The sequence below is a fragment of the Cryptomeria japonica genome, chromosome 5, assembly GCF_030272615.1.
Source record: "Cryptomeria japonica chromosome 5, Sugi_1.0, whole genome shotgun sequence".
Lineage (NCBI taxonomy): Eukaryota > Viridiplantae > Streptophyta > Pinopsida > Cupressales > Cupressaceae > Cryptomeria > Cryptomeria japonica.
In genome coordinates this window covers 173,557,749-173,629,837 of record NC_081409.1, presented here as the reverse complement: position 1 = coordinate 173,629,837, position 72,089 = coordinate 173,557,749, and positions in this window count along the sequence as shown.

The following is a 72,089-nucleotide window of genomic DNA, read 5'->3' as shown; positions in this document are numbered from 1 at the left end:
CAGAAGAATTTATCCCTTCACCTAGTGTGGAGAATCCCGCATAGGTGAATTAAACTTTTCAAATAGGCCTAAGGGGAGCATAGTGGTAAATCTACTTCCAGACCGCTTGAAGAATGTGTGGTAAGAGAGTTTTGCATTTTGAGTTGTTTTGTGAGAATTCTTGATATCATTATCTATCAGTTTTTCAAAAGATTGTCAATCGGTTATATACCTATCAATATTGGGAAGTTTTGTTAAGTGGTATATTAGGGTTTGTTACCCTATCACTTGAGTAATTTAATGCAGTGGGTAAGTTTATAAAAGCAAGTTTCACTATGTTATTTTTACCCTAATTGCATTCGAAGGAGAGTTTTGAGCACCTACAAACTAGAAAAGAGAATTGCTAGCTGATTGTAGAAAGATTTGTGTTGCGGATCAAAATATTGAATCAAATTTGAAGATTAGTAAAGGTGAAACGGGTGTACATTTGAGAGATCAACTGGAAACCTTGCCAGCATGAAGGAATTAAGGTATTCTTTTGTTAATCTCTCTCAAATCAAGTTTTTCCAGAATGGCATCGTCGTCTAAGAAAGCAGAGAGACTTATGATTACTACTGAACCTATGGAGTCTATGGAATTAGACAAAATAATATCATATAATGCATTGTCTCAAATACCTGATGGTGTTATGATCAAAGGTGATTTATCTAGTTATATTGACTGTAAAATTGAGGATTTAGGATCACTATCAATTTATTCTCAACTCAAATCTTTATGTGATAAAAGTGGGAAAATCAAACTCGACTTCATTAGGGTTTATGAAAAGGTTTTTCACAATATGACATATTTTATTGAAGATTTTGAAGAGCATGTTAGGATAATTCTTAGTCATGTGCATGGAGAAAATATGTATCTTGACAAGTCTCACACAATCAAGAAGGAAGCAATTCATGCAGTAATTGGTTTTTGGCAAACCGGTGAAGTTCCAAAGTTGAGGAAAATTTCAAAAGAGACTGTGATTGCACTAACTCAGACCACCTCTGACGGTCATACATTTTTAGTCAACAACATTAAAGACCCAACAGTTAGACTTGCAACTATGGTAATTGGTTATAAGATATTTTATTCCAACAAGATGAACAGTGTGCCATCTGCTGTTGTGCTTGCAACTTACAGGTTGATTTCTGAGAATGTAGATTATGACTTATGCGAGGCAATAAGGAGTCTATTGATGTTAAACCTGCAATCAATTAAGAAAGAAAGTAGTCAAAGGTTCAAATATGGTCAACTATTGATTGGTCTATTCTTCTATTTTCAGAATTTCCTACCGGGAATTGGTGACATTCAATGGTCAAAGGACATACCGGTACCAACTCAAATCAAGAACAACATTAAGGCTATAAAGAACACATTTTTTGTTGCTATGAACAAATATTTTAATGAGTTCCAAAATAAGATGAGCATGAGATTAAGGCTACCTAAAGATGTGGTGAAACACTTTGCAAAAGACATTCGTTTCACAGTTACCACAGACTTTTGTTTTATGGAGGCTATTGAACCCAGGGAAGATGAGATGGAAGAAATGAGTTATGAAGTCAACTATGACTTATTAATCGGATATGCCAACAACCTTTTGGCATCTCCCAAGGATAAGAAGAAGAAAAGACTAGGAACTTACCAGGAAAGAAATGCACCTGTTGTACCCAGTAGTGCTAAAGAGAAGAAGAAGAAAGTTGAGCAAGTACCTTTAGTGACCACCGGTACAAGGGTGACAAGAAGTGTTCAAGTAAAAAAGGAACCGATACCCAAAGTATATGCTAAGAAGAAAACTGCAACGAATAAGAGAGGTAGGTAACTCATTCTTCAAGCAGAATCTGAGGATACCGACACTGAAGAGGAATCAAAGAAGATGAAAGCAACTGGTAAGAAAGCCAAACCAGTAGGAGACACTTGAAAGAAAAGTATTCCTATTAATGATTTATCTTACAAACGTATGACTGATTTTGAGAGAACTTTAAAAACATTAGGGAGGAATAGGTTTGATAATGTGAAAGAATGTTTTGATTCATTTGATATGATCAGAAGCAACAAATTGTTCAAGAGGTAGTCAACCACTTGTGTCAATACAATCGATTACCTCAAGATATTGAAAAGGATATTTCTGATTCTTTGTATTCTATTCTTGTAAATAAGTGGAATATGGTTGTTGAACAAGATTAAGAAATTATTGATAGAATTTTTATTCAATATTTTCCTGAATTACCTAGAGATGAATTATTAACATTGCTTGATAATTTCAAAGGACAGTTTCATTATAAGGAAAGAAGATTGAAGTTATTGAGTGGAAAGGTTCAATCTATTGAAGTTGAAACTCATCAAATAGCTAGAAATATTCAAAGGATGCATGAGTAAATGAAGTCTCATAAAACTGATCAAACAAATACTGGAGCTCAACCGAAGTTAGATGAAGAATAAATTATTGCACTAGATATTATCTATCCTATCAAGCATAAGGATGACACTACTTCTCTACCGGTTATCTTTGTAGATGATATTGATGAAATCCAGTACACTATTGATACAACTGTTAATATCTTTGAACTAGTTATGGAAACTTTACAGCAACCGGTCATTACTGTTACATAGGAAGCAGCTGAAGCACCAGTCATTGAACCTAGTGTGGATATTCAACTACCACCAGAAAAAGAACACCAAGTGGAAAATCAACTGCCACCGATTACAATAGATACATGGGAGAAATAGACAAAGGCAAAAATAGAGAAAGCGAAACCTGAGAAAGAGGTTGAAGTGAAGGAAACTGAATAGAAAAGGAGGAAGTGAAAGAGAAAACATAGGAGAAGATATCAGATGAAAAGGAAAAAGAAAAGGTAAAGAAACAAATTGATGATGAGGATGAGTCAATAGGCATCAAAGGGCCTATAGATGTAGATAATATGAGTGCATCTAAACTCATGGAAAGTGCTATAGTGATGCAATCTAGAGCTCAAAAGAAAAGATTGAAAGAGCAATGAAAGGAATCAGAAGCAATTCAAACTATCGTTGAGATTCTGTCAAGTCTCCTACCAGAGACTGACACTGGGAATTTGTCAACTCCTATCGGTAAGCTTGGCCAGTTGGTTGTTGATGCTTCTGACCAACTAAAGTCCCTTGAAGAAGTTGCTCAGACTTTAGCTGAGAAGAATTATAGAAAGAAGAGAGGAGAGCGAATAATGAAAGATATTGATATAGGGAAGATTGCCTTATCCCTGAATAAAGATACTTTGAAGACTTCTTTTGAAACTGGAGGAAGAATACTAGCCCATACATATAACATTTCATTTTTCTATCCTAATTTGAAGAAAAGGCGAGAAGAAACAAAACAAGAACTGGAAAGGATATGTACTGCCTACATACCTTTATAGGATTTAGCCTTAGCATTTGGCAAATCAGTTGATGATTTGGAACATCGGTTAGATATATATGATTGTGAATAGGATAAGAGACTCCAATCCTTGAAAGAGCTCAAGAACTAGTTGAGACCTAAAGTGGACATCTTACAACGGGCATACAGGGATGTAGAAGCAGTTTTGGCAACTCTAGAGATGAGCACAGTGGATGCATAGAATAATTCGCTACATAAGTTATGACAACGATTTAGATCATTGAAACATTATTGGAAACATGCGATAATGATTTTACTTAGATGAAGATTACTTTCAATGACATTTTCTTGAAAATTGTAGTGAACACTCCTTGATAAAAACTCCTATAGTTTTGTATATGTAGTTTTTGACGTAAATTTTGATATAATATATATTTATTTTACTTTTCAATTTGGCATTATTGTCAAAGGCGGAGTAGAAATATGTATGTGTTGTGAAAATTTTGTATTTATTGTTAAGGGGGAGTAGAAATATGTTTGTACCATTTTTGTAAGCACACTTAGTTGTAAAGTTGTAAAATTTTCTAAGTGTTGCCATCAATGCCAAAGGGGGAGATTGTTGGCTTGATGATTATTTTTGTAATGAATGACTTCATGTGTTGTCATTGATGGCACATGTATACACACATATATGTTCACATTATCATAGTCATCTTAGTTATGACAAACCGGTATTACTCCTAAGCCTTTGTCTTGCAAACCGATATTATATGTATAGTGAAGTTCAATCAGTTTTGAGGGTGTCTAACCGGTATATGCAGACAACCGGTATATGTAGGAATGGCATGACACCGGCTTGGAGATATAGCTAAGATCAACAACAAAGGAAATGGAGGATAATTGATCTATGAGTTGGAAGAGGTTAACTCTTAACTGGTATTGGTGTTCCAACCGGTTTCACTAATTGTGTGATGAGTTATCACTAGTCGTGATGAGTTATCCCTAAACGATAGATTTGGCAGCAATCTGTGATGTGTTATGTTACATTATCTAGATACACCACACCTAGGAAATTTTGAAGTTCCTAACCCGACATGAAATCTAATGTCTATATAATGACATTATGATGAACTATTTTCATGATGCGAGATAGAAGTGTTAAGTTGTTGCAATTTACTGAAGGTGTTGCAGAGTATGTCGATGATGCAATTTTGAGTGAGCAGAAGAAGATCTATTCAAGAAAGATGTGCTACTTCTATATTACACCACCTATTGTTTTCTAATCACTACAACAGTCAAATCCCCTAACCGGGTAAGCTCTAATATGCTTCATTGTACAAATCCTCTAACTAGGTGATCCATTAAGTTGGGTTTGAAATCCTCTACCGAGGTTACTCTTAACAAGGTACTACCTTTAACAAGGTATAGCTCCTAACATGGCTTTGGAATCTTTAACAAGATTCACTCTTAGGAGAGAACTTTTTTAGACCTTAACTGGTCAGTTACCTATTACTACAGATAGTTAACTTGTGAGTCCCATCTCACCGTGGTTTTTCCCAATTGGGTTTTCCATGTATAAATACTTGTGTTATGGTGGATGTTTTACTTATTGTGGATGCTTTAATATCATTTTGGATTGCATGCATAGTATTAAGTAAGATGGTTAACTGTCTTTACCGGTTAGTATTTGGAGTGGTATTGTTTTTGTTGTCACTGATTCATCCCCCCTCTCAATGCTTTATAAGCCTATCAAATACCTTTACCTTTCCCTTCAATCGGGATGTTTGTAGTATCTGTCTTTGGTTCCGGTGAAGTATTAAAAACCACGGTTTGCTTCAAATAACTTAACCCATACCTTGTGGGTCTCCTTGACTATCTCATTGACTCTACCTAACATAAGACTGATTATTCTATGCTTTTTGTGAAAGATATTTCTATCTGCAACCTCAAGTGTCATGTCCATCTCCTCTGGAGTAATAGAAACACAAAAAAATAACAACTCTTGAATCTTTATATGTCTGTCCTCTTCCATTTTTGATAATCTTCTAGCATCTAATATGTCATATAACTGTGTCGGTATTTGGTTTTCAATTTCTAACAAGGCTTTCTTATATATATCCAAATACAACAAAACTAATTCCTCTACTTCTCTTTGTTCAACACTATCCAAATGCTCATAATAAAACTGAACATTCTTCAACATACCATCTTTAGTTATTTCATCAACTAATTCTTTACAAGTCTTGGGTGGAATGATAGTTACATTACCAGATACAAGTGCAAGATCAGTGTCATCCTTCTTCTTCCTTCTTCTAGTACTAGATGGGGCTGAAGGTGTTTCTTTTGGTACTCGTTTCTATGTCAGTACCTCGATAGTAACTTTCCTAACCGGTTGATTCCTTGCTTCTACCTTAGTCTCTTTAGTTTGCTTCCTCAATACCCTTTTGAATGCTAAGGGTGTGTCATCATGTCCATATTTTGCTACAATTGGTTCAATGAATATTTCTAGCTCTTTCCTCTTCCTCCCTTTCCCCGGAACAACATCAATCCATGCCTTGATATCATGTGAAACCTTTTCAACAAACTTTCTTTCCTTGCCATCCAACTTCTCCCTCTTCTTCCGGTTGAACTCAGTTTCAACCTCTTGCTTTTTCTGCTTAGCAGTACCAAAGGTTTTTATAGTTTCATCAATAGTTGCATCAATTAGAATCTATGCATCAACGTTATAACCCATTTCCTCAATCCAAATCTTTTGGGGCCTTACCAATTCCATCAAAGTTTTATCTTTCTTTACCATGAAGCATATCTCGGTTGAGTACTTCTCAACAATGTGCTTTGGAACCCTCTCCCTAAAATTCATAGCCTTTTGAAATGATAAAGTAACCCCACAGTTTGTCATCTCTCTGACTACCCAATGTAGCAATTGATTTTCTTATTTGCCTCCCTACCAGGATATCGAATGCCCATTGTCTCTTCCCAAAATCGAGAGTCTCATTAATGAAAAACAACATTAAATAGGCAATTAGGTTTCCATATCAGAATGTTCCTTTCTTCTCTCCTTAGATCTTTCCTAGGTTAATCAACAATTCATCCAACATCCAACCACATAGATCTAACTTCTCATTTTCCCTCATCATTTTATGAGTTGCATGAATGCAGGAGCTAGAAATAGAATTGAGTCTATTTGATTGAGTTACCTAGTAACCAATGACCATGCTTCTGAATCTGATATCTCTGTCGATGATAGTGCTAATTCTCATTGATTGCTTGTCTGATGTTGCGTTGGTGATCTTGTTGACCTGATCATTAGAAACCTTCTTCTCAAAACACTGTACAACTTGTGGTAAACCGGTGATTTACCTGATGGCCTCCTTTGAAATCTTATACGGTCTATCCAACCATATAAATTTTTCATGCACTCTACTCAAAAAATATCTAACAATCTCATCTTCAAATTCCAGAATATCTAGAATCTCAGTAAACCCTAGATCCTCAATATGTTGGTACTAAGGCTTAATCTTTCCAAAATCTCCCATTAACTCACTCATGTACAAGCTCTTAATATCACTCATTCCCAAATCCTCAATATGACAGTGAATGTAAGCTTTGACATCTTTGACATACACGATTCCTTTCGGGACATGGGAAAATGCAGCAACTGAATCGTCCAGGGTAGCAATATGCGGATATCGCTTGAAAATAGGCCTGGGATGGTCCTTGACCTCAACTATAGTAGGATTTGCAATAAACATAGGTACAGATGATGATCCTGCTTCCATGATGAAAGATAAATACCTGTGAATAGATGCCAGTGAAAAACCTTGAATAACTCATTCGATCGCTAGTGAAATCGCTCAAGATGATATCGATCGTGACTTCCTCTGAATCGCTCTAAATTGTTTTGAATGCAAAGTGATCAGAAATGAAGTGAATTCATCCTTTTAACCTCCAAGAAACCCTAATCTGTCATTGATATGAATGACTTTTGGTGGAAGATACCAGATCTCGATCAAACATCTCCATGTCGGATAAGCATCTCCAATGTCTGGAACATCTTCCAAAACCTCTTCCCGGGGCATATGCACTATCTTCATGAATTTTTCCTACCCCTAAGGCATCTGCCTTAGTTACTAGATGAGCTTCCTATCGGTGCAGGAGCAACCTCCTCTGTTGGTTGAGTAACCAGAGCATTTCCATCTACTGATTGTTCTTCTGACTTCCTGACCCATCTCTGGGTATGATCTTGTTGGATTTCATTTACCTTCTCTTTCCCTTTCTCATTTGATCCATCATTACCAACCGATAGATTTCTACTTCTATAGAACTTAGCAATATGTTCAACCTCATTACATGCATAATATGTAACATTGTTATTTTGAATTGCTTTACTAAAACAGATGTAATTTCTTGACCTGCACTAATTAGCCATATCTCCAAATTTTCCACATGCATAACATTTAACATTCATTCTGCAATCTTTTGTCTTATGACCATACTTATTGCATTTAGAACATTGACTGGGAGTAGATCCAGGGTTCTGATTTTCTCTATTTCTACATTGCCTAGCCATGTGACCAAATTTATTACAAACAAAGCATCTACAATTAAATTTGTAAGCATTAAGCTTCCTTATGGTTTTGATCTTCACTTTCAGTACTAGAACTCTGACCTTGTTCAAATCCAAGTCTACTAGAATCTCCATTCTGCCTTTGTCTTTTCAATAACTCATCTAGCTGTGTTGAACTAATCTTGATTTTTTCTTACACTCACTTGCAATAGCTAGATCATCTCTTAGAATTATCATTTGTCTTTCAAGTTCTTGTTCATTGCTCTAGGATTGTACCAAATTAGTTCTCAACATATCATTTTCATGAACCAACCTTCCACATTCTTCAAATTTGTTTTTTAGAGATACAACAATATTTTCTTCCTTTTTCTTTCGGTCCTCAATCTATTTAGACATCCTCATAGTTATAGCTTGCATTTCGTTCCTCATAACCATATTCTCCTGACTCAGCTTCCGACATCTCTCATTAAGGACATCTTTCTCTTTATTATCCTTATTTTGCAAAATTTCCTTCCTCCTAGCTTGAATAGATGACAGCCTCTCCTGTAGGACAAGAATAAATTCCTGAGCATAATTCAATTCATCTTGTAACTTCAAGTTCTTCATCCTTTTAGCATCATAATATTCAAGTGCTACCTCAAGTTTCTTCTCCAAACTTATATCCATGGATTCTGGATTCTAGATCTTCCTCAGACTGTTAAAGTTCCTTTGAGGCACAAGGCTCTGATACCAATTATTGGAATCCAATAAAAATGAGAGGTGGGGCGGGGGGGTGAATCAGTGTTCTACCGGAACTATCAATTTCAACCTTATTAAAACATGCATTCACCAACCGGTATACTAATACATATAGAATTGAAAGAAGTAAAGCAAACAGTAAGCCAATCACACAAATGAATACCATAACACACAAAATTATACATGGAAAACCTCAAAGAGAAAAAACCACGGTGGGATTTGTGACCCATAATATCAATCCACTGGCCATATGAAGAGATTTTACAAAATATAGGGGTTTGCACTTGTAGGAAGGCTTACAGCCTAGAGCACACTGCTCAATCACAAAAGGAGCCTCACTGACTACATACAAATCTAGACTACAATCCGGAGAAATGATTGAACTGCAATGATAGCATCTTCTATGTTTGAATATAGTTCTGGTTAAGCTCTATCTGTTCCAGTCTGAAACCCTTACCAGAATACCCTCTTACATAAATATCCTCACATACATGATCATTACATTCCATAACCTTACATATCCATATCCTTGCCTATACATACATATTGCAAAATGATCTAATCAATTGACCTATATACCCCTTTACAATCTATCATGCCTTATGCCAACTTACAAAGATAATTACAATATGAATATACATGTCAGCTCAATAACATAAATACATGAATATAAAAAACAATTGCCGATGTCGACTCCAATACTTATAACCTAATGAAGTCATGTCGACCTGCAATGTCGGTAACCAAAAAATTCCTTCCAACCTGTCAATGTCGGTGCCGGTGAAGTGTCTGTCGGTACACAACTAAACCAAAATATGGAGCCGGAACATTTTACCATGTTGCCATCAATAGCAACATATTGAAACCAACCAATTGACTGCCAATTGCCAACAAAGTATTATTACATTAGATTGTCCACGACATATTGTAATGCACTTTTCAATAATTGAAGTTATTTTTATCTATCATAAAGCATGGAGATAAATGTTAGATGTACTCTTCTTACTGCATTTAAATTTGAAGTTTAGAATAACTATCAAAAATTTCTCTTATATAGTATATGTAGTGCCCCTACCCTAGTCGACTTTGTAAAATCGGTTTGACCTTGGTTGACTTTTTCTATGTGGCATTCTTCGATGGTTGATTTACTATTATGTAATGTTGTAGATTAGATAATATGAATATTGTGCGTATCTGTTATTGTGCTTTCGCATCGATTCTTGTGTAAGTTTAATTATTTCCTTAATTCTTGTTATAAATCTCGAGCTAATGCCTTCATTGAATATATATATATATATATATATATATATATATATATATATATATATGCTTGTGTGACTCATGGTTACAGGAGATTGCAGGTACAGTACTGCCTAGGTGCGAGGTTTGTTTCCATCAGGATTCACAGGGTTGGGTATACCTCTTTCATACTTAGAATTTGGATTAAGTGATCATAAAACCCTCATCTTACCTTAGCCATGATCAAGTGAGCGTCTTGTGTGGTCCGTCGGTTTCCCTTTTCGTTTGGGTTTGTGTGTTGTGTATTTGGTTGGTTTTCTTGGTTTGCATGCCTTGCGTGTGGTAAAATGGAGTATTTTATCCTAAGTATTTAGTTCAAATTAATGTGTTCATTTATGCATTAGTAATTGAGGGATTTAAAATATATAGGTTTCTTTTATGTGATTAATCATTAATTAAAAAGATCGCTTTATTTATGTTTGTAGCGAGTTTAATTTAATGGTTAATTTTAAAATAACAAATTTAATTAGTTTATGCATTTTTAAAAAAAGAAAGATTTAAAGTTATTTGAAATAGAAATAATTTAATCTCGTTTGCATTTTGGAAAAGAAAGGTTAATTTTACTTATTTAAGAAAATCAATTTTTATTAAAAAAACAAGTTTAATTTATATGTATATTTGATGTAGTGTGAAAGATTGATTTTGGGAGTTAATTTAATTAAAATATTTTATCCTTGTCAATATTATGAAATATAAATGTGAGCTTAGTTAATATTGAGAAAATTAAAATTAAATAAGAGAGAAGCATTTTAACTTTTATTAGAAAAGCAAGTTAGATTATTTGAATAATTTAAAAAGAATGATTATTTTGATTTTGATTTCTTTTTATTTAAAAAGTGTTTAAATTCAAAATTAGAAAATTAGGTCAAAATTTCATTCTTTTAACTTAGGTTGGAAAAACATTTTGGGGGTTGTTGATTTTCTTTTGGAAAAAAAGAAAAAAAAAAAAAAAAGATATTTTTTTTTGGATGGAGAAAATTTGGGGATTTTGGGAAAGGAAGAATTTCCACAGCTGAAGGTTGGGCTCTCCGTCGGATCTTGCCATGAATGCAAAGAGAGGTAGGATTCTTTATTTTGTTTCCTTTGTTGAAAGAAAAATAAATAAATAAATAAATAAAAGAATGAAATAAAATTTCTGGTTACTTTCCTTTGAAGAAATTTCTGAATTGAAATGGGGTTTGGGTTTTGAATCTATGTATTTTAGTTTCAAGTGTGGGAATTGGGTGGATTCATTGTTTGGGGAATGATCTTCATTATGCTCAAGATTTGCTTGTTGGGTTTAGTTTTTTTTCAGCAAGTATGTGTTTTAGAAAAACAATAATATTCTAGAAAAATCTTCAAAATAGTGTTTATTTTTTAAATTCTAGAAAATATTACAGAGTCTGTGAACGAAAGATTTTTTTTTTTTTTTAAAAAAGTAGTATGTTTATGCTGGTCTTTTGCTATTCTGGAAAATATCCCCATTTTTTCTCAAAAAATTTCAGAGTATTGAAAAAAAAAGAGAAGAAATATATATAAATAAAAAAATATATATACATTACTACTGGTTTGTGTACCCACCAGCTAGGGTTTTAGTTTTATTTGTTTTTGAAATGTTATTAAAACTATATATATATATATATATATAAAACCCCAGCTACTGGGTACACAGACTAGCAGTAATGCAGTAATTAATATATATATATATATATATATATTACTGCATGACTGCTTTTGAAATGTTATTAAAACTCAAAAAAAAATATATATATGTATATATATAAATATATACATTATTGTTGGTCTGTGTACCCAGTAGCTGGGGTTTTAGTTTTATTTGTTTTTGAAATATTATTAAAACTCTCTCTCTCTCTCTCTCTCTCTCTCTCTCTCTCTCTCTCTATATATATATATATATATATATATATTACTGTTGGTCTGTGTACCCAGTAGCTGGGGTTTTAGTTTATTTAATTATTAATTATTATTAATATATATTTATTAATGAAGATTAATATATATATTAATTAATAATTAATTTGAAATTCGAGCATTATTAAATTATTATTAATATATATTTTATTAATCATGGGTTAATAAATATATATTAATTAATATTTAATTTTGGTATTAGTATTAATGGCAAAGTATCCTTTTGGGAAAAAGATAGAATATTATTTTGATCGGAAAATTGTTGAAGTAAAATATAATTTTTAAATAATATTTTATCCAAGAACATATTATAGAGAAATTGAAAAGTAAAAATAAAATGAATGAGATATTTATAACTGGATATTTTGAAAACATAGCTCATTTAGAAAACTTGATCGACATTTAAATGTTTAAATCAACATGAGAAAAGATTGTATTTTCCGGTTATTGCTTGTGCAAGGTTTAATTTTTGCTTTCGCTTTTGTTTAAAGTAATGGCAAGTTCCTTGATATGTTTGTTTGGACCCTGTCATCTGGTTGTTTTGTGTTTGGCCATAATTGGTCAAGTCCCCAGGTTAGAGTACTACCAGACAAGAGACCTTTGTGGTTCTTTTAATATGCTGAGTTGGATCCATTTCTATGTAGGGATCTTTTAGGATCTATTGACTGAAGTGGTTGTTTGTATATTGTTGTGCTCGCCTAAAAGGGCAGGAATGTAAATGATGCGAACCCTATGTAACTATAACTTAAATAATTACCAGAGGGGTCTTGCAGTTGAGCAGATCTAGAGATGTAGCCCTCTAGGGGTGAACTCCAAGATCATTTCTGTGTTATGTGATGTTTTTGTCTCTCATGTTTCATGGATAGTGCTAGCATGTATGGATGATAATTGGATAGAATATATAAGTGGGTTAGATGAGAATTATCGTAATGCATGTATGTAGTCATATTTTAAATGCAATAAATGGATCATGAAGGAATGTAATCAATTTCAGTTAATGATGATACAATTAAGTATGCATGAAAGAACTCATTAGTTATGATGAAATTATAGTACATTTTGGAACAAGATGCATGGCATGTGTTAATGTTAATTTGAACACAACAAATGGTTTAAAAGTTATTGGATGAACTCGTCATATCACCTAAATTGTAATTCTAATGGATGAACTTCATGTTGTTATCTACATTTTAATCTTAATAAATGAACTTCATCATAATAGCTATAATTGAACTAAAATGGGTGAACTCATTTAGTTATTTACATTTTAATCTTAATAAATAATCTTCATCATATTTAACTTATTTTAACTATAATGGGTGAACTCATTTAGCTATCTATATTTTACCCTAATGGATGAACTTCGTTATGTTATTTACATTTTATCCTTAATAAATGATCTTTATCTTATTAACTATATTTTAACTATAATGGATGAACTCATTTGGTTATTTACATTTTAACTTTAATAAATGAACTTCATCTTATTAGTTATATTTTAACTAAATTGGACGAACTCATCAAGATAACTATATTTTAACCTTAATGGATGAATTCATATGTTATCTATGCTTTAACTTCAAAGGGGTAGATATCCTCATGTTAGCCTCATCTTCAACCATAATAGATGAACGCTTCCTAATTTCTATAATGTTGATTCACTGAACAAATTATACCCAAGTTTCAAGTAATAACATGTAATTAAGATATCCTGCTTAATTGGATCAAATGTCGCGAGTTGAGTTAGGTGTTAAGTTACATAATCACATTGGGAAACTCCTTAGGTTCGTTTAGTCTTCCGCTATGTTAGCTAAGCGTTAGATAGCTCCAATGTATCTTAATGTTGTGTCTTATTATATATATATATATATATATATATATATATATATATATATATATATATATATATATATATATATATATATATATATATATATATATATATATATTGGAGTGTTTTAGCTTTATCCCTTCGAGGTTTCTTGGCAGGGCATTACACTTGGTATCAGAGCCAAGTTGCAACACTGGGCTCTCTGGTTTCATTTGTGCCCTTAGTTGGTGTGTGGTGTATCGACCTTAAGTGCATGCTTGTCCTCCTCTTTGTATGTGTGTGATTGAGTAGACCTTGACTTGTGTGTAACGTGTGTGTTCACACCTTGTTTTCACCTTCTTGATGTGGGTGATTTGGAGTGATTGTATGTGCTTTGTTTACTTATTAATGTCTTGGTCTACGATTACTCATATCCTAGAAGAGAGTCATACGTACCTTCATTCTTGATTTGTTTTACTCTTTTGACTAGCCCCTCTGGGTTGGTTGGTGTTGTCTTGAATCTAAGAGTATGAAATGTGCTTGTTATGGTGATGATATATCTCAGTGTTGTCCACTTGAAGGACTAGTATGGAAAATATTAAATGCTTATTATGTAGTAAATTGAATGATTATGACCCTTACTCCTCTCTCTCTCTAAAGATTAGAATGTTTTGATATGGGTAATTATCTCTTATTTGAGTTCTCTTATTGCAAGAGAAAGGTTGCGATTTATTGAGCCCTCGTGTGAGCCTTATAACGCTTACGTGTTTTTAGATTATAAAAGGGCTTTGGTTTGAAGGTTAATATTGGTTACTGAGAAAAATTGTATTTTTACATTAAAGAATTCTCTATATGTCTCGTAGGAGTAACATAATTAAATTCTATCTTAAGTAATGTACGTTAATATGTAAATTGTTGCTATGTGGAATTATCTTGTTTGTAAGATGAGTATCAAAATGGAACATGTTACAGTAGCTTCGAGAGTGTGTTAATGTGTTCCACAAAAGATTGTTTTATGTGCTTCTTCAAACCAATTTGATTTAGGACCTATTTTACCAATGCTCCATTTAACTTGCCTTTGGATATAGATAATTGTCTTATTGTGCTGAGAAAGAGCGAATGAAAGACTTGTTGATGTGTATGCATTAATGTGTATTTTTTAGTTGATAGCTCCTCATTTACTACCTTGTCGTATTTCAATTTTCAATGTTAGGTTGCAGATTTTGATGTATTGTTGTATTGAAATAAGAATAGTGAGTGTTCTCAAGGTCTTGTATTACCAAAAGATTGTCTATCTTAGTTTCTTGTTCGGAGAACTAGAACATTCTATTGCAACCATAATAATTGGAAATGTCATGTTAAGTTGCTTTGGCATCCTCCTAAAAAGATAGCGTAATGGAAACCGTACAATTAAAATGATAGACATAGTGATAATTTTTAAGTATATCGTGTGATCTTGTTAATCTTGTGCCTTCGTAGGAAATAGTTTGATTATCAAACTCCCTTTCCCTTTTCTTGCCTCAATCATAAGATTTTAGAAAAGCTACTAAGGATGCATTGATTTAAAAGAATTTTTTTTTTATAACGCATATGAAATTGTATGTTTTCTTTTGGCTTCTAATTGAAAGAGGAAAGTTTTTCGCTTTGGAAGAGAAAATTGCATGGTTAGTAATGTGAATGAAAATACTTAGTGGAATTTGAGAAAGATATCGGAATGATGTTATTTCCTTGTGTAATTTTGAATTGTTAAGAATTTCAGTACGTGTATCTAGAGTAAACTTTATTTAGTGATTCATGTGGGAAGCATAGGTAAAACCCTTCTTGAGTAGATGATAGAGTATTCAATATTACCCCCGTAAATGTGACTAAATCAGTAATGGTGCTATTCCTTGTGTGTTGTAAGAAACTCGTACTTGCTATGTGTGCCCATGGGATGGTGAAGTAATCAACCGTGGGGGATATGTTTGCTTATGAGTATGGGAAACCATACTATTTATGTGATGTTGCATATTTGTTCCCTTACTGAGTGCCAACCGACGGGTTGTTGATAAGTCAGTATGTGAAGGGGTAGTATTAGAAGTCACCATTCCTTGAATAGTATGGAACAACATACGAGTAATGTCGACGCGAAGCGACTTTAGCTTCCCTATTTCGAGGAAAATTATAGTTATATAATGAAACTTTATTATAGGTGTACTCAATACTTTCCCTTGTGATGAACTGATTTATGAAGTTCATGTGTGCCAGCCTAATTCCTATCCTTTATTTTGAGCATATAGATGACAGTTCAAGAGCATAACCATGGATTTTATTGGAGCACCTTTTTCCTTGTCTTCATGAGAGACATGTTATTTTTCACATGAGCTACCAATTGACTAGTGTTGGTAGACTTGTGGGTAAACCTTAGCCATGTATACCTCTGGCTTATGGTGAGTATCCTGAGAGGTACGTCGCTATGCGCGGTGTGACCTGCGCGTGCCCTTTTCCGCGAGGTACATTGCCATGCAGGATATGTCCATTGTGTGCCCTTTCCACTTGGAGTATTGCCATGCCGTGCTGAGACACGATGTGGGATGTAGTAGACATTGTCATGCGGCCTACTGACAGGTTTAGGGTAGAGCCATGCCGCATGATGACGTGATGCGGGGTGATGTCGAGGTGCACACCGCTATGCCATGCGGATGTGTGACTAGGCCACACCACATGATGAGCTATTGCGATAGCTAGACGATTGTTCCTTCCTTCCTCATTGGTGGCTAGCTGCTAGTCACATAGTGATGTAATGTGCACTTATGATTTTTCTTTTATTATTTATTTATTTATTTGTTTCCTTGTGGGCCAGCAATTTATTTTACTTTGACCTTGAAGGTTTAGCCATGATCTTGCGATCTTTTTCTTTCTTGATTTGATGTTGCAATTCCAAAATTATTTTCTTGTCTTATTGTTGGATTTGACGATTATTATCTTTATTCTTTTGTACTTTGGTGGCTAAAATGGTTTATCCTTGTTGTTTTCGTATGTTGGTCTTGTGTTGGAATGTGAATTCCTCTCCAAGAATGTAGGAGATGGTCTTGATTGAGTGTATACGAGGAAGTAGACGTAGGGAACCTTGAGAATGGGGGTATGTGAGGCTGTGAGACAGCTAGGACCCACTACCTACCTATGAGTGGTGACTATCTCTTGGAGGCTAAACACCTTATGCAACAAGGGATGTTCATGAGGGTCTTGTATGGAAGGTAGCACCGCTATGGTGTGCCCTAGCACCATCAAGCTCTAGAGTGAGATGTTGGACACTTATGATCATGTTATTTGTTCTGAGATCATGCATAGAGATGTTGATCGTGCATGTTATCCTTGACCGAGCATTAGACATGCTCACATGTGGCCTTTTGTGTTGTGCAATCCAGTTATGTGGATGGTTATTATGTGTAATCATGGATTAAATGGTGCTAACTTGTCACTATGTTATGGGACATAGTCATTGAAAAAGTTATTATATACCTAGAAAGTGTAAACAATTGAGTTATTTACGTTGCTCTTATTTATTGAAAGTTAACTTGGTTGTAGAAATTGGTATTTGAAGCTAGTTCTATGCGATAAAGCTTTGTGAAAAGATGAATTGGTAAAAGAAATTGATCATGAGGGCATGTTGGCTTTAGTTGTATCTTGCCAATGGATAATGACATTCGTAAAGGTTTTAGCAATAATGTTTCATTTTTATTATGGAAGGATTCATACGTGCAAATTTATATTTGTTAAATGAGTTTCAGGGCTAATACGTGTTGTATGATTTCCGCTTAGCTTTACAACTTCCGGGAGTAAGTCGGAGCCTAGGGGGAATAATGTAGTGCCCCTACCCTAGTCGGCTTTGTAAAACCAGTTTGACCTTGGTTGACTTTTTCTATCTGGCATTCTTGGATGGTTGATTTACCATTATGTAATGTTGTAGATTAGATAATATGAATATTGTGTGTACCTGTTATTGTGCTTTCGCATCGATTCTTGTGTAAGTTTAATTGTTTCCCTAATTCTTATTATAAATCTCGAACTAACACCTTCATTGAACATATATATATATATATATATATATATATATATATATATATATATATATGCTTGTGTGACTCATGGTTGCAGGAGATTGCAGGTACAGTACTGCCTAGGTGCGAGGTTCGTTTCCATCAAGATTCGCAGGGTTGGGTATACCTCTTTCATCCTTAGAATTTGGATTAAGTGGTCGTAAAACCCTCGTCTTGCCTTAGCCATGATCAAGTGAGCGTCTTGTGTGGTCCGTCGATTTCCCTTTTCGTTTGGGTTTGTGTGTCATGTATCTGGTTGGTTTTTTTGGTTTGCGTGCCTTGCGTGTGGTAAAATGGAGTATTTTATCCTAAGTATTTAGTTCAAATTAATGTGTTCATTTACGCATTAGTAATTGAGGGATTTAAAATATATAGGTTTCTTTTATGTGATTAATCATTAATTAAAAAGATCGCTTTATTTATGTTTGTAGCGAGTTTAATTTAATGGTTAATTTTAAAATAACGAATTTAATTAGTTTATGAGTTTTTAAAAAGGGAAAGATTTAAAGTTATTTGAAATAGAAATAATTTAATCTCGTTTGCATTTTGGAAAAGAAACGTTAATTTTACTTATTTAAGAAAATCAATTTTTATTAGAAAAACAAGTTTAATTTATATGTATATTTAATATAGTGTGAAAGATTGATTTTGGGAGTTAATTTAATTAATATATTTTATCCTCATCAATATTGTGAAATATAAATGTGAGCTTAGTTAATATTGAGAAAATTAAAATTAAATAAGAGAGAAGCATTTTAACTTTTATTAGAAAAACAAGTTAGATTATTTGAATAGTTTAAAAAGAATGATTATTTTTATTTTTATTTATTTTTATTTAAAAAGTGTTTAAATTCGAAATTAGAAAATTAGGTCAAAATTTCATTCTTTTAACCTAGGTTGGAAAAACATTTTGGGGGTTGTTGATTTTCTTTTGGAAAAAAAAGAAGGGTATTTTTTTTTTTATGGAGAAAATTTGGGGATTTTGGGAAAGGAAGAATTTCTACAGCTGCAGGTTGGGCTCTCCGTTGGATCTTGCCAGGAATGCGAAGAGAGGTAAGATTCTTTATTTTGTTTCCTTTGTTGAAAGAAAAATAAATAAATAAAAAAAGAATGAAATAAAATTTCTGGTTGCTTTCCTTTGAAGAAATTTCTGGATTGAAATGGGGTTTGGGTTTTGAATCTATGTATTTTAGTTCCAAGTGTGGGAATTGGGTGGATTCATTGTTTGGGGAATGATCTCCATTATGGTCAAGATTTTCTTGTTGGGTTTAGTTTTTTTCAGCAAGTATGTGTTTTGGAAAAACAATAATATTCTCGAAAAATCTTCAAAATGGTGTTTATTTTTGAAATTCTAGAAAATATTACAAAGTTTGTGAATGAAAGAATTTGGGGGTTTTAGTTTATTATTGTTTTAGTTTGCTTTTATTTTATTTGGGGCTTACTGGTGTTTTCTGGTTTTTTTTTTTTTTAAAACAGTATGTTTATGCTAGTCTTTTGCTATTCTGGAAAATATCCCCATTTTGTTCTTAGAAAATTTTTGAGTATTGAAAAAAAAAAGAAATATATATAAATAAAAAAATATATATACATTACTGCTGGTTTGTGTACCCCCATGGGGTTTTAGTTTTATTTGTTTTTGAAATGTTATTAAAACTCATATATATATATATATATATTACTGCTGGTCCGTGTACCGAGGAGCTGAGGTTTTAGTTTTATTTGTTTTTTGAAATGTTATTAAAACTCAAAAAAAGGGATATATATATATATATTACTGCTAGTCTGTGTACCCAACAGCTGGGGTTTTAGTTTTATTTATTTTTGAAATGTTATTGAAACTCATATATATATATTACTGTTGGTCTGTGTACCCAATAGCTGGGGTTTTAGTTTAATTAATTATTAATTATTAATAATATATATTTATTAATGAAGATTAATACATATATATATATATTAATTAATAATTAATTTGAAATTCGAGCATTATTAAATTATTATTAATATATATTTTATTAATGAAGATTAAAATATATAATAATTAATATTTGATTGGATTATTGTGTATTATTAATTATTAATTGTGTATATTTTATTAATCATGAGTTAATAAATATATATTAATTAATATTTAATTTTGGTATCAGTATTAATGGGAAAGTATCTTTTTGGGAAAAAGATAGAATATTATTTTGATCGGAAAATTGTTAAAGTAAAATATATTTATTAATTGATAATTTTTAAATAATATTTTATCCTGGAACATATTATAGAGAAATTGAAAAGTAAAAATAAAATGAATGAGATATTTTTCATTGGATATTTTGAAAACGTAGCTCATTTAGAAAACTTGATCGACATTTAAATGTTTAAATCAACATGAGAAAAGATTGTATTTTCTGGTTATTGCTTGTGCAAGGTTTAATTTTTGCTTTCGCTTTTGTTTAAAGTAATGTTTGTTTGGACCCTGTCGTCTGGTTGTTTTGTGTTTGGCCATAATTGGTCAAGTCCCCAGGTTAGAGTACTGCCAGACAAGAGACCTTTGTAGTTCTTTTAATATGCTGAGTTGGATCTGTTTCTATGTAGGGATCTTTTAGGATCTATTGACCGAAGTGGTCGTTTGTATATTGTTGTGCTCGCCTAAAAGGGCAGGAATGTAAATGACGTGAACCCTATGTAACTATAACTTAATTAATTACCAGAGGGGTCTTGCAGTTGAGCAGACCTATAGATGTAGCCCTCTAGGGGTGAACTCCAAGATCATTTCTATGTTATGTGATGTTTTTGTCTCTCATGTTTCATGGATAGTGCTAGCATGTATGGATGATAATTGGATAGAATATATAAGTGGGTTAGATGAGAATTATCGTAATGCATGTATGTAGTCGTATTTTAAATGCAATAAATGGATCATGAAGGAATGTAATCAATTTCAGTTAATGATGATACAATTAAGTATGCATGAAAGAACTCATTAGTTATGATGAAATTATAGTACATTTTGGAACAAGATGCATGGCATGTGTTAATGTAAACTTGAACGCAACGAATGGTTTAAAAGTTATTGGATGAACTCATCATATCACCTAAATTGTAATTCTAATGGATGAACTTCATGTTGTTATCTACTTTTTAATCTTAATAAATGAACTTCATCATAATAGCTATAATTGAACTAAAATGGGTGAATTCATTTAGTTATTTATATTTTAATCTTAATAAATAATCTTCATCATATTTAACTTATTTTAACTATAATGGATGAACTCATTTAGCTATCTATATTTTAACCCTAATGGATGAACTTCGTTATGTTATTTACATTTTATCCTTAAAAAATGATCTTCATCTTATTAACTATATTTTAACTATAATGGATGAACTCATTTGGTTATTTACATTTTAACCTTAATAAATGAACTTCATCTTATTAGCTATATTTTAACTAAATTGGATGAACTCATCAAGATAACTATATTTTAACCTTAATGGATGAATTCATATGTTATCTATGCTTTAACTTCAAAGGGGTAGATATACTCATGTTAGCCTCATCTTCAACCATAATAGATGAACGCTTCCTAATTTCTATAATGTTGATTCACTAAACAAATTATACCCACGTTTCAAGTAATAACATATAATTAAGATATCCTGCTTAATTGGATGAAATATTGCGAGTTTAGTTAGGTGTTAAGTTACGTAATCACGTTGGGAAACTCCTTAGGTTCATTTAGTCTTCCGCTGTGTTATCTTAGCATTAGATAACTCCAATGTATCTTAATGTTGTGTCTTATATATATATATATATACTCCATCGGTGTGTTTTAGCTTTATCCCTTCAGGGTTTCCTGGCGGGGCATTACAGTATATAGTTTTTATCTATAATATTTCTTTTATAATATCAGTATACGTCTTTGTCTTTGAAATAACATATGTGAGACATATTTACATGTCAAAATTACCTTGATAAATCACTCACACTCATATATTAAGATACTCCATGTTCATAAGCCACCTTTTATAATAATATATTAAATTTAAGAATTTAATAAAATGATATATGTGAGAATAAGCTTTACATAGCTTTTGTAATTGAGTATAGATATAAATTTTCTACATTGACATGAATTTTAAAGTTCTATAATAATTATAGTGCAATTAAAGTTATATTATAATTATAGTTCAAGAATTACATCATAAGATATTTAATTTTATAATTATGAAGTTACAATAATTCATTAATGGGTATGTACTAAATATTTAGTGATCAATGTTTAGAAATGGTATTTATTTTCTATAATTAGATTTATTAATGTATAATAGAGACACTAAATTTCTTAACAATTTTAAGTAATATTTATAATTTAATTATGCGTATAACATTCTAACTCTTAAATTTTCTTAACAACATAACTAAAATTTTAGGTAACTCCTATCATAAAATCATAGCCTTATTCACTACCCTCCTCATACCCAATCAATGTTTTAACACCTGCAACGTAAAAGAACCAAATGATAATAGCTAAATTATATCATGGACAAATGAGGAATATCAATAAATATAGAACAAAAGAATATTTACTTTTAAATAAGTAAAACAAATACAGTGTACTAAAAGCCCATGCAACTGAAACACAATGAATGAAATTAATGATAAAAACTAATAAATCACCACATATTTAACAAACAACAATTATGGTATACCACCTTAATGATGCTCAACAATTCCCTGATAAATTGAAATCTAACATGACACGTAACTAGAAACAATTGACAATTAGACTAAATACTTTGAAAATGCATACAACACTTAATGAGATTTACAACTCTAGTGATACTTTTTCAAAGTGTTGATAAATCAAGTATTCATTATTCTAATTCTCCTCTCTAAAGGATAACTAAATTTTATTGGACAACTAGTATAACTCTACTATTACAAACTTTATGCATATCCTAAAATATATCTAGCATTAAGAATCCACTAAACTATAATGTGAATGCTCCGATACCTTTTTCAAATCCTAAGTGTCTATCCTCATCCAACACCACAAAAGAATGCATATGAAGAAACCGATATTTCCTCTAAGAAGATTTTTGTATGTTCTTTACTCATTTCAACATATTTATCATATTAGCAAATGCTGTGTCACTCAACAAATAACTCATTATATCATATTAAAATTTATTCCATTTAGATTATAATAAGCTACCACCATGGCCTCAATAGAATCACCACCACAATGCCATTAATTTCTATATTTATATTCCACTTATCCATAAAATTGTCTGTTTTTTTCTTCTCCTTTCCATTATTTCTTTATTTTATTCATGCTATTGTGGATCAACTTTGCAAAAGGTAGAGGGATGGCTATAATAGAATTTTACCATGACCATGATTTTTCTCGATGCTTTCCTCTTCTTCATTCCACTTTTCTTCTATTCTAGACCAAGATTCTTATCTGTTGTAGGTATTACTAAGTTGTGACTATGGTGGCGATGACACTTGCTAGGTGACCAAGACCTTGATTTTGAATGTTTTGAGCATTTTTTCCACCTTTCAATTTTGACCTTGACAAATGCTTCAACCTCTTCTTCATGGACCTCAAACTTAATAATTTTCTCTTTTGTTTAATAAAATCTATATCCTAATTGTCTTCGTTCTCCTTATTTTTATGTATGTTCATTTTCAAATTAAGTTTATTCCATGGAAGCTTACCCTATGTGATGCTCAATCTAGTTTTCCTTAAACCACACATACACTACTCTCCCTACAAAAAGCTCTATTTCATATCCTATGAGAATCACCTATCAAGACATGTCATCATCTTCTTAAACACACCCTCACCATGGAGTCACACCAAATTTATCTTTTGCACCATAATAAATCCTATGAAATCATTGTGTACTTAACATATTATACTTGAATGAAACTACATAACTACCAACAAATGTGAAATCTACTACGACACCTAATTAAAATTGGTTAACAACAAACTATAGATACTTAACACATGCATTAGTAATTATTTCTTTATGTGCCCTACATTTCAAATATAACATTTAAATTATTTTGAATATTCTTGTACAATTGTCTAACCATATGAGATGTTTCATCTACAACTCTCTTTAATTTAAACTATCATAAAACATAATAAAATAATACTACATGCATTAAGATGAATCTAACCAAAAGTGTATTTTCTAGAAAATTAGATAATGAATGTGTAGTTTGTTGGTTCATTGATGGACACACACTTATTTGATGTATGAGTAATTCTCAACCGGTAGTTGTTCCAACTAGTATTGTATGTCATTAAATGTATAGTCTTTGTTTGTTGAAGACTATTGGTGTTTTGCAGAAGATGCTTACCAATCAAAGCATGACCGAAGACCCCAAGCAATATGAAGACCTCAAGCGGAATGAGGACCCCGAGCGGCAGTTAATCTTTTGATCGGAACACTATGTTCTAGTTTTCCAGTCTTCATTTGTTAACCGGTAATCGGTATACTTTTTAAACCGGTATAATTGTAATGTGTGATGAGTTATTATCCACTGACACTTTGGCGATGTTTTTGTGTCGTGTTACCAAATGTGTCTAGATGCACTATACTTAGGAAATTGTAGTCTAATCTTATTGGACCGACATGAAATCAAGTTCCTATATGAGGACATCATGTCTAGGGTTTTAAAGGTGTTGATGTGTGCGAGTGTTAGAGAGAAGATTAGGTCTGTGCAAGAAAAGGTATCTCACGATAGAGATTGAGAGTGCAAAATATAGAAGACTGAAGTAATGCTTGAATTCATTAACAAGGAGTTGTCAAGGATATAATAAAGCATTTTGTGCTACTGTCTAGATCATTCACTTGTTGATTACTAATATCTTTGACAAGTCTCAAACCCTTTATCGAGTAGGCCCAGCCAAGCCTATTGTAAATCCTCTAATAAGGTGGTTCACAGTTGTGGATCTGAAATCCTCTAACAGGGTAGTCTTTAATAGGACTTATCTCCTAAGAAAGGATAGAGTCATGGGGAAAGAAGGACCGCATAATCATGATAGTTGAAATGAGTAATTTAGGCATTTATAGAAAGGTGATAATTACATGGCAAAGTGGCAGAATTGCAATCAAAGATATTAACACTCCGCACACTTTGTGGGTTATCATTTTCAAAATTTTGAGAGACAATGGGAAGAAAGCTTTGAGCTCACAGAAGAACAGAGGTGACATTATGAAACTGAATATGGGAGGGGATCTCAGAAGGGAGGAACCAGACAACATTTCTAGATGGAAGGAAATGCCAAAAGTTTGGACGAAGCTGGAAAAAGGGTCCCTGATGAACTTTATGGAGAAGCTGGTTGATTATGATAAAGGTAGGGTTAATCTTGCAGTTTCCAAAATAACTGCAAATTGGAGTAACGAGTCTTTTAAAATCAATGGCATGATGTTCAATTTGGACGCGGGCCTCATTGCGACTGTAATAGGTATGCCCCACTCAAGGCTCAATTTCTTTAGAGATCTTAAAGTTTCCAATAATGCGGTTAAACTTTTTTTGCGAAAGGAAAAGGAGAGGGCTAAAATTGGTAAAGCCACAGGGGGTTACTATGATGCCTCTAACATCAAGAAAATTTGGGGATGGGTGTTGAATGTAATCATGGAATACATAACTATTGAGGGTCATTTTACTAGGGCCCATACATACCACTTTGTGTTATTAAACCACTTCAAGCATGAAAAAAGGGTTTCCCTACCCTACTATCTTTTCAGGTCTTTGTTGAGGTCCCTCAACAAACACAGCAAGAACCCCTCAAAACCGGTGCTTCATTGTGGCCTCATTCTGCTCATTTATGAGCACTAAAAAATCCTCGCCATTCAGGAAAACAAGATCTTTTCGGCTTCTCCAGGGAAAGGCAAGAGAAAACTGGAGGAAGGCGGTCTTAGCCAGGAAGAATCAATTCAAAGAAAAAAAAGCAAGAGCACCACTGGGATGAAAACCCAAGATGACAAGAATGATACAAAGGAAACTGGAAAAGATGGTAGTGAAATGGAAATGGATGAGTTGGGAGGTGAGGAAAGTTGGAAAGATGAGGATGTGGGTGCAGAGGAAGATGAAGCTGAGGACATGTCCGACCAAGACAGTCCAATTCACAGTGCTAGCTTAGGCAATGACAAAAGCCAACTTATGGTGGAGAAGGATGATAAGGTTAATGAGGAAAAATAAATTGATTCTGAGAGGGAGAAGAATAAGGAACCTGAGAAGGAAACAACTAAGGATAATCTGGGTAAGGATAAGGAGCATGTTGGAGAAGGGTTATTCCTAGATAACCTCAAAAACCTTACCGAGGCTAGATTGGGGTTTGATAGATGGACTTATGAAGTTGTGAAGAATTTGGAAAAAAATGGGAAGTAGATGGATGAGAAAAGGAAGGAAGACGAAAAGAACTAGAAGCAATGGAAGCAAGACATGGAGGAAACATCCAAAAAGATGGCAGCTCAAATTGACTATCTGGAAGAAGGTAAAGTGGCAATGAAAAACCTGTTGGGAATGATTCTAGATATCTTGTCGGCTGTTACAAAGAACCTAGAGGATATTTCTAAGATCCTTGAAAGTTACAGCTCTCCCAAACCAGTGGTGGACCTCAATATTGATGATGCTATCGAGACTTGGAGTGGGGAGGCAATGCCTGGTGGAACAACTAAGAGAACTAGGGCGAGTGTGAAGAAAGAAGTTGTGGCATCTGCTAAAGATATCCCTAATCTTAGGGATAATATCACAGATCTGTATGGGATTAGCAGCAACTTGGCTAATGCCCTGAAAAACATAAACTAGTTCCTTTCTTGTGCTTTGTCTGGTCTGGCTAGTTTTTGCTAGTTTTCTGGGACTTTTTAGCTGGTCTTTTCTAGTTGTTTTGCTGGTTTTTCTCATGTTAGTTCCTTTTGTCTTCTTAAATGCTTTTATCTCATAAGAATCTATTGTAAAGGATTTCGGGGCCCCTTCGAAACCTGTTTTTACCTTAATAAAAAATATGACTTATCTCCTAATAGAGATCTATATTCCTAACAGGATCTGTTCTAGTGAAGAACGTTGTAAGGCCTTAACTGATCTGACCTTAACCAGTCTAGTTACTATTCTGTAGATAGTTAACTTGTGAGTTTTACTCACTATGGTTTTTCCCATTTGGGTTTCCACGTCAAAACTTCTTGTGTTATGGTGATTGTGCTTCCATGGGTAAATGCTTTATTTGCTACTTGGCTTGTTTGTGTTTTAACCAGTTTATTGTTTAATCTGCTACATCGGTTTGCAGTAAAATTGCTTAAGAGGTTGTTTAAGTTTTTGGGTATACTAATTCACCCCCCTCTTAGTATTCATCAATCGGTATTAGAGCCTACCTTTCTATAAGTCTAACCACTTGGAAGGATATATGGGGGAATATAGCATGAGGGAACTCAATCACTATCTTATTGAGTCTGAGAGAGCCTATGATGAACTCAAAATCAAGTATAAAGCCTCTTTAGCCAAGACAAGAGAACTTGTTGAGCGATTGATGGAATTTACTAAAAACAACTCTTTTGATGAAGCAGACGTGGAGGCCCTAGTCAGAGAAGTGGAGAAACTAAATGAATCCAAAACTAACCTAAGGAGGGAGTTGGCAGGACTGACTATCAGGATGAGTCAGGAGCTAGAAAACAAAATTAAAGATGAAGATTTAGTGAAGGACAAGGAGCGTGAGATCTCTAAGTTGAAGCAAGAGATTGGAACCATCAGCGCTCATCTGCAAGAGGGTAATGAAGAGAAAGAAAAAATGCAAGCAGACCTAAATGTTGCTATCTCTCAGAATGAAACCTTGATGAAAACCAATGACGCTCTTTTCAAGGAACTTGCTGAATCAAAGGAGATACTTGCAAAGTTCAACCGGAGTGCTGCTAAGTTGGAGCAAAAGCTAGAATCAGTGACGCCATCAAAGGACACCATTGGACTTGGTTTCTCTGGATATGAGGAAGGTGAGACCTCTAGAACCAAGAGTGATGCACTAAAGGAGTAATCGACACCTAAAAACAACAACAGGAGTAAAGGTAATAAAAAGTTTAAACCTGTTTGCTTTAACTGTTTTAAGGAAGGACATACTACTAATGTATGTAGAAGCAAGGCTCACAATAACTTTCCTTACATACAAAACAATGTGACTAGATCTGGTAGATTTAATAGTCATTGTTATGCATGCAACAAGTTTGGGCATAGAGCTTTTGAGTGCAGGTCGGTTATGAACAACTCTGGAAGTTATGCACCAAGATCTAAAGGAGTTGTCCCAAAACTTCCTATGAACCGCAACCCAGACCGGTATAGAACCTATGACCACTGGTAAAATTGTTATGGAGCAGCAACCAGTTGGAGTGAAACTTGTTTTATCTATCGTGGTAGTGGTCACACTGCTGCAATAGGTAGAAGGAAGAATGGAAATGTGAACACCGGACCATAGAGAACACCTAGAATGGTATGCTATCATTGCAAGAAACTGAGACACACTCCCAGAGCATGCAGATTGAGAAAGAATCCATTTGGAGACATATCGATCAATCAAGAAGGGAATATTGATGTTGAAACTATTTAGGCGGATATGGATAAAACTTGGAAAAAGAAATCTAAAGAAAAGCCACATGATGTACCAGTGTCCGCACCTAGTGTGGAGTTCCCTGAACTGGAAAACTGAGCTTCGAAAAGCTTAGGGGGAACATATCGGTAAAAATATTTCGAACCCCCGGAGTATATCGGTAAAGTACCTTTATCGGTATTTGTTACCTATCAACCGACAGAAGAAATGAAGTGGTAAAAGGTAAAATTATGGTTTGAGCCCTAATGGTGATGCATTTATTATGGTAGGTGGGATCATGTTTAAAAGTGACTTTTGTCATCATTTTTACTTACCTATTTTCAGAGAAGAATTTTTCTAGCTTGAGAAGCGCAACTAGAGCGATTCATCTTGCATTCGAAAGAATTCAGAAAGGAATCTTGCACAAGATTTTGCAGCCACCTCAAGCTATCAATGTGGAAGACAAAGTGGTAAACAAGCTTTTGAAGAAGTGTGTTGTGCTCAATATCTGCAAGCCCTAGTTCAGAGTGTGAAGGTATTTCTCGTTGAAATATTCTTATCATTTGGAATCTTCTAGATATGGCTTATGCATCTACAATCCCTTCTAGTTGTAATGAACCTGAGGAATCACCCGAGTTTCTTAAAAAGAAGATGAAATACAATGCCCTATCTCAAATTCCCACCGGAATCATTCTCGAAGGTGATGTTTCAAGATGTATTGATTGTAAACTAGAAGACCTAGGGTCCCTAGTGATTCACTCCCAACTGAGTTTGTTCTATGGAGATGATAAGAAGATTAAACCTGAATACAACATAATAGAGAAGAAGAAATTACATAATGCAGTATACTTTCTTGAAGAATTTACAAAAGAACACATCAGGATTATCCTTAGTAGGGTTCATGGTGATAATATGTACCTTGAGCAAACACATGATATTACACTGGAGGCAATTCATGTTGTGATAGATTTTTGCAATGTTGGGGAAGTTCTCATTCTTCGCAAGATCACCAAAACCAAAGTGGCAAAGCTCACTGGGTCTGTCAGCGACCAACGGGCAATGATTGTTAACACCATTAAAGATGACTTGGTGAAATATGCATGCATGGTAATCGGGTATAGAGTATTCTATGCTAGCAGAATGAATTTTGTTCCTACAGCTGCGGTGCATGCCACTTATAGGATGATCAAGGAGAATGCAGAATGTGACTTATGTACCTGCATGCGGAAACAACTCACGGAGAACTTGAATTCAATCAAATTGGACAAAACTCAGAGGTTTAAGTTTGGTCAACTACTTGTCGATTTATTTTTCTACTTTCAAGGATATTTTCCTGGAGTCAATGATGTTCAATGGTCGAGTGACATACCAGTTTCTAGACAAATAACGGAGAGTCTACAAGTAGTGGGAAGTGCATATCCAGAGACTCTGAACAGGTATTTTGATGAGTTCAGACTAAAGATGAACCAGAGAATGAGAATATCTGGTGATCTAGTACAGAAATATGAAGATGACATCTGTTTCACAATCAAAACAAATCACTACATAATGGAAGTGGTCAAACCCAGAGAAGATGTAGTTGAGCCTATGGGCTATGAAGTGGAAAATGATATATTGACAGGGTATGCCTCTACCCTACTTGCTTCACCACTGGATCCCAAGAAGAAGAGGACCGGTACTTACTTAGAAAGGATAAAACCTATTGAGGTACCGAAGCAGAAAAAGAGTAAAGTGCCATCAGCATCAGCATCAGCATCGCTTACATCTGCTACTAGTCCTAAAGTGACCAAGAGGTCACAAGCTAAAAATAAATTGGAGGCTATTCCACCAAAGGTATTCGAAAGGAAGAGGAAAACTAGGAATAACTCACCGGATTCAGAAGGTACTGAACCGAAGGTAGAAATAAAGAAGACAAGGCAATCATGCAAGAAGATGAAGTCAACTGGTAATGTACCAGCAACCTCTGCACCAGTGAATATAGATATTTCCTCTTACAAACCTATGATACATTGTCAAATGACCATAAAGAAAATTAGAAGGAAAGTTCTTGATGATTTAAAAGAACATTTTGATGATTTCAATGATAGTGAAAAGGAGGATGTTGAACAAGAACTTATTAAATATTTATGTATTAATGATCGGTCACCTATTGAAATTAAATCAGTTACTTCTAATTCTTTATATGATTCTTTGGACAACAAATGGCGCATTGCCATTGAAAAGGAACAAGACATCAGGGAGAATTTTTTTGCTCAATATTTTCCAGATGCCTCAAATTCAGAATTGTTTGAGATTATTGACAAGTACAAAGGCATTTTCTTCATGCGAAGAAGAAGACTTCAGCTACTTGGAGGCAAAAATTTTGAAGTGGAAAAAGACACCCATCTACATGTTAAAGTTGCTTTCAAAATGCAACAAGTATCCAAAGCTAATCAGCAGGTTGAGCAAGAGCTTGACCTATCCACAGCCAAACCGAATGAAGTCTTTGACAGTTTGGGTGAAAGAAAAATAGAACAAAATGACCCCATTGATGTTGATGCGTTGGATATTGAGGATATCACTCCAGATAAGGAAAAAGCTGAAAAGGAGAGAATGGAGAAAGAAAAGGATGAGAAAGCGGAGAAAGAAAAACAAGAGAAAGAGAAAGCAGAGAAATCAAGACAAGAGAAGAAGAGGAAGGAATAAGAGAAGAAGAAGGAGGAAGCATAGAAGAAAACTGAAGAGGAGAAAAAGAGGGAAGAAGAGAGGAAGAAAGAAGAAGAGAAGAAGAGAGTGGAAGAGGAGAAAGAGAAGGCCACCAAGGTAGCCCAAGAAAAAGAAGAAGACAAGAAGAAAAGACTAGCAAAGATCAAGGCAAAGGAAGGAGGATAGACTCCTAAGGCAACCAGAGATCAAGCCAAGCAGGTTGATCCCATCGGTCCAAGCGATCTGACTCTTGCCTATTTGAATCAATCGGTTGATGAGACTGAGCTACTGTGGAGCATTCAACTAGCGCAAGAGAGATTGGAAGAACTGAGGAAAAAGAAAGAACAGGATGTCATTCAGTTTGATGTTGACACTCTTTCCAATCTAATCCCTAGTACTAACCTCCCCAGTACTGATTCCTCACTGGCCAACCTCAAACTTCTTTGTAAAGTAGTGGATGATCGGGTATAATGTTTGGAAGATGTTGCCCAGGCCACTACAAAGAAAAACCATGAAAAGGCACTCAAAGCTACCTTAGTAAAGCAAATGGATGAAGACAGGGTAAAACTGATTAAGCAAAAATATGATATAAGTTTAGCTAAGGGTGAAGGTAACCTACTCTTGAGTAAAATCTACCAACCTCACCAATTTTGTGAAGATGATGTGAAATAGAAGACTCAACTCCAATCGAAGTTATAGAAGTATATCAGCAACTTCAAACTACCCTATGATCTATTCACAGTATATGGACAGACTGTTCATACTCACCAGCATCAGATTGCAAATCTTGACTCAAAGATCTTCAATCGGACTCGAGATCTATAGGAGCTCGAGTTGCTTCTACTAAAAAAATTACAGGTTCTTTAGAAGTGCTTCCTGAACTTGGAGGCTATTACTATGACACAGGAGATGAGCACCATCGATGCAATGGAAGAATAATCCTTCCAGATGAAGACCGAGAGTGAAATTTATGCCTTATTTCTTGAGTCATGGTATTTAGACATGAAGAATTTTATGCTAAACTTTAAATCTCTTTTTGAGAAGTTTTGCTCTTTATTGCCATAAACATATACTCTGTTTTCATATTATGCAAAAAGGGAATATTTTGCATTACTTCGTCATTGTTGGAAGAGGGGGAGTATATTAAAATTTCATGCACACACTTGTAATTTTAGCAAAGGGAGTAGTGTATATGCTTAGGGGGAGTAATTTTGATTATGGCATCTGTTTTTGTTTTGTAAGCACTTAGATGTCAAAATTTTCCTAAGTGTTGCCATCAATGCCAAAGGGGGAGATTTTTGGTATTTTGATGATGTTTAGTTGTGATTGTCATTGATGGACACACATTTATTTGATGTATGAGTTATTCTCAACTGATAGTTGTTCCAATCAATATTGTATGTTATTAAATGTATAGTCTTTGTTTGTTGAATACTATCAGTGTTTTGCAGAAGATGCTTACCGGTCAAAGCATGACCGAAGACCCCAAACGGTATGAAGACCTCAAGCGGAATGAAGACCCTGAGCGATAGTTAATCTTTTGATCGGAACACTATGTTACAGTTTTCCAGTCTTCATTTGTTAACCAGTATAATTGTAATGGGTGATGAGTTATCATCCACTGACACTTTGGCAGTGTTTTTGTGTCATGTTACCAAATGTGTCTAGATGCACTATACCTAGGAAATTGTAGTCTAATCTTATTGGACCGACATGAAATCAGGCTCCTATATGAGGACATCGTGTCTAGGGTTTTAAAGGCATTGATGTGTGCGAGTGTTAGAGAGAAGATTAGGTCTGTGTGAGAAAAGGTATCTCACGACAGAGATTAAGAGTGCAAAATATAGAAGACTAAAGTAATGCTGGAATGCATTAACAAGGAGTTGTCAAAGATCTAATCAAGCATTTCGTGCTACTGTCTAGATCATTCACTTGTTGATTACTAATATCTTCTACAAGTCTGAAACCCTTAACCGGGTAGGCCTAGCCAAGCCTATTGTAAATCCTCTAACAAGGTGGTTCACAGTTGTGGATCTGAAATCCTCTAATAGGGTAGTCTTTAACAAGACTTATCTCCTAACATAGATCTGGATTCCTAACAGGTCTGTTCTGGTGAAGAACGTTGTAAGGCCTTAACCGGTCTGGTTACTATTCTGTAGATAGTTGACTTGTGAGTTTTACTCACCGTGGTTTTTCCCATTTGGGTTTCCACCTCAAAACTTCTTGTGTTATGGTGATTGTGCTTCTGTGGGTGAATGCTTTATTTTCTACTTGGCTTGTTTGTGTTTTAACTGGTTTATTGTTTAATCTGCTACACCGATCTATAGTTAAACTGCTTAAGAGTTTGTTTAAATTTTTGGGTATACTAATTCACCCCCCCTCTTAGTATTCATCATAGTTATCACTAGAAATATATCTCCATATGTTTGAAATTGATCATCAGTCCACTGTGCATATTGTGCATGTTCCATATATTTTTGAAAAAAATCTTGAATTTTATGAATTTTTGCACATTAGCTATATATCCATTAATAACTTATAATTCTTTCCTCATATTTCATTTTTTAATTAAGATTGGACACTTTTTAACCTCTTGAAAATAATGTGAACTATCTGAATTCTTCCATTGTCCTAAGAAGGAAAGGCTACCACATTTATGTTGGTAATTAGGTGTTGTGCACATTGCATGATGGTATATAATTGTATTATTTTATTGTTATGTGTGGTGCACCTAGAGGAACCTAGATGGATGTTTATCACGTAAAAATTCTATTCTTGGGGCCACTTGATGAGTTGTATTGTAACATTGGGAGATTATATTATATTTATTTAATATTAGAGAACATAATCTAATAAAGTGAAAACATAGTATCCAATATTCAATGTGGGGTCAATGGTTTATAATATCATGGTTTAGTCTCATGAATTTATATGGAATATCACTTGGTGGTTTTGTGGGAGCTTGAATCTATAAAAGAAACCACAAGAGTAGTTGTTAAGGTTGGTAGGTTATCCGGCTAGCCAGGTTAGAATTTGTGGAGGTTTGAAGCATGGCATGGAATGTGTGGTTACATTCTTTTTCATATGAAGTTCTTGTAGATGGCTTGTGATTAAGAGGTTTTCATGGGCACATTGTAATGTTGCTTTGTTGAATAATACATGGTTGATGGATGCTTTTGGAGGCTTGTTTCCCTATGATGATTTTCTTAGGGTATATCTTGTGTCATCTTTGATGGGTATGTTGTATATTCTTTTTAATGTAAATTCTAAGTACTTGTTTGCATTGATTTCTCATTTGGGTTATGTGAAAATTGTCATTACATGCTATATATTTACCAACATTTGGTATCAAAGCTATGGTTGTGGTTGTATAATCCTAGGTTGAGATAATCATGTTTTAAAGTTGAATATATGGGTTGCATGATAGAATGAAAGACATGGAAAGATATGAGGTTCTTGTAGCTTGTTTTATTGAAAACCCAAGAGTTTTGGTTTTGTTGCTATTATGGGTTATTTGTAGATTTGTGGTTAAAAAAATGTTACGTCAAATAAGTTTCTTGATTGTGCATTAGGTTAATTGATTGTACATTCATATGAGGGTTTTGTGGGTGAAGTGTTGCAAATTAATTCTTAGGATAATATGGACCTCACAGTTGGATTCAAGTTGGTTGGGTGATGAAAAATGATATAAAATTTGACCTATTTTGACAAAAAAGAAAAAAAAGAAAATTATTTTAGCCTGACAATCGTACAACCATCAACCTTAATATGCACAAAAAAGAGAAAAAAATTATTAAAAATATTACAATATCATCAACAAAATTTTCTCCCTATAAAATTAAATAAATTTAAAATAAATAAATAAAATTATGGAATTTATGTGCGGGAGTCCGTGGACCCGTGACCACACGGTACCTCTGCAAAGGTACTAGTAATGTTAGTATTGACACTGTCAGTATTGATAGTGTTGGTATCAACAATGCATACCACCCCTATTGGGCCCAATGTAGCCTTTGTTGAACATACCACAAGACTATGAGGGGATGAATCAGTCCAGACCTTAAAACAACTTACTTTTAAATGCTTGATTCCCAAAACACAATTATCTTATCTCTACAATAATGAAACATGAAACCACAAAGCAAAAGACACAAGAGAACACTAGATTTACATTGAAAACCCCAAGTAGGTAAAAACCATAGTGAGAATCACACTCACAATATGAATAATTGATTACAATGTTTTAGGCTCAAGGCTAAGGTAGCTCACTCCTCTTGATTTGGAATTGCAAGATTAAGTTGCACAACCTTAGTGCAATATACAATGGGAATCTACTATTGAGATGCACAATCTTAGGAAAAGATACAAATGAAAAAGATCTCTTGATCATGAAACTATCCTTAAACCATTGTGCCAAGAAAACAATATCATGGAAAACACAGTTCACTCCATTCACTATCTCAAAACTATTAGAATTACTTATCTATGTTGTCAATCTGGTGGTCTAGATCGGTCCATATTGATGTGGAGGATAGGTATGTATGATGAAGATGATATAGATTTTTGTCTTGACAGTATACAAATATGTGTATCTGGACTTGTGAGTTTTGGAGTTGGTCTTGGAATTTGATTCTGCACTTGAAAAGTCATTCTCCAGATGTTGTGCTCCAGTTGTATGTTCAAGTATGTAGTGATAAGAAGATTCTTGTGCTCTTGTTCCCTTGAGTTCTTTTGATTTCTAGTGATACTCATTTGATGATTTATTTGTTAGATTTGTGTGAATGTTGTCATTGATGTCAAACCTTGTGATTTGACTAGGACGAGATGTAGAAAGTTGAGAAGCAGTGGAAGATAGGTATGTATGTGATATTGAGCAGAGAAGCATGTATACTTTACAAGAGCAATTTTCGAAACACCCTTTCCTTCAGAATCTAGTTTTTTGATAGTCATGGTTTTTATCAAGAGTTGCTATTAGTTGTGATAGTTGAATTGCTATTCAGATATTGGTATTGAAATTGGATCTATGAATTCTTTGCTCTGAAATATATGGCATTCGTTATGCTTTGAATTTGTCTATGGGTTCAATAGACCTTTGTTGTGTTCCAGTAATTATTAAGGAAGCGTGTAGAAGATTAGTGAAGGCCAAGTTGGTTACCGTGTTTTGTTTGAGGCATGTTTGAGTATCACGTTGATTCAATTAATGTTGTAAGTTATTGTTTTTGATATGTAATCTTATCTTGGAACCGACCTCATGCATATGGAGATGCAATTTTCTTCGGTTCACCTATTTCTATTGTACTAAGCATTCTGATAGTGAGCCTTATTTTATTTTGGTATTGAGCTATATTGTAATCAGGTAGTGATCCATCCAACAGTGAGCCACCCTTTTGTAAACACCATATAAGTAGTTATATTATCTTGAGAGTTAACCCTCTCTATGGTTTTTCCCATTTGGGTTTTCCATGTATAAAAATTTGGTGTGTATCTTGTGATTATGTTTTCCATTTATTTTGCATTTGTTGTTTTATTTTGATGAGATTAATTGCTAAGGTCAAAATTGGTGGAAATTTTTTATGTTGTGGGAATAGTGATTCACCCCCCTCTTAGTATTCTGGTCCTTCCAACCATCAAAAAATTGGTATTAGATCTTGGTCCCTTGTTTGCTAGCTTAACCGCTTGAGGGAGATCCTTATTGGTTGAATCATGAAACTGATGAGTATGACCAAAGAATATCACCTGGATGAAGAATTGAAGACAACTCTGAAAGATCTAGAAAGTGTGGAATCAAAAAATGAGGAATTGAAAGAAAACATCAGATAAGGAAATTTGTGTGAAGTGAAATTAAGAGAATAATCTGAAAGTTCAATTTGAGACATAAGGAAGTTAATAATTAGTTAAATCAGGCGAATGAAAACGTAAAGATCTGATGCTAAAAATTGAGGAAAAGAACAAAATGGAAGAGAATCTGAAACATTCAATTATGTTAAAGATCGAAGAATGTGAGAAGCTGGAACAAGAAGTGAAGAAGTTGAAGGTAGAAACTAAAGCTCATGAAAGTAGTAAACTACTAGATGACTTGATTAACATGCGGAAACCTCATGAAGAAAAGACTAGACTAGGATTTTAGACTGGTGATTTTTCAAATCAGAATCACAAAGGAAAAGGCAATGAAGTTAAGGTAGAACCAGAGAAGAAACCTGAAGATGCAAGAAAAATCCAGAATCAAAGCTCTATTGCAAGAAGACCATTGGTTTGTTAACTAAATGCACAAAGGTACCCATCATTTAATGGTTATTGTTTGCAATGCAATAAATTTGGTCATAAGGTTGTAGAAGGTAGAACCATGAAGGAACTAAACATTCAATGTTTCAATTGCAATATGTTTGGTCATAAGGAAAATTAATGTAGGAATCATTTTATGAGTCAAAATTGTTATTCGATTGAAACGAATAGGATGAATATGAATTTTCATGTCTATTTTCATCTATGCAATGATTATGGTCATAAAGCTAATCAGTGTAGATCTAGAATACATTCAGTGAATTCAGTGCAGAGGAACATCAAATCTTATAAGTGTAAACAATCCGGACATTATGCTGGTAAGTGTAGAAATGTGGTTGCTATGGAGAAGAATGTGGTCAAGACTTGTGAATTGAAGAAAAATGAATTCATGGTATGGAGAAAGAAGGAAGTAATTGATGAAAGAAAACCTAGTGTACTGGAATCTGGTGTAGGCACCTCTTCCTCTAGTAACTAAGCTTGTTGCTTTGGCTCAGGGGGAGTTCTCAAGGAAAATCATTCGACCCTCCTCTCCATATTAGTTCATGTTGTGGGTTTGACATGATTATGTTGGATATGTAATCCGGTAATTTGGTGAAGATGCTGACATCATTGACAAGACACTCTATTTGGTGGAAAAACCCTAGAAGTCATTGGCAAGATAAATACATAATTTTGAGATCATTTTCTACATTATGCGAACAAAAGAGTCTAAGGAGAGGAAAATTAGTTGAAGAGAAGAAATAGAGAAAGAGTTCACATCATGGAATCAAAAATGATCGTCGGAGAATTGAGCAATGAAGAATTTTAGATTCTAGAAAATGTACGATTGGATGAATTTGATCACAAAAATATTATGAAGATGGAAAGCAATTTGAATGATGTCGAATTACAAAAATTTAAAGAGTTGGGGCAAAAAGGATTAGATCTATGAAGTGAATTCACTTGGTTTGATAATGAAGGCTTGATCAATCTTGTCCTGAGTCAAGTAAAGAATGATTACATTGTGTTGGACAAACCCTATTCAATCTATAAAGATATCATTTCAATAATTGTTGGGCTATGCAACAAAGGAACTATTCCGGTAAAGAAGACTGTGAAGAACAAGGAAGATCCAAGAGAACTGTTGATTGACACAATTGTTAATCCCATGGTAAGGTATGTTGCATACGAAATATCTTACAAAATTTACTTTAGAAATAGGGAAGGTTCTACCTCAGCTATTGTTGTATTTGTTGTGCATAAGCTTGTTATGGAAGATGAAGTTTTCAATTTGTGTGAATTATTGAGGAGCCAGATGTTAGAGAATATTAGCTGACAAAGAATGAAGGATACCCCTTCTGGTTTGGATCTTTGCTTATACGTTTAACAATGCATTTTCTAATATCCCTACCATTGAAGGAAAATGTGTTGTGGAAATAACAAGTTTTGATTGCTAAGAAAATTTATCGATATTTGAATTGTTTGAAAAAGAAGGATGAAGCATGTGAAAGTTACTTTAAGACATTTAAGGAGGTTTGGTGTATTAATCTAGTATCCCCTATTACCTTTTTTGATAAGGAGATTCTCACCTCCAGAAAGAGGAAACTAAAGGATACTATGTTTTTTGGTTCTCCGGAACCTAAGAAGAAGAAGAAAGAACAAAAACAAAAAGATGTAATTCAATTATATGATCCAGAATCTCCTATGGATGAAGAAAAGTTGACTATTGTAGAGCAAGGAGAAGATGTTTCAGAGACAGAAGAAAATAATATACAAAAGATGTTGGATAAATGCAATACTTCTTAAAGGACTTTGATAGAATGCATATGTGAAATGAGGGACTATATTGATAGCACCAACAAATCATATACATGTATTGTCTCCAATGGTTGGCTGCTATGGAAAATTACAGGGTAAAATTTGAATTGATTGAATCTGAATTAAACTCTATTGGGAAAACATTTGATTTCTTGAGTGATAAAGATGGTAGTCAGAGGAAAAAGGTAGATTCTTTGCAAGCTAAGTTGTTGTCACTCTAGAGGCAGAAAGAAGAGATTGTGAGTATTTTCTGGAAGGTGAAATAAATTTTTGAAGCTAAATTGGAACATTTTTCAAGAATTCATAGAGATGCATAAGAATATGAACATAATTCATCCATTGCTGACAACTTATCTCATGCCATTGATTTGTTAGTTAAAACCAGAAGTTAATCAGTGAGTATCAAACTGGCAGTGCATTCCTGGAAGGTTCTCCTTCCAGAACTCAAAGAGAAATACAAGAGGACTATGGTTGATACATATTTTTGATACCCTTTCCTTCCTTTTTTGATCTATTGGAGGGACCCTTTGTCCATGATGTCAAAGGGGGAGAAATGGAGAAATGAAAAAATGTATGAACCATATGAGTAAGGGGGATATATATATATATATATATATATATGCGGACATGTTTTTCCTTTTGATATTTTGTCATCGATGACAAAGGGGGAGATTGTTAGATTTGTGTGAATATTTTCATTGATGTCAAACCCTATGATCCAGCTAGGACCGGATGTAGAATATCAAGCAACAGTAGAAGATAGATATTGTTATGTCTTGCATATCTAACCCCATCATTTTCTTTGGCATGAAAATGTGGGTCCCCCTTTTCCTATCTTTTTTCCTCTTTCTTTTTGCCTTTCCTTGTGTTTTCACCTTGGAGACCTCAAAATCCTGGAACCTTAGAGTTCTGTAGTGTCCTTTTGTTTGTTTTTGTTTCTACTTTAGAACCCTAGTGTTGGAAACCAATAATACTGAGAGGGGGGGGGGGGGTGAATCAGTGTTATATCGGAATAGTAGATTTTAGCCTTAAAAAAACATTCATACACCAACCGGTATACTGATATAAATAGAATTGAAAGAAGTAATGCAATCAATAAGCCAAACACATAAATGAGAAACATAACACACAAATTTATACGTGGAAAACCTCAAAGAGGAAAAACCATGGTGCAATTTGTGACCCACAATATCAATTCACTAGCCATATGAAGAGATATTAATATATGATGGGCATGCACTTGTAGGAAGGCTCACAACCTAGAGCACATTTCTCATCACAATAGGAGCCTCAATGACCATATATAAATCTAGACAACAATCCAGAGAAGTATGAACCGCTTAGTATAGCATCTCCTATGCCAGAATATAGTTCCAATTTAATCTCTGTCTGTTTCAGTTAAAACCCTAAACCTCAGTACTGGAATAACCCTTACAATGAATTCCTCACATACATAGTCTCTCTGATATATTTTGCATTACATTACATCCATATACCCATTCCAAATGTCTATTCTTATTCTCTTATTCCAAAATGATCTAATCAATCTCCCCTATATACCCTATACAAATTTATGTCTTATGTCAGCTTACAAAGATATATACAATATCATATTTACATGTTGGCCATATAACATAAATGAATAATCATTAAAACAAGTTGTCGATGCTAGATCCAAGATTTGTCGGCCTCCAATATTGATGATATTTATTGTACCATGTCAGCCTGCATTGCTGATGACCAAATAAATCTTCTATCCTGTCGGTGTCAGTGTAGAGTCTGTGAAGTGCTTGTCGGTACACCATATGAAGTCAGAACCCTCATGTTGCCATCTATGAAAACATAATGAAACCTAACCAATAGTGTGTCAATTGCCAACAATCTCCCCCTTTGGCATTGATGGCAACACTCATGTGAAAAATGGTCATGGTTTCAACTGTCGGTTTCATCCTACCCTACTCCCCCTGAGCTGAATATGCAAAATGCTCCAATACTCCAAAATTCCAAAAACTCTGTAACTCCCCCTAATGTATGCAACCCTTGAAATCATTTTTGACATGTATACTACTCCCCCTTTTCCATCAATGCCCAAAAAATTATAAAAAGAATGTCAAAGAATAATAACTGTACATTGAATACCTCCAAAAACCAGAGCTTGACCAATTTCAAGATTTTCAGGTAAGATTTCTCTAATAACTCTATATAAGTATCCCATCCGGTTTTGAATGTGTCAAAGATAGATACAAGTCCACTCAGTAAATATGAAAGTGATTCTTTCTCAGTGACTTCTGCCGGTGTGGGCTTACCAAGCATATCCATGCATTCCTTCTTATGTACACCAAGTGAATCCAATCTAGGACTCACCAAACCTCTGAAACTTCTGGCTCTCCGATTGATCTTATCTCTTTCCTTTCCAAGAGTAGAAATTTGATTCTCCAAGGTTAGAATTTGTCCATCAATAGATGTGGTTAGTGAAGTTAGTCCATCAAAAGAGTTAGCAATACTATCAATTTTGTCCTATATCTCTTTTATCTTTTCATCTACTTTTGATGTAAGAATCTCTGTATTGCAACATACCCTATATATTTTAGTACCCTATTTCAAATAATTTTCAATCAAAGTTAGCTTCTCCTCAATCCTTTCCTTCTCTCTCTCAATGATCTAATCAAAAGCGTCTCTCTTAGCCAAAGTGAATTTTTCAAGTGCTTGTCGATTAGAGATCTGTTGTAATGATTGAAAATATTTAGAGATGCACTCTATTATCACCTTAAGCTTATTGAAAGGGCTCGCTTCATTCTCAATATTACATTTTGAGACCAATCTATGAAAAACAGTTATGGATTGATCTATAATCCCTTTATTTGTGGTTCCCTCCTTCATCAGTTTCTAAGCAACCGTCATCATTAGTTATCTGGGACTCATCTCTGTGATGTTTTTCTTCTCAACTAGGGAAGTTTCAATTGTCAATAATGATGTTCCAACAACTAGTTCCCTACCGAATTCCCCTGTTTTCTCTAGTGATTTAGATTTTATTGCTTCCTCACTTGCACCGGTGGCTTCTCCACTTGGTGTAGTCTGTGCAACAGCCGCTTCCTCTCTAGGAACAATATCCTCAACCTATACATTAATATCTAGAGGAAAAGTGTCCTCAATGTTAGTATCTTGTACAATGTTCTCAGTATTAACAGGTGTCCCTGTATTTGTCTGCACGTTTGTGTTAACCGGTGGCTCAATTTCCACTATCTTGATATTCTTTGAAACTGAGGGTGGAGTACCCATAATCCCTTTACCTTTCCCTTCAACCGGTGTATCTATAGTATAGTCTTTGTCTCCGGTGAAGTGAAGAATCCTCTATGCTCTCCCAAAAATTTTATCCAACCCTTTTGTGTTTCCTTTATTATCTCATTCATCCTTCCTAACATCGGGCTAGTTATTCTATGTTTGATGTTAAAAACCTTTCTGCCAGCAGCCTCTATTGTCTTCTCCATTTCATCTGGAGTTATAGCAACACATATAGCTAAAAGGTCTTGCATCTTAATGTGTTTGTCTTCTTGCATTGTAGATAACTTTCTAGCATCTAATATGTTGTATAGCTCTATCGATATTTAATTTTCTATTTCAATTAATGATTTCTTATAGATATCTAAATATAGAAGAATTGATTCCTCAACCCCTCTCAGTTCATCATCTTCAAATGTATCATAATAAGACTTAACATTTTTCAGCATCCCATCCTTAGTTATTTCATCAACAATTTCAGCACAAGTCTTAGGTGGAATAATTGTTACATTACCAGTCTCTAGTGCCAAATCAATGTCACTCTTCCTCCTCCTTTTGGTAGTACTGGATGCAGCTGATGGTGTAGCCTTAGGTGCTTGATTCTATGTCAATAATTTGATGGTGACCTTCCAAACCAGTTGTTTCTTTGCTTCCACTTTAAGTTCTTCTGGTTTCTTCCTCACAACTCTTTTGAATGCTAATGGTGTGTCATCTTTAGGCTTAGAAACTGCAGTCACAGGTTCAATGTGAACTACTAGATCCTTCCTTTTTCTCCCTCTCTCCGGGATAACATCAATGAGTGCCTTAATATTATTTGAAACCTCCTATACAAACTTGCTTGCTTTACCTTCTTGTTTTTCCCTCTTCTTTCGGTTGAACTCAGTTTCAACCTCAAGAGTCTTTTGCTGTGCTATTCCAAAAGGTTTTTATGCTTCATCTATATCTGCATCAAGTAGAATTTTTGCATATGCATCAAGAATTAATGCATCCACCTCATAGCCCATTTTAGCTACAAATCTTCTGGGGCTTGACTGCCTTCATGAGGGTCTCATCTTTCTTGACCATGAAACATATGTCAGTAGAGTATTTCTCTACTATATGCTCAGGTACTCTTATTCTAGACCTCATAGATTTCTGAGAAGCCTTGAAGTAACCCCATACCTTATCATCTCTAAGATTTCCCAATGTAGCAATTGATTGTTTTAGTTGTCTTCCTACCGGGATGTCAAAAGCCCTTTGCTTCCTTCCAGAACTAGGAGTATCATTCAAAAAGTATAACATTAAGTAGACTAACAGATTTCCATACCAGAAGGTGCCCTTCTTCTCACCTTTAATCTTCCCTAAATTGATCAATAACTCCTCAAGCATCCAGTCACAAATATCTAACTTGATATTTTCTCTCATCATCCTATATGCGGCCAAATACATGAACTTAAAACTGAATTTAGTCAGTTAGACTGAGTTATCTTGTAGCCTATGATAATGCTTGCAAATTTGATGTCGGTGTCGGTGATGGTGCTCACCTTCATTGATCTCTTGTCTGATGTGGCGCCGGTGATCTTCCTTACAAATTAATTTGATATTTTCTTATCCGGATGTTTCCCTATTGATGGCAAACCAGTAATTTCCCAGATGGCTTCCTTAGTGATTTTATAGAGTTTGTCCAGCCATATGAATTCCCCATGTACTCTTCTCGTACATATTTGACTATTTCATCCTCAAAATCTGGAAGAACTAGAATATCAGTGAACCCTAGATCTTTGATGTGTTGATATGCCAGTTGATTTTACTAGATTCTCCCATGAGTTCATTCATATACGCCCCCTTGATCTCCAAAGTGCCTAAGTCCTCTATATGATAATGAATATAGGCCCTAACATCTTCCACATATATCACTCCCTCTGGAACGCGAGAAAATGCTCCAACTGAATCTTCCTTGGTAGCCACATGTGGATACCGTTTGAAAATAGGCCTGGGGTGGTCCTTAACTTCTACTGCAATTGGATTTGCAACGAAAATAGGAGCAGAAGATGATCCCAATTCCATGATTCAAGAAAAATACCTTTAGATCGCTGCCGGTGAAAAACCTCCAACAAATCCTTCCAGATGCCAATATGATCGTTCCGGAAGAAATCTAATCACCTCTGAATATCTTCTTATTGCACTAAGTCTCTCTGAATTTCTCTAAAATCGCTCTGAATGTTGGGTGAATAAAAATGAAGTGTAATCAACCTTTTATCCATCAAGAAATCCCTAATCTTTTGTTGACATAAATGACTGTCGGTGAATGATACTAGATCTCATTCTGAACATATCAATACTAGATAATCCTCTCCAATATCTGGAACATCTTCCAGAATCTCCTCCAGGGGCGTATGCATCATCTTCCATGAAATTTGCCTACCCCTAAGTTATCTGCCTTAGTTACTGGATGAGCTCACTGCCGGTGCAAGATCAACCTCTTCTGTCAGATAGGTAACCGGGACATTCCCATCTGATGATTTCTCTTCAGTCTTCCTAACCCATCTCCAAGTATGATCTTGCCAGATTTCACTAACCTTCTCTTTTCCTTTATCATTTGGTCCTCCATTGCCAACCGGTGGATTTCTCCTTCTACAAAACTTAGCAATATGTCCAACTTCATTGCATGCATAACATGTAACATTGTTTTTTTAAATTTCCTTTCTAAAACTGGTGAAATTGCTTGACCTGCACTGATTAGCCATATGTCCAAATTTTTGACAAGCATAGCATATTACATTCATTTTGCAATCTTCTATCTTATGACCAATTTTATTGCATTTAGAACATTTACCAAGAGTAGAATCAGGGTTCTAATTTGCTTTGTTTCTACATTACCTAGCCATGTGTCCGAATCTATTGCAAACAAAACATCTACCATTGAATTTATAAGCATTGAATTCCCTTACCAGTGCCTTATGGTTTTGCTCTTCATTAGCAGTATCAGAAATCTGTCCTTGCTCAAATCCAATTCCACTGGAATCTTCAATCTGTCTCTGTCTCTTCAGTAACTCATCAAGTTGTGCTGAGATGATCTTGAATTTTTCTTTGTACTCACTTGTAGCAGTTAAGTCATCTCTTAGTGTGGGCATTTGTTTCTCAAGCTCTTGCTCATTGCTCTGGGATTGTACCATATTAGACCTTAACATCTCATTTTTATGAACCAACCTATCACATTCTTCAAATTTGTTCTTTAGGGATACAACAAAATTTTATTCCTTTTTCTTTCTGTCCTCAATCTCCTTAGACATCCTCATAGTCATATCTTGCATTTCATTCTTCATAACCATGTTTGCCTGACTCTATTTCTGACATTGTTCCTTAAGTGCATTTTTCTCTTCATCATCCTGATTTTGTGAAAATTCCTTCCTCCTAGCTTGAACAGATGATAGCCTCTCTTGTAGGACAAGAATAATTTCTTTAGCAGAATTCAAGTCATCTTGTAGCTTTAAATTCTTCAATCTTTTAGCATCATAATTTTCAAGTGCCATCTCAAGATGCTTCTCCAAAGCCATATTCAATGATTTCAGTGTTAGGATCTTCCTCAAGTTGTTAAACTTCCTCTGAGACACAAGGCTCTGATACCAATTGTTGGAAACCAATAACGCTGAGAGGGGGGGTGAATCAGTGTTATATTGAAATAATAGATTTTACCCTTAACAAAACATTCATACATCAACTGGTATACCGGTATAAACAAAATTGAAAGAAATAATGCAATCAATAAGCTAAACACATAAATGAGAAACATAACACACAAATTTATATATGGAAAACCTCAAAGAGGAAAAACCACGGTGGGATTTGTGACCCACAATATCAATTCACTGGCTATATGAAGAGATATTACAATATATGATGGGCATGCACTTGTAGGAAGGCTTACAACCTAGAGCACACTGCTCATCACAATAGGAGACTCACTGACTACATATAAATCCAAACAACAATCCGGAGAAGTATGAACTGCTTAGTATAACATCTACTATGCCAGAATACAGTTTCAGTTTAAGCTTTGTTTGTTCTTGTTAAAACCCTAAACCTCAGTACCAGAATAACCCTTACAATGAATTCCTCACATACATAGTCTTTCTGATATATTTCACATTACATTACGTCCATATATCCATTCCACATGTCTATCCTTATTCTCTTTTTCCAAAATGATCTAATCAATCTCCCCTATATACCCTATACAAATTTATGCCTTATGTAGGATTAAAAAGATATATACAATATCATATTTACATGTCGTCCAATAGAGTGTCAATTTCCAACACCTGGAACCCTAGAGTTCTGAAGTGTTCTTTGTGCCTTTGTTTGTTGTCAAGACCTCAGAGTTTCAGAATCCCAGAATCCTGAAGTCTTGTTCTTGTTTGGTTCAAGACCCTGGAACCCTAGAGTTTCGAAGTCTTGACTTCTTTGTTTTGTGGAAGCCTCAAAATTTTGGAATCTTGAAATCTTGAGTTCTTCATGTTTTGTTGTTTTTTGTTTGAATTTCAGAACTTTGAGACTCCAAAATCCTGAACTCACTTTGTGTTTCACCTCGGAACTTTGGAACCCTGGAGTCCTGAGGTGTCTTTTTGCGTGTGTGTTAGAGCCTTAGAACCCCAAAGTTTCAAGTTTCTCTTTGTCTCATTTCGGGATCTTGAAACCTTAGAATCTCGAGGTCGTGTTTCAAGAGGTTGTACGGTCATTTGGAGGGGAGGTATAAATAAGGCAAAATTGAGGATTTTTATTCATTTGTGCATTCCTCCTTTATGAAACTCAAGCTCCCCCTCCAGGCGATCTACTTCCTTGTTCTTTCTTGTTTTCCGATTCGACCGCCTCTTGTCAGGTTGGTTTGTTTATGTTTTCTTCTCATTTTTCATGTCATTTTAGTTAGGTAATATTAGAATTTTCATGCTTTCAATAAATTGGCTATTTTAGTTTCCTTCCTCACGGAGCCCTAGTCTCGGCAACTCAAGATTTCAAAACCCCAAAATCCCGAAGTGCCTAATCCTCATTTGTTAGTTCTACCCATTTTGACATTTCAGAACCCCAGAATCCCAAAACCTTGCACCTCGTAGGTTTGATGTATTTTCCTACCTCGGAACCCTAAAACTCCAGAGTTCCAAAATCCTTCTATTGTAGAAATTTGCCCATTTTGGGATTCCGGAATCACGGAATCCCAGAGTCTATTTTTGAAGCTGTTTCACCCACCTTAGAACCCCAGAGTTTCAAAATTGATCCTTGTGATGTTTTTACCCAACTCAGAACCCTGAAACCTCGGAGTTCCAAAATTAGCCTTTTGAGGTCCTTTTATAACTTAGAACCCTAGAACTTCAGAGTTCTAGAGTTAAAAGAATTGTGCCTTTTCTTGTTTTGGGATCTTGGAACCCCAGAATCCCAAAGTTGCTTCTTGTTTTGCATTTCTTCGCTTGGGATCTCGGAACCCCAGAATCCAAAATTTGGATGTTTTGAATGGTTTTCATGCCTCAGAACCTCAAAACTTTGAAATTCTGGAGTATGTAATGATTTTATAATATGATATATCAGCTAATTATTAATCCTTTCTTGTAGGATAAAGAAAATTAATGGACCCATACCCTAGCAAGAAGAAGACCAAGGACGAAGTGATGCTTGATAAGAAACACGTGACAATGAAATACCAGTATCAAGGGCAGACTCTAGTCTCAAAGTTGGAAGATGAAGTTTAGTGGGTGACCGAAACTGAGATCGGGCATATTGAAATTGAAGATATCAAAACACAACTCGCAACTCAAACCATTGAAACACCGTATAGGAGAATTTGGAGATCAGGGTTGGTGGAAGCGACTATATCCCATCAAGATATGCAATCACCTAAGCTTATAATGATAGTTTCTCAACACTACCAACCAAATACAAGGAAATGTGTTGACTCAAATGGGAATGTGATTGTTGATCTCTCACTAGACATGATAGGAATGAACTTTGGGATACCGGTGACTAAAGAAGTTCTGGTAACAACGGAGGAATAGGACACCTCTGTGTTTGTCTAAAATGCCTCTAACTATAAAAGACATATCAATGAAGCATGGCTAGAAGAGCCAAGGAAGACAAGACTAATGGCTACATATATTCTAAGGGAAGAGTTCATGGAGCCTCAGAGAGACCTTATTTTCATGTTGAGTAGAGCCTTCAGAAAGCTAGATTGTAGACATTTTCATACATGGATGTTTAATTACATGACTATAATTTTGATTGGACACAAAATATTTCAGATAACATTTATAATCAGTTGATCATGGTCCTTCAAATAAAGAAGTTCTTCCTGAATTATTACATCATATGGGTGGTAGCTCAAGAACTGAAGGAAAACATGGAGAAGAGCCCAAACAGAAGAGGGTCTGGGAATATTATATGCAATTATCTATTTCAGGGAAAGCTCCATTTTAAAATACTAAATGATGCCTTTATATTGTTGTGATAATAAGGCTAATAGGTGATGTAGGATACAGGTGGACTCCAGAAGTGATGCAAATGGTTAAAGAATGGGGGTGTTAGCTCTTACAAAACCAACAATATACATACCTTCGGGTAAGCGGGTTTATAGGTAATCCACTCCTTTTGCCAAGGTTTTGAAGCAACAAAATAATCATACTGGAATATACTAGCCAGTTGGCTGGTCTACAAGCATTGTTGACACTCAAGCACAAGTTAGGTGTTACTCTGCATGTCTCCCTAGAGCACTATACATGTCCTAACATATAGACAGCCAAGGCAAGAGAACACGAACTCTATGATTTGAGCCTAAAAGAATTCAATTATTCAAGGGATAGGCATGACCCATACAAAAGCTGAAAAAATGATGCCAATCTCTTATAAGGGTCATAAGCCGGCTTTAGAAGATTTTTGGGCCAATCTACATGATAGTTTTGAGGCCAGGGAGAGAGGATATTGTAGATCGATAGTTCCACAAATCAAAGATTTTGAAATTGAGACAAATATCCCAAAAGAGTTGAGGGACAATGGTGAATTGCTTGATCCAGTTTTCAAAGAAACTGGAATTGATAAGAAACCTCTCACTTCTATTAGGTGGTCAAACCAAGAAGAAGTCAATATTAACATTTTTATCGAAAAGGTTGTGGAGAGAACAATACAATGGTTGAACTTGTAGATATGGCCAAGTGTTGCTTGAGAGAAGAAGGGAAAACCTGTTGATAATCCTCTGAACAAAGTGCATAAAGAATATACAAGGAGGACAAGGTTGTTGGTATATGTGTAGAGTATGATGACATGATGATATTGTATATTGTCATTGATGTCAATATGCTGAAGAGTGAACCAATATATTGAAGTAAGCAACTTGCAAGAGAACCGATATATGTGAAAAAGTGAAGCGATATGTCTGTCCTAGTGAACCAGTATGTTGGAATGTGAACCGGTATATGGAATGTTTTGTATCAAGGCTTCATATGGTATGACTACCGGTTGGTAGTCTTAGCTTCAGGGTTTTCAGTTGAAGTATTCCAAGCATGTGTGATTCAACTGATGACATCATGTGATGAGTTAGAATTGTAATGAAGAATAGATTGTGTTGCCACATCAGCCTTGTGTGCATGAAGGATCTTGCATGAAGGAGATTGATCCTATATACCTCAGGAATGTGCAAACTCTTTGTAAACGGTGGAGAACATGTGATGGGTTATCAGCCTCCAAGAAGCGATGAAGAATAAACGTTGGAGAATGTCTTGAGATCCATTCAAGACTGTTGTAATCAATGCAATATGTTGAACGGTTAGGATTGAACCGACTAAATTTATTAACCTAAATATTTAGGGTTTAAGGCTTATGCTACCGACCTATCTATTTCCTATAAGGTCGATGCTGATTTTCATGTTGAGGTTGTTGGCAAATGTTGTCTGTGTATCTAAGTACAGAGATACATGATTCTTGTTAGACCAGATAAGAGAATAGATACCTGCAGAGTGTGATTACAGAAGGAAGGAACTAAAGCGGATCTGTATTGGCATTGAAGTGTTGTTACTAGATCATTGTAATACCTATTGACCTCTAACCATTTTAACAGTTGGAAAATCCCTTAACAGGGTAGCTTTAACCGGCTTGCTTTAAAATGCTTTAACAAGGTGACTCAAACTCATTGAGTTCTTAAAATCCTCTAATCAGGTAACCTTTAACAGGGTTTAACCCTTAATCGAGTATTTTAGCCATCCTTTAACCGAGTATTTTAGCCATCCCTTAACCGGGTGATCCCTAGCAGTATCGGTTCCTAACAGAACCTATTGTAAAAGTCTCTAACCGAACTAGGCTCCTAACAGAGCGGAATTCAAAAGGGTTCAAAGAACAACTTGTGGATATTCATCCCCACTGTGGTTTTTCCCAGTTGGGTTTCCACATGAAAAAATATGTGTGTTATATGTGATGCCTTTTCATGTGATGCTTTGTTATTTTCTGTCAAGTGATAAAGCATGTTGAACCAGTAAGTCTTTACATTTCTATTGATATATCACTAGTGTATGCATATGGGTGAAGTGTAAATAAGATGTTAGATTGTGTGGAAAGCTAAGTGTTACCGGTTTAGATCCTTCACAGTCTCACTGTGTTTAACCAGTAGTAATCTGGTTTAGACTGGTGTTAGTGATTGCCAGTCAAGTGCACTGTTTGCAGTCAAACCGGTTTAAGTAAAAGCGATTTTTGCCTTTATTGATTCACCCCCCCCTCTCAGTACCGGTTTGGTACTAAATGTTCATCATTTATTCAAAAATTGGTATTAGAGCATCTTCCAGGTCCTCTGTGTTGTAAGCTTAACCACTTGAGGTAAAGATCCTACTCAAGTGATGAAGAGGGAAAGTCCAAAGTTTAACAGAGACAACTTTAAAGTATGGAAGGACAGAATGAAGATATTAATCAGAAGCATGGGTGCTCAACACTAGAGCTATGTTGAGAATGCTTATGTTATCCCCACAGGTTCTCTCACTGACGATCAAAAGAGAGAGATTTGGGAGAATGGGTAAGTCATGGAAGCCCTAATCACCAACTTATCTGACATTGAGTTTATTGATGTTCAGGATAAAGAGAATCCCAAAGAAGCATGGGATGCTCTTGAGAATATCTGTGGCGGTAATGAGCATGTGAAACAAGCTAAGGAAGAAAGCCTTAGGGGAAAGTTTGAAGACATGAGGATGGTTGAAGGAGAGACCATTCAACAATATGGAATAAGAATCAAAGCTATTGTTGGAGATATGAAGAGTGCAAGTGGTAAAATGGAAGATTCCACCATTGTTAGCAAAGTTTTGAGATCCGTATTATCAATCTATGCAATAATGGTTGCTGCTATTCAGGAGTTGAGGTCTATAGACAAGACAAAGGTATCTCTGGACTCCATCATTGCAAAGTTAACAACTTATGAGCTAAATAATTATGATGGCAGTATTTAGAAGACTAAATCAACCTTTAGAGCATCTGTTGCACCATCTAGAAAAGGCAAAGAAGCTAGTACTAGTGGTGAACCAAGAAAAAGTAGAGAAATGGATGATGAGGAGTCCTAATGGAATTTGAAGCTCTTCTTGCGAAGAGACTTCCCAAGGGAACCGATAAATACAGAGGTAAGATTCTTTTGAAATGCTTTTCTTGTAATTGGATAGGACACATTGCTGTAAACTACCCTAATGGTGACAACAAGGACAAACCAGAGAGGTTCAAGAAGTTCAAAGGAGGAAACTGGAGAAACTATTTTGTAGCAGTTGATGAAGGTGTCACTGATGAGGAATCAAAAAATGGAAAAAATGAAGATATTATGTTTGTAGTAGTCAAGGAAGATGTGTTAGACAAGAAGGCTCTGGTCTCCCACTTCGATAATTCCAATGAGTGGATTATTGATAGTGGTTGTTCTCACCATATGACTAGTGACCGGTGTAAGTTTCTATCTCTAGAAGAATATGATGGTGGTGTGGTTCATTTTGGTAATGATGCACCATGTATGGTAAAAGGCAAAGGGTCCATCTCTCTAGATGGAAGAAGCAGCGTTGACAATGTGTATTGGGTAGAAGGTCTCAGACATAACCTTTTGAGTGTTGCTCAATTGAATGATAATGGACTCACTCTGGAATTCAAAAATGGAGTGTGCAAAATCAAAGGAAAGAATGATGAACTGATGGCTACCGGTATGCAAACCAAAGGTAACCTATTTCAGCTAAATGCTATTGTCGATACATGTCTAATGGCTGAGTTTGAGGATAGCTGGATATGGCATAGGAGACTCTTCCATGTAAACTTTGATAATATTGTGAAGGCCAGTAAGATCAAGGCAGTTAGAGGATTGCCTATGCTAAGAAATCCAGAGAATCCTTTGTGCAGAGAGTGTCAACTGGGGAAAATGTCTTCCTCAACCTTCAAAGGTAAACCTTTCACTACAGACAATTTACTTGATCTTGTGCATACTGATTTGTGTGGTCCTATGAAAACTAGGAGTGTGCAGGGAGATAGGTATTTTATGATTCTTACTGATGATTGCTCAAGAATGATGTGGGTCACATTCTTGAAGGACAAATCTGAAGCTTTTGGAAAGTTCAAAGCCTTCAGACCACTGGTAGAAAAAGAAAGTAGTAAGAGGATTAAGTGCCTTAGAACTGATCAAGGAGGAGAATTCACTTCCGGTGAATTCAACAAATACTATGAAGAGAATGGCATCAAGAGCAAGTGTTTGCCCCCCGGACTCCACAATAAAATGGCCTAGCAGAAAGGAACAATTGGACTGTGGTTGAAGCATCTAGAACTATGTTGATCCAAGGGAAGGTTGCTCACACCTTTTAGAGAGAAGCGGTGAGCACTACAGTCTACACAATGAACTGGGTACTCATCAAAAAGGGTAAGGATAAAAAACCTTATGAGTATTGGACCGGTAAGACACCAGTGGTAAGCTACTTCAGAGTGTTTGGTAGTAAATGTTATATCAAGAGGAGTGAACATCAGAGCAAGTTTGATGCTAAATGTGATGAGGGAATATTTCTAGGGTATTCCACAAAGAGAAAAGCTCTCAAATGTTTCAACAATAGGACTCAGAGAATTGTTAAAAGCATCAATGTTAGAGTTGTTGAAACCTCTGAGAAATCTGAGGAAACTGGCAGTGAGCAAGTAGGAGATGAACCGGTAGTAACCTTTTGGGAACCGGTTGCAAAATAGCCTAGCACCAGTAACAGTGCTCCTACACCGATAAATGTTGATGTTGATGAAGATGAGGATGAAGAAGAAAAGCAAGAGGAAACAACCAAGATCATCCCTGGATATGTAAAGCTGAATCATGATCCAAAGCAGATCATAGGAGACAAGGATGTGAGAATTCTTACAAGAAGAAAAGTCAAAGAAAACTCTTGCATGATCTCTGAATTCGAGCCTAAAACATTCAGAGAGGCACATAAAGATGAAGACTGGATCAAGGCAATGGAAGAGGAACTTGACCAGATATAAAAGAATGGTACATGGTCTTTGGTACCTAGACCGGAGCATAAAAATGTCATTGGCACCAAATGGGTTTTCAGAAATAAGTTGAATGAAGATGACAAGATGAGTCATGATTTTGCAGATGAGATGAAAAAGGTGTTTGAGATGTCACTTATTGGGGAGATTAAGTTCTTCATTGGACCACAGATTCAACAAATGGAGGATGGAATCTTTATCACTCAGTCCAAATATGTCAAAGAGGTGTTGAAGACCTTTGACATGAAAGACAACAAATAGGTTGGTACACCGATGGTGATCGGTTATAAACTATCAAAGGAGGATGACTCAGTGCTGGTAAATGAGAAAGAATACCGATCAATGATTAGTAAATTGCACTATGTAGTACATAGAAGACTAGACATTGCACATGCAGTGGGCATTACTGCACAAGTGGATTCTGAGATATCTAAAGGGAACTATTGACTATGGATTATGGTATCCATATAGTAATGATTTCAACCTGAAAGTGTTTACAGATGCTGACTGGGCTGGTAATATGGACAACCGGAAGAGCACAACTCGTGGTGCATTCTTTCTTGGTGGTAGACTAGTCTCATGGTTGAGTAAGAAGTGGAGTTGTATCTCTCAGTCTACAATAGAAGTGGAGTATATTGCAGCATTTATGAACTGCACCCAGACAATCTAGATGAAGCATGTATTAAATGGCTTCAAAGTTCCTGTATCTGAACTGGTAAGTATATTTTGTGACAACACAAGTGCGATTAACATCTCCAAGAATCCGGTTTTACTTTCTAGAACCAAGCACTTTGAGCTTAAGTATCATTTCTTAAGGGAAAAGGTTTAGAACAAAGAAGTTGTACTGGAACATGTTTCTAGTAAGGAGCAGTTAGCAAAAATATTCACCAAGCCTCTATAGAAGGCTACCTTTACCTATTTGAGAGGTGAATTAGGGGTGCTGACCCTTCAAGAGGTGAATTGAAGGTGTGTGCTCCACATCAGTCAGGACTTACATTGATATATCTTTTTCAGGATTGGTGTGATGAAGGATGCTACTCCTTAGGGGGACCAGCATAGTAGAACATAGATGTATATGCCTCCACTTTGGCATTGTTGTCAAAGGGGGAGAAGATGTCAAGCAGAGAAGATATCTGTAGTATTGGGGAGACGATGTGAAGCGGAGAGATATCTTTATATATTGCCATCAATGCCAAAGGGGGAGATTGTTGGCATATGTGCAGAGTATGATGACATGATGATATTGTATGTTGTCATTGATGTCAATATGCTGAAGAGTGAACCGGTATATTGAAGTAAGCAACTTGCAAGAGAACCAGTATATGTGATTCAAGAGAACCGGTATGATGTTGTGAACTAGTATATGTGAAAAAGTGAAGTGGTATGTCTATCCTAGTGAACCGATATGTTGGAATGTGAACCGGTATATGGAATGTTTTGTATCAAGGCTTCATATGGTATGACTACCAGTTGGTCGTCTTAGCTTCAGGGTTTCCGGTTGAAGTATTCCAAGCATATGTGATTCAACCGATGACATCATGTGATGAGTTAGTATTGTAATGAAGAACAGATTGTGTTGCCATGTCAACCTTGTACGCGTGAAGGATCTTGCATGAAGGAGATTGATCCTATCTACCTCAGGAATGGGCGAAGTCTCTGTAAACGATGGAGAACGCGTGATGGGTTATCAGCCTCCAAGAAGCGGTGAAGAACAAATGTTGGAGAACGTCTTGAGATCTATTCAAGACTATTGTAATCAATGCAATATGTTCAACAGTTAGGATTGAACCAATTGAATTGCTTAACCTAAATGGTTAGGGTTTAAGGTTTATGCTACCGACCTATCTATTTCCTATAAGGTCAATGCTGATTTTCATGTTGAGGTTGTTGGAAAATGTTGTGTGTGTATCTAAGTGCAAAGATACGTGATTCTTGCCAAACCAGATAAGAGAATAGATACCTACAGAGTGTGATTGCAGAAGGAAGGAACTAAAGTGGATCTACATTGGCATTGAAGTGTTGTTACCAGATCATTGTAATACCTGTTGACCTCTAACCATTTCAACAGTTGGAAAATCCCTTAACAGGGTTGCTTTAACCGACTTTCTGTAAAATCCTTTAACAGGGTGACTCAAAATCATTGAGTTCTTAAAATCCTCTAACCAGGTAACCTTTAACAGGGTTTAACCCTTAACCAGGTATTTTAGCCATCCCTTAATCGGGTGATCCCTAGCAGGATCGGTTCCTAACAGAACCTATTGTAAAAGTCTCTAACCAGACTAGGCTCCTAATAGAGTAGACTTCAAAAGGGTTCAAAGAACAGCTTGTGGGTATTCATCCCCACTGTGGCTTTTCCCAGTTGGGTTTCCACGTGAAAAAATATGTGTGTTATGTGTGATGTCTTTTCATGTGATGCTTTGTTATTTTTTGTCAAGCGGTAAAGCATGTTGAACCAGTAAGTCTTTACATTTCTGTTGATATATCACTAGTGTATGCATATGGGTGAAGAGGAAATAAGATGTTAGATTGTGTGGAAAGATAAGTGTTACCGGTTTAGATCCTTCACCATCTCACTGTGTTTAACCGATAGTAATCTGGTTTAGACCAGTGTTAGTGATTGCCAGTCAAGTGCACTATTTGTAGTCAAACCGATTTAAGTAAAAGTGATTTTTGCCTATAATGATTCACCCCCCCTCTCAGTACCGATTTGGTACTAACTATTCATCATTTATTCATTAAAGGTCCAACTCGAGAAAGAATACCTTTGCCAATCCTCAAGAAGCAGCAACACTGATTGATACTCAGGATCTTAAAAGGTAGCTAGATGCAAAGATGAAGGAATCTCAGTTGTTAAAGGCTACCGTAGAACATGGGATCACTATAGTACTGCAAGCTAGACCACAAGCTTCAATTCCTCCCATTGTTTCTACCATTGGAGTGGTACCAGGAGAGGGAATCGCTCAGGATAAAACTACTAAAGAACAAACTCTTGCTACATAAACATCAATGCTGACTCCAATGCCAACCCAAGAATAGGTCATCATCCACAATATTGATATAGATTCAAATGAGGATGATGATCCCATTGTAGTGGTGGCAAAGAAAAGGAAAGAGGGAAAGAAGTAAGAGAAACCCGCTACACTCTGACCAAAGAAACAACTTGAGGTCACAGGAGAACTAGTTATATAGGTACAACCCATGGAAATACATTTACAGGTTATGGAAGAAGAAAAGCATGATGAGGTATAGGAACATGCTGAGGATGATGAGCAAGATGAAAGGATGGTCCTAACTCCTTAGGATCAAGAAATGATACTTCAACAGTTGGGAGGGGACGAGAAGAGGCAGATAGATGAAACAAAAAAGAGTTTTTGAAGAAGAAGTTTCTGAAAAATTGGAAGAACTAGCAAAGCAACAACAACCCACTCTAGATCAGATACTTAAAGCCAATCTTGCTTAGCAGGTCGCTCAATTCCAACAAAAGCTATAGACTCTTCTACATCAACAAGAATGAAAAGATAAAGAGAAACAAGAGGAAGAACATGATCAAAATATAGATGCTCATAGGATCACTACAGAAGTAACGGTGCAGGGAGAAGAACAAGATGACATTGTGCCTCAATGGTTGAATTTCACTTTCAAGAAAAAGGAAAAGCTCATCCTCCCAAATATAACATTGCATGATGTAATTATTGAGTCTCTGAGAAGAGCGAAGAGAGAAAAAACAATTCACCATCTCTCAAGGATAGACTCAGGGGATGTAATTGCTAGTATAGCAACACTTGTTCATGATCTCAAAGGACCATCTGAAACCACCCCTAAGTACCAAGTATTAGAGGTAAATCTCGGTAGATAGACCAAGTGGGGGGGAATTTCCACTCTAGTTGCCACAACCTCTATTTTTCAAACAAGAATGGAAAAGGAGCATAAGACAAAAAAAAGGTCAAGGAACAGTTGAGGCAATATAAACAGTTGGTCATGGAGATAGCAAAGTCGCTCGACTCTAGAGTTGATGACAACTTGCCGTCAACTTCATATCTCCCATAGGGTGATATAAAGGCACTATATGAGATGAGGAAAGTGGCAACAACAATCAATACTTGGGCTAAGGATCTGTTGAACAAAGTCAGGATGTTCCTGCGGAATACAATAGAGATAGTGGAAGAAGCCCAGTTCAATGAGGGTGTTCTTATTTATTGCTCTACATAGTGGGAACAACAACTTCTTTAGTTTTCAAAACAACACAAGATTCTTAAGAAAATCAGAGGATAGAAGAGGATGTGATTACAAAGGAAGATCTTTTTGGAGGAGAGACAATAGGTATCTTATAGTCATGCATAGATATTTTAGATTAAAAGATAGAGGTAGTGGAGCAGAGTTGTATTAAGGTTCTTAAGGAATATCCCTCACTCCTTGATGCACTTGAGAAATATGAGCAGTTTTTGGTCAAATTTTTAGGAAGGTATGGCCATGGTTTCAAGAAAAATGGGGTATTACATCAAGAGGCCATACTCAACAAGTGGGATTCTTATATTACGACCATTTTCCAGATACTACAGAATTTACTGTGGATACAATGAAGAAGTATATGCATGTAATATTCCAATGTCAAGGAGCTGAGACAATAATGGATGAAATGGTTAGTAAGATGGAAAGTATAAAGGAGATACTTAGAGTATCTATGTTCAGGATAAATTATATTGTTGATCCACCCACCGCTTCCATTGAATGTTTCATCAGCAACTACCAAAACTATAAGAAGAAGTGAATGATGAATAAGTAATTGATGAATTGATGCCATTTTAGTTATAGAACATAGTTTTATGCAATTTCTTATGAAATCTTGAAGATTTTTTTATTTATTTTACAAAGATTAATACAAAAGAAGCTTGTGGATTGCTTGGTCTATAATACGTGTTTTCCTTGGTTATTGTTCTTTGTAGTCTGGTATCTTCTTCCATTTTAATCAACAACTTGTTCTTCAAATTCATTATTTTATGAATCATATTACACATGTTAATGGTGTATGAGGATGAAATGGTAGGGTAATTATATGATCTGGTGATATTTTTTTTTTTTTATGTGTAAGTTGTATGACTTCACATATTTTTTGGACGTTCCTTCTGAATGTTGATTAGATGTTATTGATAATACCTCATTGTCATCCATTGACTTTGTAGTTCATTAAGTTGTTTAGTATTGGTTTTGTTATTATCTCTTGTTACCCTGTTCTATCTTTTAACATTTCTTTATCAAGTAAAAATTGAAAAATACAAAAAAAAAGAACTTTGTTTGCCTAGTTACAACCAGCAGGCCCCTTGACAAGTACAATCACATCACCCATTAAGTGACCCAACACTGCCGTGAGCCGACTATAGAGACCTTGGAGTCATTAGTCTTTCAAGATTGATTTATTTTCAAGAGAGCTGATATACATTTCATATTCTACTTGACTGTTGGTGAGTGTGTCAAAACACCCATCAATAGAAATTCGTGCTAGAAGGAGGGCCCAATAGCAAAGAACATTTAAGTTACCATTGCATTACTATAACATGAGCTAATATCATACTCCTAGGAGATGAAATTATTCCATTCACACAACACAACCTTGGTTATGAACAAGAAGAAATCATTTCCCAACTATATCCCCTTGCTTGGAACAATGGGAAAAATTATAGTGATTGGTTGCGCATGCATGAAGTGCTTGATAACGAAAGACAAAAAAGGTAGACGCATAAAAGATGAAGCCTAAATACAAATTCTTTATCAACGAAACCCTCAACCACCTCCTCAACAACCAATAAATTGAGTTAACAAGATTTGTTGGCATATGGACACTCCAATGAGACATTGTGTGTGATTGAAGGTTTTGTCATTGATGGCAACCTTGCAATCCTATGGCACCGACAAAGCATTACTTAGACAACCTTGCAATCCTATGGCACTGGCAAGACATTATACTGGCAAAGAATTACTCAGACAAGACAATGCACCGGCATCAGCAAGATCAATCTACACCGGCACCGACACAAAAATATGTATACCAACACTGAGGCTGACAGGATTTTTGATATGTAATATTTTGTTTATTATTATAAGCCGACTTGGCAGATTGTAAAATGACTCTTGTATATAAAAGAGATCATTGTAGACATTTGTAGGATATGGATAGGAAGCATAAAATAAATTATAAGGCAGACCTAATGTGCGAATTGTAGGTCAATGGTATATGTAAAGAACAAAGCAAGAACCGGTACTGAATTTGGCATTAAAGATGCTATTGTAAAGCAGTACAGATTATTGGATTTACATAATCCTCATTGTAAGTTAGTGTGACTTCTTATTGAGCAGTGAGCTCTAGGCAGTTGGCCTTCCTGCATATGCAGGCCCCTATTGTAAGTAATATTCCCTTATTGGCCAGTAAGTGAATATTGTGGGATACAAATCCCACCAAGGTTTTTCCCACACCGGGTTTCCTCATTAAACATCTTGTGTTATGATGTTATTTTCTTGTGGATGTTTTTGATTCTGTTATTTGCATTAATTCTTGCATACTGGTATACTATTACTTTATGTTATGCATATTCAGTTTTAAGAAAATCTCATTACCGGTCAGACACTGATTCACCCCTCCCTCTCAGTATCTATGGGAACCCTAACAATTGGTATCAGAGCCTGGTCCTCTATTTTTAGAAGCCTAACAGCTTGAAGAAGATCTTGACACCGGTAAAGATGGAAAATCTGATGAAGCAACTTGAAGGAGCTCTTACTGACTATGATGTAGAGAAGTTGAAAAATATCAAATTAGAAGATGATTTAAAAGCAGCTCAGGACATTATTCAGGCACTTCAAGAAAATCTTACTGTTACAAGAAACAAGAGAAGAGAACTTTGTAAAAATTGCAAAATGAGAATGATGAAAAGGAATCACTAAATGATATGATAAGCAAATTGAAACAAGAGATCATGACAACAAAAAATGAAATGCAGGATATGACTATGAAATTTTGCAAAGAGATTGAGGATAGAAAGAAGAATGAAGAAGAATTGACCAGAAGATTAAGTGATGTAGCAAATGAGAACACAAGACTTAGCTATGAAAATGACATGTTGAAGACAGATCTGATGCATACTCAGAATGACTCGAATGAACTAATGAGACAAAAAGAAATCTTGGAAAGGGAATCGGAAACTGCAAATCAACACAAAGAAAAATTCAAGAAAAGCTGTGAGGCCCTACCCCGACTCAGCTTGACATTTTCTGTTATTTTCATATTGAGACTGTTATGGATGCTTTATTTTATGCATTATGGATTTAGAACCTATATGATTCCATGATTTGGATCACATTGATGTATATTGATGCCTCATTTTATGCATTATGATTATATAACTTTATATGTTGCTAGAATAGAATTATTTTGAAATGATGTATGTCATTATTAGATTTGCAGGACTTCATTCTGATGATAGAAATATGATGCTTATTATATGAATGGTTCAATTTTGAGGAGTATGATAATTGCTTATGTGGAATCAAATTTAAATGAATGGGATATTGAATTATTATTGTCAAATGTATGAGTGTTTGATGTGCAATGAAATCCATGTGTTTAATTATATATATAATTATGATTATTTGGAATTACTAATGTGTTAATTGAGTTGCGCAGGAAAACTATCCATGTGACCATGGAAATAATATGGAGAACCAAACCTAGACCAATGTACGTTTGTTAAGCCAGGGGTTGCCTATTTGGAGAGACAACACCCCGTTTGTAATGTATTTTATTTGTGAAAGTAAATGATGCATGTGTGTTAATTTGATTTTATGTAATTGTGTAAACCTACAAGAGACAAATTCCATGTGTGATTTTTATATTGTATTTTATTGTGTCACTTGACACATGTGCTGATTAGTGTCATGGATTTTGACTTGTCTCTTGGAGGGAGTTTTGTTTCTACCAAAGCCATTCAAACACATGAGTGTGGTCCCAAATTTGCTTTGGGTAGGGAGTCTTGGGAGTGGTCAACTCAGGTTTGACCCGTAGGTTAACTTCAGTTGGGTTTCTAAGGGGTCAAATGGACTCCTAGGGTCAATTTTAGGGCTTTTCCAAAGGTCCAAAGGGTATACCTATAGGTTAGGGGTATTTTTAAACATGTAACAACTCCCATGTGACTGTTTAGTCATCTCAAAAAGTGGTTTTCCCAAGGTGAGCGAAAATTCAACTTAGAAGGTTCCTCCTAGGATAGACAACCTTCCCTTTTGATGTCAAACTCTCTTCCCCATCCTCTCTCACCTTTTCCCTTTCCAGTTTTAGCAACATGTAAGAGGTTGGGAAGAGCAACCAATGGGAACTCTCACCTTACCCAAGGGGTTGGGAAGTGTGAGAGAGGCCTTGTTAGGCAAGGATTAGGGACTTAGTGAGTAGTCACCCACTCTCCATTGTTGGAGATTATGCATTTTTTTGAGAATTAGTTGTAGGATAAAATTTTGGTGAAGTGTTGGTGGAATGTTTGTGTGGATTTGGGCAGATCATCCCCAACTAAGTCTAACATACCTATTGGCAAATTAAGGTTGGTTTTACTTCCTTTTGTTTATGTTGTTTATGTTGTTTTTGAAAGAAAGAAATGCTTGTATGAGGAGATGTGTATATGTAATATGTTTTGTAGGAGAAAAGTGTAAATGTTTCCTTTCCTTGTTCTTTGTTTATGTGTTCTTGTTTTGGGAGTGTCCAAGGCCTCCTACTCTTGGGAGAGTAGGATGGTCTTGGGGTGGAAGAAGTATGACAGCCTTGGGTGAGAGGCTCTCCTTATGGAGAGTGTTCTCAAGGGTGTCCTTTGTGACCCTTGCTGCATAGCCTTGTGTATGCATTTGGGGGTCATAAGGGGAGAAAATATGGCTTTTATGCCTTTGGGGGGGCATAAGGTGTGGAGATGAATTTGTTGTTTTTGGTTTTGCAATGAGGTGGCCTGAGTTGTATTATGCTTGCAATCTCCCCAATGGTACTTGGTCCACTTCCACCCATGGAAAGTTCATCACAAGTTGTGGTGAGAGTGTAGCTTGGGATAGGAAAATGCATGTTGAGTGGTTGCCCTTATTTGTTGTGTTGTTTGTTTGTTTGTGACCCGTCTAGTGCTTGGTTCTCCAAGCTCGGTGGTGGCTTCTAGTAAGCCTAGGCTGGGAGGTGAGCTCTCCATGGTCAAGTTGTATTTTATTGCAGGTAGCTTGGGATGGGAAGGAAAAGATGAAGAGCTTTGTTGCTGTTTTATGTAGCAGAAAAGTTTAAAAGAAAAATGTATTTAATATTGTAGCTTGTAAAGAAAAAGAGAGCCATTGTTGTATTTATTTTCCAAAAGAAAAGAAGTGTATTTATTTTATTCATATTCCTATGGAAGGAAAATACTAGTTGGGTTTTCAAACCCATTTGTATTATTATTTACTTTGTATTTTAATTTGTGAAAGAAATGTATTTCTCCTATTTGGTTAGTTTTGCAAAAAGGGAAGATGAAATATATGAGCTTGTATTAAAATCTTCATTTAAAAAAAAAAGGGGAATAAAGTTGTTGCCTTAATGTTTATTCTGCAAATAGATTAAATCTGTTATTACATGTTCATTTATGTTTATTTATGCTGCTGCAAATAAATTAAATCTGTTATTTGTTCATTCATTTAATGCAGAAAATTAAATCTTATAGTAGTAGCCTAAATTTTTAAATTAAAAAAAAGGGTAGCATTTAGTTTTAGTTTTATTGTTATACCAGAAAGGATTATATTTAAGTTGCTATTTGAAGTGCTTTTTAAAAAAAAATAGCTACAGAATACAAAACACTTATATTTTTTTTAGCCTTTTAGAAAACAAAAGAAAAACTATATTTGTTTCACACATTTCCTTGCTGTAGCTAATAGTATTAATTTCTGCATGTATTTAAGATTTATTATAAAGAAGAAAAAAAAAAATCATAGATTGTTTAAGTGTGTTATTATATATATATACATATATATATATATATATATATACATATATATATATATATATATATATACATATATATATATATATATATATATACATTTAAATATGTTATTTTGGATATGCATATATTTCTTAAACAAAAAAATATAGATATACATATATACATATTTACATATATATATATATATATTTACATATATATATAAATATATATATAAATATATATACGTTTAATGAATTTAAAAAAAAAAATACAAAAAAAATATATAAAAAAAAATATATTACCAAAGTGTTCAGTGAAAGTCGAACCTCTGTGCTTGAGCACAGAGGACGACGCGGTCGTGCCACCACTGTGGCTACCCACAGTAGGCGACTCGGCGCCGCCACTGTGGGCAACCATAGTGGACGACACTGGGTCCCCCATTGTGGTGGTGGCTCCCGCCACCACTGTGTTTACCCACAGTGGACGATGCTCGGCCACACTGTGGTTAAACACAGTGACGCCGAGGAAAAACCCCCAGCGCCCCCTCGCCCCTGCTCGAACCCAAACCCGCCATGGATAAAAAGATAGGCGTCGCCTCCCATGGTCGCTGCCTCACTTCCTGCACACACACACAACACTACAACAAGGAAAAAAAAAAATATAAAATAAAAAGAAACACACACACACAAAGCCCTAACCCAATTTTCGGGTTAGGGCAAAACTCATAACAAATTTATAAGATAAAGATATGTGTGGGGTTTTGTTTAAATAAAAAGAAAAAAAAAGGGGTTAATGAGGTAATAAAAGGGGGGAAAACCCTATTTGATATTTAAATAGGGTATCCCCATAAGACCTTGTCAATAAAGTGATATAATAATTTTATCCATCTTGTCCCCATATATTATATACCCATTTATGGTATATTGGTTACATATACACATTAGGTTTATAAGATTGGGATTTTTATTGATTTAAGCTTCCAATAGTGAAAAATTTATTGTTATTAAGTAGAGTCTTTTTTTTTAGGTTCTATTTAAGAGCTAGATTTAGATTCATTGTTTGAGTTGAGTTTAGGGGGAAAATTTTAATAATTACCATTGCATTAGGAAGCCTTAGAAGTTAGATTATTTTGGCCTTCATTAAAATAATCTTAGAGCACAAATGCTATTATGGATTTAAATGACCCTCTAGACAAGTGTTAGACAAATTATTCTTATTGTTAAAGCAAGCTAGGGATTAATTAGTTAGTCTCTAGGCAATTAAAAGACTAGTTGAGATTTGGAAATATCCCTTGCAGTTTAAATTAGAGATTTTTGGATTTAAATGAATTTATTAATTTAATAATGAGATAATAAAAAAATACTTTTGGAGAATTATTATCCCGCTTATAACTTAGTTCATTATCGCCTAATTGATCTAGTTGTTAGAATCATTCAAAACATAGTTAAGACTAAACTAGTTTGCATTATTTTAATTAAGTTAGTCGTACTAGGTTAAGTATTTAAAAAAAAAATTATTCCGTTTGTGCCCAAAAGTTTGGGCATGACAAAAGCTCAGAAGAACTTGGTACCTTATTGAAGAATCAAAAACCCAAAGGTGACACTTCTGGAATTGGATTTGAAGTTGGAGAAAGCTCCGGTACTGCAAATACCCAAGATCACAACAAACCGGTAAGACCTTCTAATACTTACAAATTCAATGGAAAATACTTTAACTGTAATAAATATGGTCATAGGGCAAATGAATGTAGATCTAGGAATTATCAAAACATCAATCCTACCACTGGTCAATGCACCAAATGCAATAAAATTGGTCATAACTCTGAAAATTGTAGAATGAATGTAAGATGTTATGTTTGTGGAAGATTTGGTCATTTATCAAATAAATGTAGAACACAAACCGGCATAGGTTATGGGAAAGCTATTCAGAAAAATAATGTAACTTGTTATGCATGTAACAAGATTGGTCATATTGCTAAATTTTGTAGAAGTAAAGGTACACTAGTAGATAACAGAAGTACTAGCTTGAAAGGTAAAGAAAAGGTTGAAGAGGTTAAGCAAGAATTTTCAAAGCAATGGATTAGAAAAGGTGATCTAAATATTGGGGTTACTCCTCCCCCGATAGAACCAACAAATGCTTCACCGGTAGGACAATATGATGCTCCACCAGCAGGACAGAGCAATGCTCCACCAGCAGGATGTTCTTCATCAAATTGAAGAAAATTATCTTGAGGGTTTGGCAATCAAATGACACATGTTCTATTATTCCCTCAGTTAGAGAAAAGAAGTTGAAAATCCTTCATTACCGACAAATAAAGTTGAGCTAATACATTGCTGGCAAGCAATTAATGTTGTAGGTAGCAGAAAAGACTTTATAAAATAAGGTTTTTGGCTCCATTTCATTTCACCATGAATTCAAACTTTCAGAGAGTGCAAAGATTTCTGAGCTAAGGCATTCCAAGCAAAGAGGCAAAGCACTTCAGCAATCAATCCATCCAAAGGCAGAAAAAGGTATTTATCATCATGGCATCCTCCTCTGCACCTGAATTCATAGAAAACCCTACAGTAGTCGAGGTTATAAAACGACCTAGGCCCGTGTTTCAGCTAGTTTCTGAGGTAGCTAAGAAAGATGACAACACAGGTGCTTTTTCAAAAATTCCAAAGGGTGTTGTTTATGCAGAAGACCCTAGAATGTATATTCATTGCAACATAGAGGAATTAGGTGATGAAGAAATCAAAAACATGTATAAGTCTGTTATATGTGACAACTCTGGGAATGTGAAACCTGAACATAAAATTATTGAAACCCTAGGATTCACTGAAATCCTCTGCATTCCTGAATTTCCCAAGGAAGTGGTTAGGATAGTTCTGAGTAGGGTACATGGTTCATTCTTTTGGCTTGACTCAGTGCATAAAATTACAAAGGTATCTATGAAAGCAGTAACAGGGTTACCTTCCACCGGTAATAGACCCGACAAAACCAAGAAGGTCTCCAATGACTTGGTAACAAACTTAACTGGTGCAACATCCGACAAGAGATCATTGAGGGTTAATGATGTGACCAATACAAATGTTAGATTTGTTAGCATGATTCTAGGTTACAAAGCAACTCATGCTAATAGGCTTAACTCAGTTTCTAGTTTATGCATAAAGAGTGCTTATGACATGTTAAGGACAATGTAAAAATCGATAACTGTGAATGGTTAAAGGATGAGTTAATTGACAATTTAGCAAAAATCATGAAGGATAAGAAAGGAACCTTTAGATTTGGAAATTTACTTGTATGCTTAATGCTACATATAACCAAACAGGCTCCCGGTATAGGCTACAAGGATTTTGGATTCGACATACCGGTAGGAAAACAATTGTCTGACTTATTCAACAACATGGGTGAAAACAGAGAAAAGAATATCAATGAGTATTTTCAAGCACTAAAAGTCAGAATGAATAAAAGAATCAAACTATCATAGGAAATTGTCAACAAATACAAGGATGATATATGTTTTGTAATAAAAAAGGATGAGATCTGGATGGAAGCAGTCATCCCAAGGACAATCTAGGTTACAGAGATGGGGTATGAAACAGATGACCACATAGTGGAAACTTATGCCAAAGCACTTCTGGAAGTCCCCAATGAACCAAAGGAAGAAGTATTTGGTAGTGCTGAGACCATCGAAAGTCAAATTCAATCTAAAAAGAGAGTAAAGAAAGTTGAGGCATTTGTGAGGAAAGGAACCAGACAAGCAAAAGACATAAAGGAAGATGTATTAAAGAAACCGACATAACAGAAGAAGAGTTGGCAGCCCAACAACCTGAAACTCATCTATCACCGGTAGATACTTCCTCAGAAGGAGATATGCCAGCAACTTTCAAAAGAGTTGTTAGGAAAAGAGACCCCTCACCAGTAACCACTCCTTCACCTAGAAGGACAAGACAGAAGCAACAAGCTGTGAGGTCTCCAGTCAAGAAAGCCACACCTAAGAAAAAGCTGACCCCCAAGAAGAAGAAGAAGACAAACACTGACTTGGCCCCTTTTGACATATTAGTGAATGAGATCACAGAGGAAGGTAAATTGAAAAACATAGTGAAAATCTATGACACCCTATTAGATGATGAGAAAGGACAAGTCGAGGAGAGTGTTATATTACACATGGACATGTATAAAAAGTTTTTGATGCAAGTCCTAAATGAAATTCCTGATGAATTATATAAAAGACTTGACGCCAAAAGGCAAGGAATAGTTGAGTTGGATAAGAAAATCAAAATAGAAAAATTACTTGCAGTATACCCGATCAACTCACCTAAGGAAATTGATGATCTGATAGCTCAGGCCAACAAAACAGTTTTTTCCACTCCACACCAACAAATATCACTAATGGCAGGTAGAGTTACTGAAGTTTCAAAGGAAACAGAAGATGGTTGGGATACATTCTTGGTTGAAAAAGAAAAATAAGAAGAATATAGGAATCCCAAGCCCATTCTGGTATATCAAAAGGACAAAGGGAAAGGTAAAGTTGGTGGACCACCAAGTATCAAGATTAGAGACAACTTACCCCCACCTCCTTTGAATACTCCACCGGTAAAAACAACAACTGCAGAAGATCAACCAGTAGCTGAGAGCATGGACATAGAGGATAATAATCCTAATCCCGAAGTCCTATATACTGTGAATGTTGATACTCAGAAAATCAACATAGTGGTAGATAAGGATACAATAGATAAATCAGAAAACAAAGAGCAACCGGCAACAGACAACAAAGAGCAACCGGCAACAGGAAACAAAGAGCAACTGGCAACAGATTCAGAGAAAAAGATGGAATCTGGAACACAAATAGAGCAACCAACAGAGTTAAAGGCTCCAGAACAGATGCCACCGGTAAGAAATGATGCAGGAAAACCAGTGCTTAAAGAGATGGAGACACAAACAGACCTACCAGAGGTCAATACTAGCATGGTCACTTCCACCGGCACTCAGTTTGTTGGGTCACCATCAAATGTAATAGAGGTATTGCTCGAATCTATCAAGAAAATAACTGATTATAGCTCACAAGCTTATAAAACGATAAATGATTCAATTCTAGTTTTGAAATCAATAGCTCCTAATTGTAATATAGATAATAAAGATTCTTTAGGCCAGTTGGATACACTTTGTAAATATATTTCTGGAAACTTTGAGCAAACAAAGATAGAAACTATAAAGGAAAGTGTAGAAAAAGAGAAACAGAAATTGTTTGAGGAAGAAATAAAGAAGTGTAACCGTGAATTTGACACACTTCTACTGGAACTGTGCAATTTATTGAAAGAGTACAAAACTCTATACAAAGACACCTGTAAGATAAACTTTTTGACCATGGACGTAGACAAAAAGATGAGCAAGGTACAGGAAGAGATCAATAAACTTGCTAATAATCCTGTTAACTCACCCAATACATTATCAGTTTATGAGGAAAAGATAACAAATTTTGAGGAAGAATTGCTCAAATTAGAAAGAGAGAAAGAAAAAATAATAAACAAGGCAAAATTCTTGAGATCTAAACTAAGTCCAAGATTGGACTATTTAGCATCTCTACGGAAGGAAATCTCAGAGGCACTAACACAGGGTAGCAAAACACCGACAGAGCATTTACAGCATCTCACCGGTACAGTATACAGAACTGAGATAGCAATAAAGGAGAGCAAGAAGTTTATGGATGGCATAAACTTAATTTTGGGAGATATTCTTCAGATAATAACTACCCAGCTACAAGGTTGAGGTTATGAATTGGTACAACTACAAAATCTAATAACCTTTGTCATTGATGCCAAAGGGGGAGTAGTAGATGAGAAAATTCAAAGCATAGGGATCACATGCTCAGGGGGAGCTCTCACATTTTTGGTAACATTTTTTGGTCTACACATTTTTGGATATCTTTTTGAAATTTCTCATGAGTGTTGCCATCAATGCCAAAGGGGGAGCTTGTTGGCATATGGACACTCCAATGAGACATTGTGTGTGATTGAAGGTTTTGTCATTGATGGCAACATTGCAATCCTATGGCACCAGCAAAGCATTACTCAGGAAACCTTGCAATCCTATGGCACTGGCAAGACATTATACCGGAAAAGCATTACTCAGACAAGACAGTGCACCGACATTAGCAAGATCAATCTACACCAGCACCGACACAAAAATATGTATACCGGCACTGAGGCCGACAAGATTTTTGATATGTAATATTTTGTTTATTATTATAAGCCAACTTGGCAAATTGTAAAATGACTCTTGTATATAAAAGAGATCATTGTATACATTTGTAGGATATGGATAGGAAGCATAGAATAAATTATAAGGCAGACCTAATGTGCGAATTGTAGGTCAAGGGTATATGTAAAGAACAAAGCAAGAACCGGTACTGAATCTGGCATTAAAGATGCTATTGTAAAGCAGTACAGATTATTGGATTTGCATAATCCTCATTGTAAGTCAGTGTGACTTCTTATTGAGCAGTGAGCTCTAGGCAGTTGGCCTTCCTACATGTGCAGGCCCCTATTGTAAGTAATATTCCCTTATTGGCCAGTAAGTGAATATTGTGGTCACAAATCCCACCGAGGTTTTTCCCACACTGGGTTTCCTCATTAAACATCTTGTGTTATGGTGTTCTTTTCATGTGGATGTTTTTTATTCTGTTATTTGCATTAATTCTTGCATACCAGTATACTGTTACTTTATGTTCTACATATTCAGTTTTAAGAAAATCTCATTATCGGTCAGATACTGATTCACCCCCCCTCTCAGTATCTGTGGGAACCCTAACATATCATACTCCTAGGAGATGAAGTTATTCCATTCACACAACCCAACCTCAGTTATGAACAAGAAGAAATCATTTCCCAACTATAGCCCCTTGCTTGGAACAATGGGAAAAATTACAGTGATTGGTTGCGCATGCATGAAGTGCTTGATAACGAAAGACAAAAAGGTAGACGCATAAAAGCTAAAGCCTAAATACAAATTCTTTATCAATGAAACCCTCAACCACCTCCTCAACAACCAATAAATTGAGTTAACAAGATGGAGTGTATATCAACTTTCTCTCCAGAGTGGTTTAATAAAGTTCTTAGGAGAAATTCTTCCTGACTAGATCTGCTAGAATTAGGACCTGTCACTAGACGAAAGAGAAATAAAACTAAGGGTCAATCTTCAACAAAGTCCCCTCTGCAATCATCTCAACCTACCATTGAAAACCAAGTCATACCCAATCCCCAACCGGTTTCCGCACCTTTCATGAATCAAAATACACCACCATATTCAATGGCATTCTTTAACCATACTCACAGACCCTTGGGGAACATACCTCGAGGGCTAGATGACTTACCTAGGAACCCAGATAAATTTTACAGTAAGTATGAGTTTGGGGGACCTAAGACAGTGGAAGAGCACATCGAAGAATTCAAGGATGCACTCATTCATAATCATGTCGAACACAAAGATGTGGTATGTCAACTCTTCCCATACTCACTCGGAGACAATGAGTACAATTGATATCTAACACTACCTTCCAACTCTGTTACCAGCTAGGATATTTTAAAGAAAGCTTTCATTGCCCAATTCCGGGTATATGTAGATCCAACAACCCTATATCATTAGTTTGCCTCATTCAGGAAGTTGCCAAATGAATCCTTGACTACTTTCAATACAAGCTGCCAAAGGGCATACAAAAGGTTGCAAGACCCTTACCAAATTACACAACTGGTAGCTATTGAATCTTATTTTAGGGTCATTGACCCTTGGAGTGCGATGTTCATTAAATAATCTTTAGTTATAACAGACAAATATACCCTAGCAAAAGTCTATTCTTTGGCCATAAAAATGAACCAAGAATTAAACCAGATGCCTGGAGTAATTAGACCTAACCTTCCTATAGGCATGAATTATGGAAATTATAATCAACTCCCAGGAGTAGCATCATCAATGCTAGTCAGAGCATTGACAATGAATCCCATTCTATTATACAGACCTCAACCAGTAGCAAATCAACAAGCAAACCAACAAGTGGCGACTCAACCATTATAATGGACCAACCCCAATGCTACCGCTTCTCAAGTTAATTTCAATGATCAAACCCATGTGATGGTGTAACAATACAGTGTTCCAAATTAGGCAGTAACAAACCAAGTAGCAACCTCCTTACCTACCAATCAAGGTTCACACCTTTCCTTGGAAGTGGAAGTGTTGAAGAAAATGCTTTCCCAATTCACATCTGACTTAAGCCA